The sequence below is a fragment of the Chlorocebus sabaeus genome, chromosome 23 (genome assembly GCF_047675955.1).
Source record: "Chlorocebus sabaeus isolate Y175 chromosome 23, mChlSab1.0.hap1, whole genome shotgun sequence".
In the NCBI taxonomy this organism is placed as follows: domain Eukaryota; kingdom Metazoa; phylum Chordata; class Mammalia; order Primates; family Cercopithecidae; genus Chlorocebus; species Chlorocebus sabaeus.
In genome coordinates, this window is record NC_132926.1 from 30,850,923 (window position 1) to 30,922,728 (window position 71,806).

General features: G+C 44.5%; 2 protein-coding genes and 1 non-coding gene across 3 annotated transcripts; 2 read left to right on the top strand and 1 right to left on the bottom strand.

Moving 5' to 3' along the window:
- Positions 1–1,879: 1,879 nt before the first annotated feature.
- On the top strand, positions 1,880–27,939 carry SLC36A3 (solute carrier family 36 member 3). Its single transcript, XM_008015044.3, has 10 exons — positions 1,880–2,007; positions 6,625–6,715; positions 8,868–8,956; positions 11,669–11,764; positions 16,394–16,478; positions 17,416–17,634; positions 20,167–20,265; positions 20,668–20,834; positions 23,781–23,950; positions 27,663–27,939. Exons 1-10 carry the CDS (start codon positions 1,880–1,882, stop codon positions 27,929–27,931), a joined length of 1,413 nt encoding a protein of 470 aa, XP_008013235.3. The 3' UTR covers positions 27,932–27,939.
- An 8,794-nt stretch (positions 27,940–36,733) lies between these two features.
- On the bottom strand, positions 36,734–53,068 carry GM2A (ganglioside GM2 activator). Its single transcript, XM_038005792.2, has 4 exons — positions 52,891–53,068; positions 45,981–46,133; positions 39,118–39,300; positions 36,734–38,736 (listed from the first exon to the last, which is right to left on the bottom strand). Exons 1-4 carry the CDS (start codon positions 52,969–52,971, stop codon positions 38,581–38,583), a joined length of 573 nt encoding a protein of 190 aa, XP_037861720.1. The 5' UTR covers positions 52,972–53,068; the 3' UTR covers positions 36,734–38,580.
- A 1,310-nt stretch (positions 53,069–54,378) lies between these two features.
- Positions 54,379–54,475, top strand: LOC119618345 (small nucleolar RNA SNORA76). The gene has a single exon (XR_005234669.2). It is a non-coding gene; the product is annotated as a small nucleolar RNA SNORA76 (small nucleolar RNA).
- The last annotated feature ends 17,331 nt before the right edge of the window (positions 54,476–71,806 follow it).

Consider the following 71,806-nt stretch of genomic DNA (forward strand, 5'->3'; position numbering starts at 1 on the left):
ATTGATACCCCCTTGCACCCCTTCAATCTGCTCACAAAAAAAAAAAAAAAAAGTCCAGAGACATCCTGTCAAAACATTTAAGTCATGTCACTTCTCTGCTCAGAACCCTCCATGATTTCTCATCTCTCTTAAAGTAAAATTCAAAGTTGTTACAATAGCCTACAAATCCTACCCACCCACTCCATCCTACTTTCATTACCTCTCTAGCCACATCTCTGGTGTGACTGTGTAATTTATCATCCAAACCAGGTTATCTCTTTTTATTTTATTCCTTTTTTTTTTTTTTTTTTTGAGATGGAATTTTATTTTTGTCACCCAGGCTGGAGTGCAATGGTGCGATCTCTGCTCACTGCAACCTCCACCTCCCGGATTCAAGCGATTCTCCTGCCTCAGCCTCCCAAGTAGCTGGGACTATAGGTATATGCCACCAAGCTCGGCTAATTTTTGTACTTTTACTAGAGATAGGATTTCACCATGTTGGCCAGGTTGGTCTCTAACTCCCAACCTCGGGTGGTCTGCCCACCTCGGCCTCCCAAAGTGCTGGGATTACAGGTGTAAGCCACTGCACCTGGCCTATTTTATTTTACTTTTAGGGTCATTTCCCAGGCTGGCCTCAATCGATTTTCCCATTTCAGCCTCTTGAGTAGTTGGGTCTACAAGTGTGCACCACCTCGCTCAGCTGCAGGATACTTTTAATAAGGAAGGGAGGCACCATTAGTAATTATGCCAGGGCAATAGGCACAAACCAGGAGAATCCCTTCTCCGCTGTGCACTCCTAGACAGCCATAAGACCTCATTGCCATTCCTAAAACACCCCAGGCACTCTCCTACCTCAGGACCTTTCACTTCTTGCCCCTCTGCTCAGAGTTTCTTACCCAAGACCTACATGAGTTGTGCTCCCTCACCTTGTTCAGCCCTTTGCCCAAATGTCACTTTCTAGGTGAGGCCCTCTCTGATCACCCAATCTAAAATTGCGACCCTCCCGCTAGCTGACACTCTCCATTACCCTTGCCTGGACTTTCTCTATACCACTTTCTGCTAACAGATACTTGATATATTTGTTTTGTTTATTGTCTGTCTCCCCCAGCCCCTCCAGATCATAAATTCCATGAGAAGAGAGATTGTAGTAAGTTTTCTACCCTAATATATTCCTAGTATGGAGAACAGTTTATAGCATATATTAGGTGCTCAATAAATATTTTCTGAACAAATGATTTTTTCAAACATGACTGCACTCCCTTCCAAATCACTGGCAGGCCATGCATGCCTCCTGTATAGAAATTCTGAGCAGGTGGCATTTGAACTGGGCCTTACAAGCCACTCTTCACCCCACCCAGGGAACATGGTAGCTGGATTATGCTCTGTTGGGCCTCACCTGCATCCCAGGATTCTGCAGCAGCTCATTGGCTGGGCAGCCTCCATTGTGAGGTAGCTCTGGTTTCTTCCTTGCCAAAGACAGACAAGCACTGAGCCTGGCCCCACGTCCAGGCACCAGGACCTCCAATCCAATGGTGCCTTCTTCCTCCCAGTCACACTGTTCACTTTGCCCTACAGCAGCAAGGGCTAAACTAGGAGAGGACAAAAGCCCAGGCAAGTCCTGGTTGGGCAAGCAATTGCGAGGGGAACTGAGGACCACCCTGACTGAGATGGGTCTTTCATAAGTCCCCCAAGAGCCAGGTGAGGCATCATCAACATCACCTCTCCTGCCACCACCGCCTCCCTGATTCATGCACGTCAGGCTTCAGCCAGCAGCACGCATCCTTGGGGTTAGGAGCCAGCATCTCAGGTCGGCAGCCATGGTTTCTCTGGAGACAGACCCATCAGAGGCTCATTCAGAGCCTTAACCCTGAGCCTCCGCCACCTACCCACCGTGTTGAAGATGTCATTACTTGGAAGGGACTACAACAGTGAGCTGAACTCCTTGGACAATAGATCTCAGTCCTCCTCAGAGAGCAGCAGTAGCATTACTTCAGAGAATGTCCATCCTGCTGGGGAAGCTGGACTATCGTAAGTGGCTGCACCGCTCTTCCAGGCCTGAGGCCAAACACTGCTGTTTTTGCAGCTCTGGACTTTGTCTTCCTTCGTCTGTCTCCTTAACAGGCTTATTCCATTAACAGGAGATGCATGGATAAAAGATGAATCAGAATCTAAGGAGGTCAATCACTGTGGCTCTGGCTACTAGCCCTGTTTCCCAGTTTTTACGAAGAACCCAGCTAGAGCAGCCACATTCAACATGAGCAGCTAGTCTCCAGGAATAGTTTCCTATCTCAGGCTGCCTGCCCTTTCCTTCCTCTCTCTCTTCCACAGTCTCTGGCTGCCTTCTTCTCCTCACACATCTGCCATTATTCTCTCTCCCTCTTCTCCCCAACCCCCCATGCCATCCATCCAGAAAACAAAAGGTGCTAACTCCAGGTCTCCACCTTTACTGCCCCAAACTCAAACACACGGAACTCTTCTCTCTGTTTTTTAAAATTTAATTTAATTTAATTTAATTTTAAGCTTCAGGATACATGTACAGGATGTGCAGGTTTGTTACATAGGTAAATGTGTGCCGTGGTGGTGTGCTGCACCTATTAATCCATCACCTAGGTATTAAGCCCCACATGCATTAGCTATTTATCCTGATGTTCTCCCTCCCCCCGGCCCCCATCCCCAACCAGCCCCAGTGTGTGTCTTGTTCTCCTCCCTGTGTCCATGTGTTCTCATTGTTCAGCTCCCACTTACAAGTGAGAACATGCAGTGTTTGGTTTTCTGTTCCTTTGTTAGTTTGCGGAGTATACTGGCTTCCAGCTCCATCCATGTCCTTGCAAAGGACATGATCTCGACAGAACTCTTCTTCTAGGAGTTACTGTCAATCAGACTGCTATCTGGTAACCATCAGATCGGTAATAACTGTGGACACAAAGAGATTATCAATGACAATCCCCAGTGTTGATAAGGATATCAGGAAATGCCCTCTCTCATCTTTTTGGGAAGAATTAAATTGGTATCTTTCTAGATGGCAATGTTGCATGTCAAATCCTAAAATGTCATTTGTATAAAACACACAAATATTTATTTGGCAAAGGCTGTCTGAAAGTACACAACTTGTGCACACACACAGAAAACTGACAGCAGTGGTTGCCTCTGGGGAAGAGAATTTGGAGGCTGAGAGAAAAGAGATTTATATTCATTTCATAAGGATTTGGATTATTGTGTTTCACCTTTCGAATTTTGTACTGTATCACAAAATCTAGTTTTTTAAAGTATAATGAAATATAAATAAATATACCCTTTGATTAATAATACCCCTTCTAGGAATTTTTTCTAATGAAATAATAGCATAAGTGACTGGGCACGGTGGCTCACGCCTGTAATCTCAACACTTTGGGAGGCTGAGGTGGGCAGATCACGAGGTCAGGAAATCGAGACCATCCTGGCTAACACGGTGAAACTCCATCTCTACTAAAAATACAAAAAAATTAGCCGGGCGTGGTGGTGGGCGCCTGTAGTCCCAGCTACTCGGGAGACTGAGGCAAGAGAATGGTGTGAACCCGGGAGGCGGAGCTTGCAGTGAGCCGGAGATCGCACCACTGCACTCCAGCCTGGGCCACAGAGTGAGACTCTGTCTCAAAAAAAAAAAAAAAAAGAAAGAAATAATAGCACAAGTGTGCATAATTTTTATCAAAGTACTTGTTATAATGTAACCATCCAATGGGTTCACCTCCCCCGCTGCCTAGACAGAGATGATTTATCAAGACAGGAATTGCAGTGGAGAAAGAGTAATTCACACAGAGCCTGCTGTGCAGGAGACAGGAGTTTTATTATCACTCAAATCGGTCTCCCAGAGCATTCGGGGATTAGAGTTTTTAAAGATAATTTGGTGGGTAGGAGCTTGGAAAGTGGGGAGTGCTGATTGATCAGGTTGGAGATAGGGGCTCGAAGTGAGTTTTTCTTGTTGTTTTCTGTTCTTGGGTGGGATGGCAGAACTGGTTGAGCCAGATTACTGGTCTGAGTGGTTTCAGATGATCCATCAGAGTACAGGGTCTGCAAAATAACTCAAGCACCGATGTTAGGTTTTACAATAGTGATGTTATCCCCAGCAGCAATTTGGGGAGGTTCAGACTCTTGGAGCCAGAGGCTGCATGACCCCTAAACTGTACTTTCCAGTCTTATAGCTAATTTGTTAGTCCTGCAGAGGCAGAATGGCCCCCAGGCAAGACGGGGGTCTTTTTGGGAAAGCGTTGTTATCAAGAGTCAAATCATGAAGTGAATTCCTTCCCAAAGTTAGTTCAGCCTATGTCCAGGAATAAACAAGGACTTCTTAAAGGTTAGAAGCAAGACGGAGTTGGTTAAGTCTGATTTCTTTCGCTGTCATAATTTCCTCAGCTATAATTTTGCAAAGGCAGTTTCAATAATATTGAAAACTTGGAAACATTAAGAGAAAGGTTAACACATGGAACAAACATACCGTAGAATATGATACAGTCATTACAAGTGATAGAGGAAATCTACTGGACATGAAAATGTGTAGCACATTTATTCATACAGAAAATTAGTTGAGGATCCAGCATGTCTAGTGGTTCTCCTCATGTAAAATTCTGTGCATTTAGTGCAAATAAAGATGCCCAGAGGAATGCTAATTATAGTGTGTGGTTATTTTCAATTGGTGGGATTTTGGAATTTCCTTTTATAATAGCAATTGTGTAGTTTTCAAGAAAAAATATAAACCCAATTTTTTAAGTCCCAGGGGAGCTCGCAACATCTATTTATGCTTCAAGGTCCAGATGAGTAATGCTGTCAGCTAAGGTGCAGTGGTTCCTCCAAAACTTTGTCTCACCTTTCCCACAAGATCGGATTCAAGTAGGGGCAAGACATTGGTGCTAGCATGCGAAAGAAGTAAGAGACAAAGGGAAAAAGAGCAGAGGGTGGGAAATTGGACCACATCTTTTGGAGAAATTACTACTAAAGAACTGACAAATTACAGTTATCAAGAAATAAAAATTATCTCTCAGAAGTAAAGGGACAATGGGTGCCCCCCCTCCCCATCCTTAGGTGAGTAGACTGCCCTAACAGAACTTAGGTCAATAGACTTCACTCAATAGATTGAAGTCACAGAAGTCCCCAACAGTCCACTTCAAGGTGTAGCCTTGAAGTGCAAACACCTGGTATAGCTTCTTGCAAGCCCCTTGCCATGACTCCCTAATGGATAAGGCAAAGAGACGTGAGCACTATCTGTGCTGGACTCACTTGGGCATTGGTTTTGGCTGTCCTGGCCACCTGCAGACAATTTAAGTGTGGCACAAAGGCATCTCTGTCTTAGCCTGAGACTTTGTCTGTATCTCCCAATGGCATCTTCAAGGTACCCTTTTGTTCTGGATGGAGGGGGCACTTCTACTTGCTTAAGCCAGCCCATGCTTGCCTTTTCCCTATCATCCCAGTTCTTCTTCTTCTTGAAGGAGGCCCTTTCTAACAAGTGAGCACCACGAAGGCCAAACCAAAGGTGGCAGGTGATGATGAGGATGATGATGAGGATGATGATGATGAGACAATGATATGACGATGATGCTCATATCTGTGAAGCACTTCATGATTCCAGGATTCATCATGTTGTCACCTCTTTTGAGTCTTACAGCTTCCCTGGGACATAGGCAAGACCAGAATTGTTCTTCCTTTTTTGGCAGTGAAACAGGATCTAAGTAGCTAAGGGCTTCCCAAAGTAGTAACCAAACACAGTAGGTTAGTGGCAGAGCTAGACCTCAGAATTAAGTGCTCCTACTGCTTGTGCATGTACTTTTTATTTAAGTTCCTTTTTGATTCTGTTCTCATGATCCTGCTCCCACTTTTCCTACCCAATCCACATCAGGATTGGAGCTGCCTGGGCAGGTGCTGCCAGCACAGGTGTGAAGAATATTTAGAACCCTAGGCCCTAGCACCCTGCTGGGACCATCATAAGTACTCTATATGCACAGTAACAATTGTTATTAAATTATTAAATTGTACCCAGTGCATAATGTGAATATATTATATAGCGATTCATGGATGTATATATACACACACACATATGTATAGAGAGAGAGAGAGAGACAGACAGAGAGAGAGAGAGCGTACAAGCAGTTCATATTCACAATGAATATTGGTTGAACAAATGGATGAAAGAATAAACTAAAACCAGTAAATATTCCATATATGGTAGATTTTTGTTTCTAGTGAGTTAATAAATAACCTGATGCCTCACTGTAGATTGAAGCAACTATTACTAATTTGTTCCATTGTCTATCCAACTGATAGACACGTATTAGGTTGCGATAGATGTTATTTGAGAGAATAACTCATGAAAGAAATCACTGGATGGATTAATGAACCAACCAGTACTAGAGCGTTATCCAGAGTGGTAGCAATTTTTATTTCCTTTAGAGCCTAGTGTGTGTTAGATATTCGTTGAGTCACTTGAACTAGCACCATCCCCAGATCAGATGTTCCAGGACAGACCCCTAGAATTGAAAGTTGTCTCCAAGTCCACCTCTTCAGGTTTTGTCCTTCTCCCTATCAGGCGCTCTGGAGATGCCAGAAGGAGGCTGAGCTTCTGGCCATGCTTCCCTTCCACTAACAGTACCCTCTGTCTCCCTACTCTCCCCACCACAGGATGATGCAAACTTTGATCCACTTGTTGAAATGCAACATTGGCACAGGGCTCCTGGGGCTTCCCCTGGCCATAAAGAATGCCGGCTTATTGGTAAGAGGCATCTGTGGGATGGGAACTAGGTTTGCTCATTTGCAGAAGGGGGGTGATAGGTCCTGAAGGCCTTCAAACTGTTATCAATGGGCAATTTGGGGGTATCCTCTGCAATAGAAAATGTGCCTGTTGACATCAATCCCCTGGAGCCAACCTGGGTCCAACCTGAGCATCCCTGGAGGGGGCACACCATTACTCTTAAAGACTCACCATGCTCATCTGACTCTACTTTGCCACAATTCTCCCAACAGTCCTCCCCACTCCCTAGGATCACATGCAGCTCATTTCATCATTTGCATTAACAGCCCAATCCCTGCAGGCATTTGAGTGTGTGACTCTTGTTCCAAACTAAATGATGGCACATGAGAAAGTATCTTGGACACAAGGATAGACGCCTCCAACAATCCCACCAATCCACTCTCCCCATGCCAGCCTACCTCTGTCTCTTTTCCCGTGCTGTTCCTGCCCCCTTGTTTCTGTCTTTTTAAATTGCCTGCTCTCTAAAACTACTCTTTCCTACAATCATTAATGCCATCCTCACTTTGTGTTTTTCTACCATTTATATCTACCTTACCTGGGATTCTTAAAGCACGTATGAAGATAAGACATTTATTTATTTGTTTGTTTGTTTGTTTAGACAGAGTCTTGCTCTATCACCCAGGCTAGAGTGCAATGGCGAGATCTTGGCTCACTGCAACCCCCGCCTCCCAGGTTCAAGTGATTTTTCTGCCTCAGCCTCCCAAGTAGCTGGGATTACAGGTGTGGGCCGCCACGCCCAGCTAATTTTTGTATTATTTGTAGAGACAGGTTTTCATCATGTTGGCCAGGCAGGTCTCAAACTCCTGACCTCAGGTGACCCACCCATCTCGGCCTCGCAAGGTGCTGGGATGACAGGTGTGAGCCACCTCGCCCAGCCGACATGTTTATTTTTAATAGGCCCACCTTCCTCATTTAATTTAAAGCTCTGTGGGCAAAAACTGTCTAATTTCCCTTTGCACCTCCCCACAGTAGCCTCTGTAGGGACTGGCACACAGCAAGTTTCCATTAACATCTATTGAATGGAATTGATACCAAATATATAATTTCCATTTCGTTGCAGTGAATCTTTTCTTATCTCCAGGCCTGGTAAGTGGCTCCCATGTCTAAAGAAGGCAAGACCCTTGCTTCCTCTGTCATGACTTCTGATCTTCAGTGGTTCCAACCCAGAGATGGGACTGTCCACTTTGGAATCCTCTGGGTTCTAGAGCTTCTGCAAAAACACATGGTCTTCAGCCACACTATCTTTGCCAGGGTGGCATTTGCTTTTTAAGACAATGCTTTCATTCTTTGATGTTTGCTTCCTCAGAGTCATTAGATGATTTCTTTACCTTTCATCTCCCACCAGAACTTCTGGCCATGATTTGTCTGAGAAATATTTATTGAGTACCTACCTACCCTGTGCATTTGTAGCCCCTGGGAATATAGAAGCAAACAAGATATGAGAGTCTCTGCTGCATGAAGCCTGCATTCCAGTGGAGTCGAGTGGTGCTCTTGATCCCTCATGTGTGTCTTTGTGATAGGTCACATCTATAGAGACACAAGTGTTCAGAACAAAGGATGTGAGAGGGTCCCTCTTTATGCCCTTCTGATCACATCTGGAAGATATGATTAGTAATCAGCTCCACTTTTTAAAAGGAATTTGACAGATTAGACACACTACAGATAACAAATAATTGTCTGCCCCAAAATGTCAACAGGGCATCTGTTAATAAACTCTGCACTAGAGGAAGAGAACTGAGTCATAAGACACCTTGGTCCTCAATTATCTTGGAGGAAGGGAGGGCCAGGGTGTATCATATGAAATAAATTTACCACGAGGGACTCTAAACTGGTAAAACTCAAGGAAAATGAGAAAGTGCATGGGCTATGTGGGAAAGTAATGAGCTCTCTGTCACTGGAAGTATGCTAGCAGAAGCTGGGCAGCCACTCTACAGGGATGCTAAGAAGAGCATTCAAACTCTAGCATCTGGGAGCATGAGGACATTCAGGCTGGGTCTGCCACCCCAAAGACAGTTTTATTATGCAAGAGGCCCCAGCACCCAGACAGTGAGAGGGCCAGGGAATGGGAGTGATCATTTCTGGCTCACTTCCCCCTCTCTCCTCTCCCCTCCAGGTTGGTCCTGTCAGCCTTCTGGCCATCGGGGTCCTCACCGTGCACTGCATGGTCATCCTGTTGAACTGTGCTCAACACCTCAGTCAGAGGTCAGAGGCCTGCTTCTCTCCCATCCTGGCACTGGGGCCCCCTCTGCGGGTGTGTTACACTTCTTCTGACCACTGACCCAATTAATTCAGCCACTGCTCCAGGTCACCTTGCTACCACTCTGGATTCTATGAAGGCAAGGAGAGCGTGACAAAGAGTCCCAATTAGAGACTCTAGGCACAGATCCAATGCTGCTGCTAACAAGCTGGATGACTATCAAATTCCTATATCCCTCTGAGCCCAAATCTCCTTGCCTGAAAGCATTGAAAGTGATAAAAGATGCAAAAGCACTATATAAATTGCTCTATTTATTTGAGACATAGACTTTCTTCTCTTCCTTTTAGCCTCGCCACCCCCAACCTTCTCCCACTCCAATACTCACACCTTGTCAGGGTAATTTGTTTCATGCAATCTCCTTTCAGAACAAGTTAGTAACAGTAAAAAGCATACTTACTAAAAAGAAGCATTCACGATGATTTCAGTCATTATCAGAGCATACATATAATAATCAATGTTTACGTATTTGAAACTGTAATGCAAAAACAATTTCAGACAGAAAAGAGAAATGCAGTAAAAACAAAGAATGCAGAGATCCACAGTGCTCAGCTACTCCCAAGGCATGCAAAACTAAATAGGTCCTCGTAAATGTGAAGAAAGGCCTCAAAAGTCAAAGTAGGGACAGTAAATAAAACTCTCCATAAAGCCTAATTATCATAGCCCACAGAGGTGTACCTGGAGTACATATCAGTCACACCTAACTCTCAGGGCACCTTCCTGCTCACAAAATGCTTTTAAGAGCATTTACTCATTCCGCAGTTAAATGTACTGTGCAATCACACTGTGGTTACCATGCCAAGAGCCTTGCAAGGCTTGTTGACTCCTCACAGTAAGCCTCTATGGTAGGCACTATTTTTATTCCCATTTTACAGATGAGCAAACTGAGGTTTAAATGCCTCGCCCAGGGTCATATCACTGGGAAGTGGCAGAGCCGGTATTCAAAGACCTACTGTGACTCCACTGTTAATCATTTTGCAAATCTTCTCTTCCCTCAAGCCTTCTGGGATCATTATATCACCAGATAAGCTTCTGACATCAGGCCATTTCTGAAAGCCTTTCTCTGATTTTTTTTTTTTTTTTTCTGATGACTCGTCTTTTATTTTTTCTAATATAGAGGTTGCAGAGTGATGCCCTAAGAGTTGGCTATGGCCTTCAGTTATGTTTTGGGGGATCTCCACAGTTTTATTCTTTAGTCAACCTTTAAACCCTGGAGATTTCGGCCAGGCACGGTGGCTCACACCTGTAATCCCAGCACTTTGGGAGGCCGAGGCAGGCAGACCACCTGAGGGCGGGAGTTTGAGACCAGCCTGACCAACATGGAGAAACCCCATCTCTACTAAAAATACAAAATTAGCCAGGCGTGGTGGCACATGCCTGTAATCCCAGCTACTTGGAAGGCTGAAGCAGTAGAATCACTTGAACCCGGGAGGCGGAGGTTTTGGTGAGCTGAGATCGCGCCATTGCACTCCAGCCTGGACAACAAGAGTGAAACTCCATTCCAAAAAAAAAAAAACCTGGAGATTTCACATTCACAAAACAAAAAAAAGACTCTGCCTTCTTAATCAGTTAGACAACCGACTACTTCTGAGCCTTCATTTTTTAGATGTGCTTCTAGAGGCAAGTCCTGAGCAATCCCTTTTACAATGGGACATGTATTCCGGTTTGCCACAGTCTCCACTGCTCCCTACTGTCTCATACTCAGCCCTGTCACCCACCAAATCACCAATACCTGTCTGATCCCATAGCTTTTGAATTTACAACCCTCAGATTTATATCCTTGCCAGTTCTATGCAAGGCGACCTCATTTGTATTGAAAATGCCTATCACAGTGAGCAGTAATAAAAATGCCATGTTCCAGCACATCTCCATATCCATCTCTCACTGTCTCCTCCCCCAAAATCCAGACTGCATGTGAAGAAAAATGAGGCCCAGAGATCTCAAGAGACTGGCTCTACATGTCTGGCTACCTGAGGGTCATGTTGGGATTTAAACTCTGGCTTCTGAAGAAGGCTGGAGCCCTTCCTCTCTTCCACCTGTTCCCCTCAGTCCTGCAGTTTATGTCGTGCTTCCAGGATCCGGGCAACCTGCTGCTGTTTCCAATTGCTCCAGCCAAAGCTGTTTCTGCAGCAGGGCCTTCTCCACCCCTAGAAGGGTTGAGGAAGAGGAAGAGGGACATGGGAAGAGGAATAGGCTGGAACTTAGGCATCACATCCTACAGGGGTGCTGGGCAGGATCCCGAGTATCACCTTTGTGAGGGGTCTGGCCCAGGCCAGGATCTCAAATGCTCTGACACCCTCAGCAATGGGAAGGAGGGAATCACTGGCCTGGACACACCCACACCACCTCTTCCCTCCCTTCTCCTCTCCCCTCCATATCCCCTTTCCTGCTTTGCAGACCCACGTCAATGCACAGCTACCATTTATTCAAGAAGACTAAATCCAATGACAGTCAGTTAAACATTTGTATTTAAAGGGATAACTGCAGAAAAAAAAGAAAAAAAAGGCGAACTCCTGAAAGTTGTTAAAGTACATCACTGAAAAAATCGATAGAACGCTTCATGCTCACACACAAATACAGAAAAATCACTCACTTTGGGAGAAAACTGTACCTTTAACAAAAATGTTTTAAATTATGCATTGTTTGTTCTTTCCCCCTAGACTGCAAAAGACTTTTGTGAACTATGGAGAGGCCACAATGTACAGCCTTGAAACCTGCCCACACGCCTGGCTGAGGACCCATGCAGTGTGGGGAAGGTAGGAGTCACAGATGTCCTAGTAGTAATAACAATCATCATCATCACCACTTTTCTTTATTTCTACTTATACAGGTTCTAAATGAATATGCTGTTATTGTAAACAATCAAACAGTATAGAGAATCCCCCATCTCACTCTGTGCCCATAAGGTAATTGTGGAAATCTAGTTAGTAAATATTCCTTTAGACTTTTTTCTCTACATGGACATCATTATATGTGTGTGAATGGAAGTACATAATTTACTTTCTATTTTCTTATACATTACGTAGGATAATTTTTGAAAATTTGATTTTTCATCTAACAATATGTCCCTATTTTTTCACGTTGGAACATATAAATGGACCTTATCTTTCGGTAGGGGGTTTGGGGACAGAGTTTCGCTCTTGTTGCCCAGGCTAGAGTGCAGTGGTGCGATCTCAGCTCACGGCCATCTCCCTCTCCTGGGTTCAAGCAATTCTCCTTCCTCAGCCTCCTGCGTAGCTGGGATTACAGGCGCCTGCCACCACATCCAGCTAATTTTTGTATTTTTAGTAGCGACAGGATTTTCACCATTTTGGCCACACTGGTCTCAAACTCCTGACCTCAGATGATCTGCCTGTCTCAGCCTCCCAAAGTGCTGGGATTACAGGTGTGAACCACTGCACCCAGCCAACCTCATTATTTTTTAAGGCTCACAATGTTCCCTAGTGTGGACGTATATCTGTTTCATTTGCTTATTCCCCTAAGGTGAACATTCAGGTTGTTCCCTGCCTTGATAAAAGTTAACGGTGTACAAAATGGTTTTCTATGTCTTAGCTACTCTGTTCATCTCAACAGCTTTGCGAGGTAGGCAGCGTGGGTTTTTATTGTCTTGGAAATATGAGAGTTATAAAGATAAAATAACAGGCCGGGCGTAGAGGCTCAAGCCTATAATCCCAGCACTTTGGGAGGCCGAGACGGGCGGATCACGAGGTCAGGAGATCGAGACCATCCTGGCTAACACGGTGAAACTCCATCTCTACTAAAAAATACAAAAAACTAGCCAGGCGAGGTGGCAGGCGCCTGTAGTCCCAGCTACTCGGGAGGCTGAGGCAGGAGAATGGCATAAACCCGGAAGGCGGAGCTTGCAGTGAGCTGAATCCGGCCACTGTACTCCAGCCTGGGCGACAGAGCAAGACTCTGTCTCAAAAAAAAAAAAAATAGATAAAATAACATATCCAAAGACATGGACATTGATATGGGTGGAGCAGAGATTTGACCAAGAACCTAACATTGGAACCTTCCCCAGCAAAGTCCCTCAGGAGGTAGTGAATCACACTGTGGCTGCTAAGATTCCTTTGCAGCTCCTCTCTTGAGATTCTCAGTAGGTCATTGATCTCCTGATCAGGAGCCACTCTAATGATTAGATGATGTCATGATTAGGTGAGGTCATGAGAAAGAGTTGGAAACATTTAAAAAATATTTAAAGTAATAATTTGTCATCTTTGATTTACTAAGAGATACGTGAGGAGCTTGATTAAAAACTGCCCATTCTTTGGCCGGGTGCGGTGGCTCACGCCTCTAATCCCAGCACTTTCGGAGGCTGAGGCGGATGGATCACCTGAGGTCAGGAATTTGAGACCAGGCTGACCAACATGGCGTAACCCCATCTCTACTAAAAATAGGAAAATTAGCCAGGCATGGTGGTGGGTGCCTGTAATCCTAGCTACTCAGGAGGCTGAGGGAGCAGAATCGCTTGAACTCAGGAGGCAGAGTTTGCAGTGAGCTGAGACCACACCATTGCACTCCAGCCTAGGTAACAGAGCGAGACTATGTCTCAAAACAAACAAACAAACAAACAAAAAACTGCCCATTCCATGGAGGTAATGGTCATAAATGGATGCTCAAGCTGTTACAGGAATGGTCACTGGGAAACTTTATAAAGGGAGAATGCACTGATGCCACCTGACCCCATGTACTCATCTTAGCATCTCATATTTATATACATGACAGCTAGATATGGTGTGTCTCATAATAGCACATAGTAGGGAGTACAGAGTAGTACCACCTCTGAGATATTTCAAAAATAAATTTGAAACCTCCATTTAATCAAATTCATTAGATCTAATATCCATTTATAGGAAGCACAGGGGATAGAAGAACAAGATAAATAACACCATGAGGAAGTCATCAACCAAATAGAAAAAATAGGATATACTACAGGACAAATGATCTGGTATCTTCAGCAGCAAACAAAAAATTAAAAGTTGCGAGGAAAAAATAAACAGGGCAACGGGAATATAGCAATTTAAAAAACTTAAGAGACTTAACAAAATACAATGTGTAGACTTGTTTGGAAACTAACTGTAAAATAGATATTTTTGAGACAACTGGAGAAATCTGAATATGGACTGATTATTAGATGATATAAAGAAATTATTGGCTGGGCACAATGGCTCACGCCTGTTATCCCAACACTTTGAGAGGTCAAGGTGGGAGGATCTCTTGAGACTAGGAGTCAAGACAGCCCAGGAGGTTGAGGCTGCAGTGAGCCATGATTGCACCACTACACTCTAGCCTGGGAAACAGAGTGAGATTCTGTCTCAAGAAAAAAAAAAGAAAGAAATTATTGTTAATTTTGTAAGAGATGATGATGGTATAATGATTATACTTTTTAAAGTTATTGTCTATTAGAGCTGCATACTGAATTATTTACAGGTGAAATAATTTGGGATCTCTGATTTGCTCCAAATACACCGACAAATTAAGTATGTGTGTGATGGGGCTGAAGAGATAGGGAACAAGTGGCAAAAAGTTCATTGTTGAAGCTGGGATGAGCACATGCGAATTCATTAAATTATTCTCGTTAAATTGTCATTATATTCATTAAATTATTCATTGTTTTTGTATATGTTTGAAAATCTTCATAAGATAGACAGAAAAAGATATTATTCTGAAGTCACATGTGACACTGCCAAGATTCTGACACAATAGGCTGATATGAGAGCCAGGAGTCCGTATTTTTAACATATGCCTCAACCAACAAATTGGTTGATACTACAAACCAATTTTGAAAAACCCTTATCTAAACATTATAATCTAAGTAAAGGAAAATATTTTTGTTCTTTTGAAAAAATGCATCTCCAAATTTGGGATAATTTAAGAACCCAAAAGAGTAATGACAATAACCGAGTACAAGATATTAAATTTAGAAATAATTAATGTGAATCTGTTGTGATGCCAAAAAAAGAGGAGAAAAGAATATATCGCTCTGAAAAAACAGCTAATAAATTTAGAAGAAATGATAAATAGAATTAGAAAACCATCACCTTGCAACTACCAATGACATAATTGATTCAAGCAAGGAACATCAGTGAATGGTAAAACCATTGATTTGAGGAAGAGGATAATCACTCCATCTCAAAGTTTTACCCCACAGATTACAAAGGGAAAATGTACATTTCCAATGGAAGATCTGGCAGTCCCCAACAAAGCAGAACAACAGGATACCATGTGCCTCCCAATATGATGAAATAGAGATACAAAACTATCACCTCTGTAGTATTCTTGCTAAAAGTGCTCACCTGAATTTAATCATGAGGAAGCAACCGTACAAGCCCACAATGTGGGGCATTCTATAAGACAATTGACCTATACTCTCCAAACAAAGCCAATGTGATGAAAACACAAAAAGGTGAATGTCTATGGGACTGTTCTACATGAAAAAAAAAGACTAGAGACATAGCCAAATGTAATATACAAACCTTCATTAGATCCCAAATTAAAAAATAAAGTAGCTACAAAAGATACTTTAGAGAGAATTGGGGTAATACTAAGTCATTTTTATATAAGAGACTTGAGCATCTGCAGATTTTGAATTTGTTGGGGCTGCTGGATACCAATGAATGACTGTATTTAAAATAGAAACTGCATATATGAAGATATTGAAGTTGATTTTCTGGCTATTACAGTCTTAAGAGAGATACGTTGAAGTATTTAGGGTTTAAGTGTTAGGATACCTGCAATTGACATTTTTCTTTTTCCTTTCTTTTTTAATTTTTTTTTTTTTTTTTGAGATGGAGTTCAGCTGTGTCGCACAGGCTGGAGTGCAGTGGCAAGATCTCAGCTCACTGCAACCCCCACCTTCAGGGTTCAAGCGATTCTCCCGCCCAAGCCTCATGAGTAGCTGAGATTTACAGGTGCCTGCCACCACACCCAGCTAATTTTTGTATTTTTGGTAGAGACGGGGTTTCACCATGTTGGTCAGGTTGGTCTCGAACTCCTGACCTCAATGATCCACCTGCCTTGGCCTCCCAAAGTGACCTGCAATTGACTTTCAAATGATTCTGAATAAAATTGCTTGTGTGTGTGTGTGTGTGTGCGTGTGGTGTGTGTGTGTGTGTGTGTATAGATGAATGAATACATATATACATACATATATGTAATAAAATTTGGGGCCAAAAATTAACAACTGCTATAATTTAGTTAAAGGGCACATGAATGTTAATTATACTATTCTTTCAACTTTTTGGCTTAAAAATTTTTCAAACTAAAAAAAAGTAGGGAAAATTTTAAAAATAATAAAAATAATTGTTTCAAATAATAAACTATTAAGAAATAATTGTAGTGTTTGTTTCCTCCCTCTATCGGCCTCTTCCTTTCCTTCCCAGGTACACTGTCAGCTTCTTATTAATCATCACCCAGTTGGGCTTCTGCAGTGTTTATTTTATGTTTATGGCAGACAATTTACAACAGGTAAAGAGGCCTCTTCTAGGGGGAGTGGGAGAAAAGCAGACCTCCTGCTGCTGAGGCTACATTAGCAAATGTATTGTGTTAGGGTCATGGGAGGAGAGAGCTTATTTTTACTCCTAGATCAGACCACACTTGGGAGCTCTCTCAGTCCTGGGAACCACGTTTTGAAAGGATAGAGGAGCCAAAGTAACTTCTGAAGAGTGTAACCAGGGTAGAAAGAGAGGCCTGCAATCATGTCCAGTCAGAAATCAATGATAATTGTTAGCCTGAAAAACACTGGTGACATTTACTTTGAGTATCTCAAGGTTGTCATGTAGAAGATGTCTAAATATACAAGGCCAACAAGCTGCCACCTTCCCCTCATTGCATTCCTATCAGACATTACAAATCAACCACAGCCTTCTTTCTTGGCTTTGCGGATTAGAGGGAGCATCCTTGGTTTTGTGCACCCAAACAACCAGAAAGAACTGTGACAAGTATTGTAGATGGAATATTCAAGTAGATAGATGATGACCAGCTTTTTAGATTTAGATATTTAGAGCTTCCCAGCTTTTAGGGCTATCTAAATTTGAAGATGATATTCTTGTGTAATGAATTCCCTTTCTCTGGATGTATGAAAGAAACCCATTTTGTAGATAAGAAAAGGTTTGGGTAGATAACAACCTCAAAGCCTTGAGATTTTATGATTCTAAGAGTTTCTGGTTGTCACAATCATAGGCATGACAGCTAGGGTTGCCCAGTTTGGCAAATAATAATATATGACACCCAGTTACAATGGAATTTCAGATAAGTAGTGATTTTTTTTACTATGAGCATGTCTTATGCAATATTTGGGACATATTTATACTAAGTTATGTTAATTACCTGAAATCGACTTATAATTGGTGTCCTATGTTTTATGTAGCAATCACACTGCCTGTCATTGTGTGCTTTATGTCAGATGGTAGAAGAAGCCCACGTGACCTCTAACATCTGCCAGCCCAGGGAGATTCTGGCGCTGACCCCCATCTTGGACATTCGTTTCTACATGCTGACTATCCTGCCCTTCCTGATCCTGTTGGTGTTTATCCAGAACCTCAAGGTGCTGTCCGTCTTCTCGACATTGGCCAACATCACCACCGTGGGGAGCATGGCTCTGATCTTTGAGTATATCATGCAGGTCTGTGCCACAGGGAAGAAGGGATCGGGGTCCAGGCTCTCTGAAACACCTGGGGAGGAGGGTTTGTTATCATGAAGCTGAGGAAGGTGATCCTCTGCTCTGAGCAGCCCCTGCCAACATGACATCTAGGAACACTTCTGTCCCACAAGTTGTAAAAGCTAATTATTACCATCATCATTGTCATCAACATCCTCCTCATCATCATCGTTGTCGCATTGGATAACAATGAGTCATTCAACAAATAATTACTGAACACATTCTGCAATCCAGGCATGTGCAAGGGGCCAGGGACTCAGTGGTAAGTAAAAATACATAGGGTGCCTGCTGTCATGGAGGCTGCATTTACTTGGAGAGATAAACATCAATCAAATAACCAAAAAAAATTGTAAAAGTGGTAGGTGGACAAAGGAAATACAGATGATAAAGGAATTTGATTTACTTGGTGCCAAATTATTTACATACATTAACTTATTGAACCTTCACAATACTACTTTGGAAGTAAAGCTGGCGCTCTGTATCCATGATTTCCACATCCATGGATCTGAACAATCACAAATGGAAACTATTGGGAGAAAAAAACCTAAAAATATACAACAATAAAACATCATGCAAATTAAGAAACAATTAGGTCTAACAACTATTGGCCAGGCACAGTGGCTCACACCTGTAATCCCAGTATTTTAGGAGGCTGAGGTGGGAGGATTGCTTGAGTCCAGGAGTTCAAGACCAACTGGACAACATGGCAAAATCCCTTCTCTACAAAAAATTAAAAAATTAGTTGGGCATGATGGCTTGCACCTGTAGTCCTAGTTACTTGGGAAGCTGAGGTGGATGGATCACCTGAGCTCATGAGTTCAAGGCTACAGTAAGCTATGATCACACCACTGCATTCCAGCCTGGGTGACAGAGCAAGACCGTCTCAAAAAAAAAAAAAAAAAACATAGGTTATATGCAAATACTACACCATACACCATTTTATATCAGGGACTTGAGCATCTGCAGATTTTGGTATCCACGGGAGGTCCTGGAACTAATGCCCCATAGAGACCAAGGAGCAACTATACTATCTTTATCCATAGTTTACAGACAAGGAAGTTGATAAAGTAATTTTTTCATGACTTTCAGACTGCCTGCCATGTCCATGCTCCATTATCACAGACCATAAAATCCCGCTATTATACTTTCATTTTCTTGAGTGAAAGTCTCTGGTGTTGTATTCATTTCCTATTGCTGTTGTGACAAATTACCACAAATCTAGTGGCTTGAAACAACACAAATTTATTTTCCAGTGCTTGAGTCTCGCTGGACTGAAATGAAGGTGCAGCAGAGTGGTATTCCTTTCTGGAGGATCCAGGGAAGAATCTGTTCTCTTGTCTTCTCCAGTTTTGTAGGGGCTGCCTGTGTGCCTTGGTTTGGGTCCCCTTCCATCTTCAAAGCTAGCAGCCTCAAGCCAAGTCTTTCTCATACTGCCTTCCCTCTGGTCTTCCCCTTCTGACTCCCGCTTCCACTTTTAAGAATGCTTGTCCCACCTAAATAATCCAGGATCATCTCCTTGTTTTAGGGTCAGCTGACTTGAAACCTTAATCCAATCTAAAAACTTAATTCTCCCTTGCCGTGTAACAAAACATACTCACAGGTTTTGGGGATTAGGATGTGTACATCTTTGGGGAACCATTATTCTACTCACCATAGAAATCTATTAACATAATCATTCCCTCTAGATTCATGAGAGCTGCTATACTAACTAGTGGGCTGCACAGCCCTGAAAGAAGTGTGAGAGAGACACATTAGAGGACTGGGAAACAGGAGATCTGAATTCTTATCTGGGCTGTGCCACTGACTTGCAGAGTGGCCTTGGGCAATTCCCCTCTCCTCCATGTTCAGCTTTCTCCACATGTAGAGATGAGCAGGCTACCAGTAGCCAAAGGGTGGGACAACCCAAGTGTCCAAGTAAATGACGAAAGGATGAACACAATTTGGTGTCTATACATACAGTGGAATATTATTCAGCCTTACAAAGTGAGGAGACACTGACACATACCACAATATGGATGAACCTTGAGGACACTAAAGCTAAGTGAAATAAGCCAGGCACAGAAACGATAACTATTATAGGATTCCAGTTACATGAGGTACCTAGAATAGTCCAATTCATAGAGCCAGAGAGTAGAGTAGGGGTTGCCAGGAGGCTGGGTAGTGGGGCATTATTATTTGATAGATAAAGAGTTTCAGTTTGGGGTGATGAAAAGGTTCTGGAGATGGATGGGGTGACAGATACCCAACAATGTGAATATTCTTCATGTTACTGAACTGTACACTTAAAATAGTTAAAATGGTAAATGTTATGTGTATTTTAGCACAATATAAATAAATAAATAATCATATTTAAAAGATTAGAAGGCTGACTGAGGTCTAGGTATCTTCTGATTTTCTCTGTTGAGGTCAGGTGTGACCCAGCTTTCCACCAGGCAAAGATTCAGGATGACTCCGGCACCGTAACGACACCAATGCGCTTCTCCCACTTTCTTTCAGGGGATTCCATATCCCAGCAACCTACCCTTGATGGCAAACTGGAAGACCTTCTTGCTGTTCTTTGGTACAGCCATCTTCACGTTTGAAGGCGTCGGTATGGTAAGATTGATGGGGTTCACACGAGTGGTCCCTAGTGCTCTTTACAGTGGCCCACTGTAGTTCCAGATGTCTAAATAAATAGTAGTTATGGAAAGTACAGACTCTGATCTTCTCCTGGTGAAGGGAAAGTCTGTACCCACATACAGCGTCCCTACTGCTCTAACACACCATGCTAAGCCTTGAAGACTGAGAATTTACTAATCAACCAAGACTAAGTAGGACATTCCTGCCAATAGAAAGTGTGAGAGAAAACGAAAGGAGTGTGGCCATGTGGAGAAGCCCCCTTCTGATTCTGGGCCCACCTGGGGAAGGACATCTGTGCTTGTATGGAAACCGTCTCCTTCACAATGGGCCACATCTCTTTCTACTTTTTCTTTCCCAACTTTTTTTTTTTTCCTCCAGGTTCTGCCTCTCAAAAACCAGATGAAGCATCCACAGCAGTTTTCTTTTGTTCTGTACTTGGGTATGTCCATTGTCATCATCCTCTATATCTTCCTGGGGACACTGGGCTACATGAAGTTTGGGTCAGACACCCAGGCTAGCATCACCCTCAACTTGCCCAATTGCTGGTATGTACTGCCCACCTCAGGTGAGATAGGGAGAGACACGGGATCTGTTCTGGTTGTCATAGCAGAGAGCACAGCGAATCATGCCCTGAGCCATGAAGCTGGTAACGCATGGCTGGAAGTGACATATGTCTCTCCTGCTCACACTGCATCAGTCAACGCAAGCCACATGGCCGCACCTCACTCCAAAGGGGCAGGGAAGTGCAACTCTGCCATGTGCCTGGCAGTATTTGGTGGACAGCACATATAACTGCTGTGCCACCTGATGCAGTGACAGTGGGGATTAATTGGATGAATACACAGATAATGCTTAGAAAAGTGCTTAGCACATGGTAAGCATTCATGAGTGTTAGCTATTATCATTGTTATGCATCCCCACAGCCTTCATTTTTCCAAGGTGAGTAGGATGATGGTGCATTTATTTCCCACAAACCTGGAGCTGTAGAACGAGAAAAATGTAACCATCCTCACCCACCTTGCTGTGTTATGGTGATGACTAGATGAGACACTAAATGTGGAATTTCTTTGAAGTTGTGCCTTATTTTACGCAAGCCATCATCCTAATATGCTGTTCTTGTTCTAGGCAATTTGGGCTGCCACTAGCTACCTTGGACAGGGCACTTTCCTTCCTGGGACCTCAGCTAGAAAATTTGGGCATTGAACTCCATCAGGACTTCACACCTGCTGGTGTGAACCTCACTAGTCATCAGGTTCTCCAGGAAAGCCTTAAACAAATATACCTTCCCAATAAGAAAAAGACCAGCAACCCAATGAGAAATGGGCAAAGGGCAGAACAGGTATATCACAGGCAAATAAAAAAAAAAAATGACCAGATGGCCAGATAAAGAGATGCTCAGAAAGATAATAGAAGGCAGGTACAGTGGCTCACACCTGTAACCCCAGCACTTTGGGAGGCTGAGGCGGGTGGATCATCTGAGGTCAGGAGTTCGAGACCAGCCTGGCCAACATGGTGAAACCCTATCTCTACTAAAAATATCAAAATTAGCTGGGCATGGTGGTTTTAGCCTGTAATCCCAGCTACTCAGGAGGCTGAGGCAAGAGAATTGCTTGAGCCTGTGAGGCGGAGGTTACAGTGAGCTGAGATCGTGCCATTGCACTCCAGCCTGGGTGACAAAAGCAAGAATCCATCTTAAAAAAAAAAAAAAAAAAAAAAAGGAAAGAAGAAAGAAAGAAAGAAAGAAAGAAAGAAAGAAAGAAAGAAAGAAAGAGAAAAGAAAGAAAGAAAAAGAAAGAGAGAAAGAAAGAAAAAATAGAAATGCAAGTTAAAAAAATAAATACAAGGGCAAAGATGCATGCATCAACACAGTTCAGACAAGGATGTGGGAAAGCAGGTCTTTTAATACACTAGGACAGCAAATGGGCAATATGTCAACAGCTATCAAAATTTTAAATCACGTAGGCTTTTACCCAGCATTTTAAATTCTAAGCTTGTATATTATATATGCCTTAATATATGTACAAGGATAGTCTGTGCAGCATAGTTAACTTGGGAAAAGTCTAAGCACAATCTAAATATTCATTAATTGGTGACTGATTTTTAAAATTATTGCATATCCATGCAATTGGCATACCAACCAGTTATTAAATAGAAGAGCCAGATCTATGTGTACTGGCAGGGAACAATCTTCAAGACATACTAGATGAGACGGCCAGGAGTGGTGGCTCACACCTATAATCCTGGCACTTTGGGAGGCTGAGGAGGGTGGATCACCTGAGGTTGGGAGTTCGCAATCAGCCAGACCAACATAGAAAAACCCCATCTCTACTAAAAATATAAAATTAGCTGGGCATGGTGGTACGCACCTGTAGTCCCAGCTTCTCAGGAGGCTGAGGCAGGAGGATTGCTTGAATCCAGGAGGCGGAGATTGTGGTGAGCTGAGATCACACCATTGCATCAATTCTCGGCCTTTTGGCTAAGATCAAGTGAGATCGTTCCATTGCACTCCAGCCTGGGCAATAACAGTGAAACTCCATTTCAAAAAAAAAAAAAAAAGAAAGAAAAAGAAAAGAAATATTGGGTGAATAAAAGAAGAGTCTACATGTATATATGTATATGTGTGTGCATATCTGTGTGCGTGGATGTGCATGTATGTTCCTACATTCTGTATGAGCATGTACAAACACCAATCATTTCTAGAAGGGCCACAAGAAAACTCTGAGTGGTTGCCTATGGAAAGGGAAACTAGAAGCTAGGAATCAAGGGTGGGAGGAATGCTTTTCACTGTATGACTCTTGTACCATGAGTTTTACTCTATGCATATATTGTCTTGTTTGTTTGTTTGTTTGTCTGTTTGAAACAAACTCTGTTGCCCAGGCTGGAGTGAGTGCAGTGTTGCAATTTCAGCTCACTGCAACCTCTGCCTCCTGGGTTCAAGCAATTCTCCTGTCTCAGTCTCCTGAGTAGCTGGGACTACAGGTGCACGCCACCACACCCAGCTAATTTTTGTGTTTTTAGTAGAGATGAGATTTCATCATATTGATCAGCCTGATCTTGAACTCCTGACCTCAGGTGATCCACCTGCCTCAGCCTCTCAAAGTGCTGGGATTACAGGAGTGAGCCCCCACGCCCACCTATTGTCTTTTAAAAAATTAAAAAAGAAGAGGCATAGATTCCTGAGCTGCAAGCCTACTGACTCACAATCTTCAGCAATATGCATTTTTAATAAGCTTCCTGGATGGCCCTGATGTCCAATCTGGCCTGAGTCATCCAACATTAGTCAGTTCTATAACTCAGTGACAAGTACAGATTGAGTAACCCTTATCCAAAATGCTTGGGACCAGAAGTGTTTTGGATATTGAAGCATTTCAGATTTTGGATTTTTGGATTAGCGATACTCAACCCATACCACCTTCTGAGCAGTAAGTGAGTCCTCAATGGCCCTTCCGGGGAGCCGTGTCACATTTCACATCCTATTCATGTGTCTGCAGGTTGTACCAGTCGGTCAAGCTGATGTACTCTATCGGCATCTTCTTCACCTATGCCCTCCAGTTCCACGTCCCAGCTGAGATCATCATCCCATTTGCCGTTTCCCAAGTGTCAGAGAACTGGGCACTGTTTGTAGACCTGTCTGTCCGCTCAGGCTTGGTCTGTCTAACCTGTGAGTAGCATAAAAGGGCACTCTTTACCCAAAGCTATGACAGAGAGCCACACAGGTGCCCACCCCACCATCATTGGATCTGCCACTTGCCTTCTTTGTGACCTAGGGCAAGATATTTCACCTCCCTGGACCTCAGTTTTTCCACTTGAAAAAATAAATGGGCTTAACACAATTACCACACAGTAAATGTTACAGTCATGTCTACTGCCTACACATAGAAAATAGATGCTGGCTGGTTTGCAGAAGAAGTATCATTCATTCAATCCTATATGTCACAACTGACATTATCTAATACTGATGATAATGTAACAATATATTACCATTGGGGGAACTGTGGCCCAGATAAATTAAGTAACATGCCCAAGTCATTCACACTAAGTGACAAAGCTGGGATTTGAACACAGATTGTGCAGCACCAATGCATCTGTTTTTCATGGTGCCATATTTCTTCTTATCATAAATTATGAACAAGTCCCATATCATAAAGTGAGGTTTAACTGAAGGGAAAAATCCCAATGGGACTAATTTTTCAGAGTCTTGGAGATTATTTATTTATTTGTTTATTTATTTGAGACAGAGTCTCGCTCTGTTGCCCAGGCTGGAGTGCAGTGGTGCTATCTCGGCTCACTGCAACCTCTGCCTCCCGGGTTCAAGCAATTCTCCTGCCTCAGCCTCTTGAGTAGCTGAGATTACAGGCACCTGCCAACATGCATGGCTAATTTTTGTATTTTTAGTAGAGATGGGGTTTCATCATGTTTGCCAGGTTGGTCTCGAAATCCTAACCTCAAGTGATCTGCCTACCTCAGCCTCCCAAAGTGCTAGGATTACGGATGTGAACCACCGCACCCGGCCAGAGATCATTTTTGGGGTGTACTCTTCTCTCCTCCCTCCCTTCCTTTCTTCATGTTCCTTTCCATTCATTCATTCACTCATTCATGAGCACTGTTGTAGTGTTTGGGAACCTCATGAAAAGGGCTGGGGAACTCTTTCTTTGGAACATGTCTAGACAGAGGATCACAAACGATGACCCATGAGGAATGAGCAAAACAACAAGGGATGTTTTGCCTGGAGAAGCAGAGGCTCAGGAAATTTCCATATTTCTCCTTAAACACCTGTGGGATTATTGTAAAAGTGAAGGAAGAAATTTAGTCTTCGAGGCTCCAGGAGCCAGAATTTAAAGTCGTTGAAGGAATCAAGTCTCAGTACGGGGTCAGGAGAAACTATGCAACGCTTGGAGCTGTCTAGAAGAACATACTATCAGATAACAAGCTTTAAATGACTGGCGTTTTATAAGCAGAAACAGCAAAAACCTACTTGGTTTGAGGTGTTAGAGTTCACAGTCTGTGCCAAGACATCAAGAGGCTGTAAATAATATTGCTTGCAATCATTCCTACTGGGAAGGGTGTACGTTGACAAGAAAGTCTGAGGAGCCTCTGAGTATTGGGGAATGCATGACTAGAGACAACTGACCTTATAATGACATGCCCTGCTTTTGATATATGCTGAATGTCCCATTCTTCCTCCATTATTCATCCATCAATTCTATTATCCTTTATTCATTCAACAATCATTTGCTGAGCACCTACTACATGCCTGGCATTGTGCTAGACACAAGGGATGCAATGATGAATAAAGAAGATGTAGCTTCTGCCTTCACAGGACCTACAGTTGAGTGGCAAATATATGCAAGGAAATAATTACAGCACATTGCAATGATTGTTAAGATGGGACATCATGATGCTCTATATGATGGTTAAGATCGTAAGTAGAAGACACTCTCTACACGTAAGAGGGTCTTATAACTAAGCCTGGTTGGGTCAGGGAGTCCTCTCCAGTGGAGTGACACTTCAGTGAAGACCTAAATGATAAGTAGGAAATAGATGGAGGAGTGAAGAATGTACCACGGGAAGGGAACAGACTGTGCACAGACCTGAGGCAAGTATTGCCTATGGTCCCTTTGGAGAAGTGGAGAGTGCTGAGAGATGAGGTCAGAGCTTTGTCAGGGCCAAGTCCTAAGGGTCATTGTCCTGAGGAGTTTGGGCCATGGGGAGCCATGGGAAGGCACTGAGCAGAGGATTGACATGACCAGAACGGAGTGTAAGACCTTCCTCCAGTTCACCTTGCATTATAGCTTTTCTTGCATATATCTTCTCTACCCCCTGGTAGTGAACTTTCCTGGAAAACTGATGCTGAGTTTTCTCTGTAAGCAGCTTATTAAACATCGGATGAAGGAAAGCTAAGGACAGGGACTTTCCATCGGAAGGGTAATGCACTCCTAGCCATGAGAGTCTGTGAGTCTCTCTCATGTTCAGATTGGATGTGTCAGAGCAATTTCAGAAAGAGGTGATTTTTTTAAAGATCCAGCAAGTTTGTATGGATGCTTTCCAGAACAGGCTTTCTCTATTTTGTTCACAGGAAAATCACGTGATTGGAATATTTAACGTAATGGATATCCCAAGTACACTGATTTGATCTTTACTAATTATATAAATATATTGAATTATCACACATACCCCAAAACTATGTACATATATTATACATCAATGTAATAATTGTTTTAAAATAATAAATTTGCATAAAATTAAATCATATAAATTATATATTTACTCAATCAAACATTATTGAAATTGGACTCCCTTGGAAAATCTGTGATACTATATGTTCACCATGTGTATAAGAGATGGAAATTTAGGAGTGTGAAGAGAAGAGAAGGATGGGGATTGGATAGCTTAATGCTCTCTTCGTGTTTTATGGCCTGCTTCATTACTAAGATCCTATTAAGAACAGAAAAATAAGTGGTTGAGGTTGGGCGCGGTGGCTCACTCCTGTAAGCCCAGCACTTTGGGAGGCCGAGGTGGGCGGATCACGAGGTCAGGAGAGGGAGACCATCCTGGCTAACACGGTGAAACCCTGTCTCTACTAAAAATACAAAAAAATTAACTGGGCGCCATGGAGGGCACCAGTAGTCCCAGCTACTCGGGAGGCTGAGGCAGGAGAATGACTTGAGCCCGGGAGGCGGAGCTTGCAGTGAGCCAAGATCGCGCCACTGCACTCCAGCCTGGGCTTCAGAGTGAGACTCGGTCTCAAAAAAAAAAAAAAAAAAAGAGAGAGAGAGAGACAGAAAAAGAAAAATAAGTGGTTGATATTCGGACAGCAGCAGAAGCATCTCTCATTTTTTTTATCCATCCTTGCTTCTAGACAAAAGCTGTATTACATAGATACTACAAACGTTGGTTCTGAGCCTGGGCAAGAGTCAAGCACTTATTGAGCACCTACTGTGTACCAAGTTATTTCTTATACATGACAGACAGCAGAGTGAAAAGGACCTTAGATCGGGCATCCCAGTGGATTCTCATCTCAGCTCTGTGTGACCTGGAACAAGTCCTGTTCCTTCTAGAGCTCTAGATTTCCCCATCTCTACAGTGAGGAGGTTGTAACAGATGAGTGGTAGAGGAGCCCTTCCAGTAAAGATTATAGGTTAAAAAAAAAAAAATCCAATAGATAAAATATAAAAGGAGAGCATCTGTATTAGTAGTTAAGACAGGGGTGGGAGTTGCCTGACCTTCCAAAACCTGCAGTAGGCTCCCTCTCACCTCTCCAAAGCCGTTGCTTAGGTATCTGTGAAATTCTAGGACTCCAAAGCAATGGCTTGTTTCTGAGCTGCCTTTTTGCAGGCACATTCAGTGATTCTAAATTTCTCCTTTCGTTGCAGGTGTCTCAGCCATCCTCATCCCCCGCCTCGACCTGGTCATCTCCTTGGTGGGCTCCGTGAGCAGCAGCGCCCTGGCCCTCATCATCCCAGCCCTCCTGGAGATCGTCATCTTTTACTCTGAGGACATGAGCTGTGTCACCCTTGCCAAGGACATCATGATTAGCATCCTGGGCCTTTTAGGGTGTATATTTGGGATATACCAAGCCCTCTATGAGTTGACCCAACCCATCAACCATTCCATGGCCAACTCCACAGGTGTCTATGCATAATTATCTGTTTTTAGTCTAATAGCTCTCCCTTCTTCCCATCCCCAGTTTGACTTCCATGTGGATGTTATATACCTTCATCAAATCCCAACATCTCTATATTAATTAGTGGCTTCTTTATCTTTCCAAGAGAAATGCAGATGAGAAAAGTTAGCACTGATGTCTCTCAGGTTACACCTTTTTTGTTTTATATTTTTTGGATGGCCTTTTGTACCTCTGAACCAAAATTAGATTCAACTATTCATATTATCAGCCTCATTTTATGGAAAAGGGATGCCACTTACCCCAAGAGCCCTTGAAACAGAGACCAAGCATAAATACAAAAGTAATGTTTTCTCCACACTGCAGTAGCTGCTCTTAAAGCATCAGATTTAGAAAAGTGTGGCCGGGCGCGGTGGCTCACGCCTGTAATCCCAACACTTTGGGAGGCTGACGTGGGCGGATCACAAGGTCAGGAGACTGAGACCATCCTGGCCAACATGGTGAAACCCCGTCTCTATTAAAAATACAAAAATTGGTTGGGCATGGTGGCAGGCGCCTGTAATCCCAGCTACTCAGGAGGCTGAGGCAGGAGAATCATTTGAACCAGGAAGTCGGAGGTTTCCATGAGCCGAGATCGCACCACTGCACTACAGTCTGGTGACAGAGCAAGACTCTGTCGCAAAAAAAAAAAAAAAAAAAAGAAAGAAAAGAAAAGTGCATGTTGGGCAAGGGGAATTTTCTATTTAGATATTCTAAGTAGAAGAGTCACAGAGAGAACACAAACAGAACTCAGCAGTAATTTTGTCTAACCACTGTCTCCACCACTGATTTCCTACTGGCCCCCAAGTTCCTCCCCATCTCTCAGTCTATGAAGTGAAGGGCTGGACTAATGGATTATTAAGGACTCTGTCAACTCTGATATTCTGAAAGTGAATAAAAGAAATTAACTTATCCACCAACCACAAAAACTGGCCATGCTAGTAGTGTTGGTGAGCAGGTGGAGTAACTGAAATTCCACACACTGCTATGTGGATAGAAAGTACTACAATCAGTTTGATAAACATCTTGTAGTCTCTTTAAAACGTAAACACATACCTACCACATGATCCAACTATTCCACTCCAGAAGAAAGAAATATATATCCATAAAAAGACTGGTACAAAAATATTCATGGTAACTTTACTTATAAAAGCAAAGAAGTTGGAAATACTCTAAATGTCTATAAACAGGAGAATGGATAAACAAATTGTGATGTATCCATACAATGGAATATTCCTCAGCAAGGAACAGAAACAAACTGTTGAAATACACAATAAAATGTATGAATCTTAAAATAAGTATGCTGAATGACAAAATCCAGACCAAAAAAAAAAGAATACGAACTGGATGATTCTATTCATATAAAAGCCTGGAAAATGAAAACTAATCTGTAGTAACAGAGAGCGGCTCAGTGGTCGGTGGGAGATGAGATGGGTGAGAGGGAGGTATTACAAAGGGGCATGAGGAAATTTTTGGAAGGGATGGATAACATGTTCACTGTCTCGATTGTGAAGATGATTTTACAGGAGGGTACATGTGTCAAAACTTATCAGTTGGATACTTCAAATATGTGGCGTTTATTATATGTCAATTATACCTCAATAAAGCTGTTAAAAATAGAATACGAAATGTGATTCCATTTTTTTAAAATCAGTTACATGCATACAGTCAAATAATTTTTAATACTCAGCACATTGTCATAGGAATTTTCACCAAGTGGGTTGAATTATGAGTAAAATTTTACACTTTTTCTTTTATGTATTTACATATTTTTAAAAAATAGAGACAGGGTCTCACTATGCTGCCCAGGCTGATCTCAAGCCCCTGGGCTCAAGCGATCCACCTGCCTCAGCCTCCCAAAGTGCTGGGATGACAGGTGTGAGCCACCATGCCCAGTCAAATTTTTATATTTTTCTTTTGCTTGCCTGTGTTGTTGCATTTTTTTAAAAAAAAATAATGTATTGATTTCAGAACTAAAGAAAATTTATTTGAAGGGGGAAAGTATTCATGATGATTTGTTTCACTCTAGTAGAAATGCCACCTTCTAAAAGCTTTTTATTGTAAACTCTAACACCAATGAAAGTATAACTCTACAGCATAATGAATATTTGTAGAGTATCAATTTTCAATTTCACCTTCTATTAGATGATTGATATTATGGCCTGCATAACAGGCATTTCAGCTGGAGTTAGCAGCATTCCCCCTTTGTAACATATCGTCCATTCACCAATGGTCAGATGCCAAACAACAGCCTCTCAGAGGAGATGTGAGGTAGCTGTGTTATCATGAAGGAGAGGTAGCGAAGAATATCCTACCACTAGATAGAAAGCTATCAGCCAATATAAAGTCTGTGCTCTTTTGGGATCGAGACCATGAACTTGGAGAAGGAAAGGCTTTGAGGAACATACGGAAACCTTTTTTTTTTTTTTTTTTTTTTGAGACGGAGTCTCGCTCTGTCACCCAGGCTGGAGTGCAGTGGTCGGATCTCGGCTCACTGCAAGCTCCGCCTCCCGGGTTTACGCCATTCTCCTGCCTCAGCCTCCCGAGTAGCTGGGACTACAGGTGCCCGCCACCTCGCCCGGCTAGTTTTTTTGTATTTTTTAGTAGAGACAGGGTTTCACCGTGTTAGCCAGGATGGTCTCGATCTCCTGACCTCGTGATCCGCCCGTCTCGGCCTCCCAAAGTGCTGGGATTACAGGCTTGAGCCACCGTGCCCAGCCAGGAAACCTTACTATAGAATATGGAGCAATTAAATGGAGGTAAGGCAGTGGTTTATGACTTTTGGGGACTCGTGCAGCCCATCAACATTCCAATAAAAGCTGTGGCTCCTCCTTCTATAAAATTCACATATATGCATAAGTTTTGCATGCAGTTTCCGAAACAATCACAAACCTCATGAAGTATGTAGACCCTGGGTTGCAAAAGAACCTCTGGGAAAAAAAAACGAATGCAAGGATTTCTGCTTCTCATACATGATACGATCTACAGATGATAGATAGCCAAGCCTGGAACAAAGGTCTGGATGCAGAATAGAGCAATATACAAAAATCAGATAAGGGAGGTAAGCTATCAGATAAGAGGTCACCATGCAACTGGTATAGAAAACACTTTCTGATGGCAGTCAGCACTGATAGGACCCAAATTGGTCATTCTAGTTCTGCAACATAGGCGGAATTCTCTGCTGCCACATGCTTCTTTGGCAAAAACTGGGCACCTAAGAGTTGGAACAGAGAGATCTAGAAGGATACAAAGAATGTGGGAAGGTCCCCCAGGACCTTCAGAATCAATTCCCACTGCACTTCTCTACTGGACAAAGGTGATTTATCTCAACATGACTGAGCTGGATAATGGTTGGGGCATAAAGGGAATGATACGTAAAATCCATCAGTTTAAGAAGAAGCTGAATTCAGATCTTCAACAAGGCCATTGGAGGCCAGGTACAGCGCCTCATGCCTGTAATCTCAGCACTTTGGGAGGCTGAGGTGGGTGGATCACCTGAGGTCAGGAGTTTGAGACCAGCCTAGCCAACATGGTGAAACACCGTCTCTACTAAAAACACAAAAATTAGCCAGGCGTGGTGGGGGGCACCTATAATCCCAGCTACTCGGGAAGCTTAGGCAGGAGAATCGCTTGAACCTGGGAGGCAAAGGGTGCAGTGAGCCAAGATCATGCCATTGCACTCCAACCTAGTCAACAAGAGTGAGACTCTGTCTGAAAAAAAATGAAAAAGAAGGCCACTGGAAAAAAAATGGGAGAGTTGAGATTGCTAAGGAACACAAACTGAGATTGCTAAGCACATAAGCCCTGCATGTGCTGGGCTGGGGAAGTCACTCATGTGAAGGTGAAGCATTAAGAGTTAAGAGTTGGCTACCAGGTGATATAAGTCAGTGCATAAGTGCAGTGGTTTATAAGCCACAGTGCCCCGGGAATGGAACTGACAGGCAGCTCCCTAAGGATCTACAAGTCTTGTTATCCGCCTTGCCCACGCTGTGCCTGACTCAAACCCACAAAGGAGCTCCTTCAGCAATTCCCAGATCTGAGTTCAAACAGGAAGAAAAAGGAGCTGGGGAGCAGAACATCTCCCTGGCATGCCAACCCCAATTGGAAGTGAAATTTATTTGGCAAGATAGACTCTCTCAAAGGAACATTCTCAGGTGGACTCAAACTTAGGAAGTTGGCTTCCTGGTCAGGGAGACATAGGTGAACCAAAAGGCTTCTCCCCACCTTTCCAGTTTCTTCTTGCCCCAGTTACACCCTTTCCTTCCAGCCACACCAGCCAGCCTTTGTCCAGTTCCCAAATGCACCATGCTTCCCATTGCTGCTGGGCCTCCATCTATGCTCTTCTCCCCTCTCTTCACCTGCTTAATTCCTCCTCATTTTCCAGATCTCAGCTATCACTTCCTCAGGAAAACCCTTTCTGACCTCAGCCACTAACCCAGATTCTGCGTAAATGTTCACCCCCTTCTCCTGTACTGCAGTTACATGACAGCAGGTTTGTGATGGTTAATACTGAGTTTCAACTTGATTGGATACAAAGTATTGATCCTGGGTGTGTCTGTGAGGGGGTTGCCAAAGGAGATTAACGTTTGAGTCAGTGGGCTGGGAAAGGCAGACCCGCTCTCAATCTGGGTGGGCACCATCTAATCAGCTGCCAGTGTGGCCAGAATGTAAAGCAGGCAGAAAAATGTGAAAAGAGAGACTGGCCTAGCCTCCCAGCCTACGTCTTTCTCCCGTGCTAGATGCTTCCTGCCCTCAAACATCAAACTCCAAGCTCTTCAGTTTTAGAACTCGGGCAGGCTGTCCTTGCTCTTCAGCCTGCAGATGGCCTATCGTAGGACCTTGTGATCAAGTGAGTTAATAAACTCCCCTTTATATATATTTTTGTTAGTTCCATTAGTTCTGTCCCTCTACAGAACCCTGACTAATGCAAGGTTCATATCTTTTTTTTCTCAAAATGAAAACTTCAGCAATATATCTTTAAAACTTTTTATTTTGAAAAACGTTCGACTTTCAAAGGGTGGCAAAAATAATAGTTTCCATGTATCCTTCACCCAGTTCTTACTCATGTTAACATCTTACATAACCACAGTACAATGATCAAAACCAAATAACTGACATTGATGAAATCCTATTTCTGGTTATTTTTCTAATCCGGCATCCAAATCGGGAATCTCACAATGCATTTAGTTATCATATTTCTTTATTCTCTTCCAGTTCATGACTGTTCCTCAGTCTTTCCTTATTGTTCACGGCCTTGGCACTTTCAAAACGTACTGGCCAATTATTTTGTAGAGTGTCTCTCAGTTTGGGCTTGTCTGATCTTTTCTCATGATTGCACTGAGTCTGCACATTTCCGACAATTCCGCAGAAGTGACATTGTGCCCTTCTCAGTGCATCATACTGGAAGGTACGTGGTATCAATATGCCTTATTAGTGGTGATGTTAACTTAATCACTTGGTTAAGGTGGTTTCTGTCAGGTTTCTTCACTATAGTGACTGTTTTTCCCTTTGTAATTAGTACCTTGTGAAGAGATCTTAAAATCATGCAAAATCCTGTTTCCCATCATACTTCTATTCACTAATTCGGCATTCACAGGTGTTTGTCTGCAACAACTATTCCTAGGGTGTTTGCCTAATGGTGTTTTTTTGTTTGTTTTTGAGATGGAGTCTCACTCTGTCGCCCAGGCTAGAGGTCAGCGGCATGGTCTCGGCTCACTGCAACCTCCACCTCCTAAGTTCAAGTGATTCTCCTTCCTCTGGAGTAGCTGGGATTACAGGCGCGCACCACCACACCTGGCTAATTTTGTATATTTTTAGTAGAGACAGGGGTTTCGTCATGTTGGCCAGGCTGGTCTTGAACTCCTGACCCCAGATGATCCACCTGGCTTAGCCTCCCAAAGTGCTGGGATTACAGGTGTGAGCCACCGCACCCAGCCATTTCTTCTATTTCTATCGTTCCTTCTACATTTGTGATTCCATTGTGTATGGGATTCTATAGTGTATTTTTAGTCAGTGGACTATAACCCATTATTGTCACTATTTTATTGCTCAAAGTGGCCAAATCTTGGGCAATTTGCTTCCTGTGTCCTTTCAATATGTCCCCCATGTTGTCGTTACCTATCATATATTTATTTTCCCAATTCTAACATACACGTAAAGGACTTTCTGAATTGCTAATTTTTGCTTCTGTGAAAAATTTGCTAACTAGACTCTGGTATTTGTGTACTGTTCCTTTTCTCTTTCAAGTATCCCATCAAAATGCTATCACTTCTTATTTTTCTTGCCCACCTCCTTCAATGTGGTTGTATTATGCATTTGAAATACAGTTAAGTTCATCTGTTACTGTTTGTATTTCATTTTGAACTCTCCTCATATCCTGGTTGACTTTAATTACTTTGGGAGGCATGAGAAACACTACTATGGCTCTAAGAGTCACAGTTAAACAAAATATACTCAGATACACTTGGCAGTGTTCCATCCCTGCCTCCTTTATACCATTATGATTTCTTTCTTTCTACTCTACACCCACCTACCATCCATAGAGCTCATTACTTTCTGGCCAATCTTTCCTTATTTACTTGCATAAACAAGCAGATACATGTTCTTACATCTCCTTCTTTCTTACATAAAAAGTACCACATTCTACTTTTTGTACTTTGCTTTTTGCATTTAATATATCTTGAAAATAACTCTATACCGATTCATAAAGATCTTCATTTTTTTTTTTACAGCTCAGTAATAGTCCATGTGGGTATGCCACGGTGCCATGGTTTACTCAGCCTTTCTCGCGTATATGAACATGACTTTGCTTCCAATATTTGCAGTCACAGTGCTGCAATGAGTAATCTTGTGCATCCGTATGTTTGTACTGTTGGAGGTGCATCTTCAAGGGAAATTCCCACAGTGGAAATGATTGTGTCAAAGGGTAAATGCTTCTGCAATTTGTTAAGTACTGACAAATTCCCCTCCAGAAAAGTCGTACTAGTTTGCATTCCTACCAACAGTGATGACAGTGTGTTTCCCTATAGCCTTGCCTAACAGAATGTGTTGTTCTTTCTTTCACCAGTCTGAGAGATGATAAATGGTATCTCAATATTATCTCAATTTACATTTCTCTAACGAGTTAGTTCGAATATTTCATTTTAAAGAGCCATTTTATATCTTTACATGAGTGTGTATGTTCATGTCTTTTCCCAGTTTTTCTATCAAGTTTTTGGTCCTTTGTCCCTTAATTTTTAATTCCTTATATAGTAAGAATACTATTTGTCTGTGATATAGGCTGGATAAATTTTTCTCCCAGTCATTTGATTTTATTGTGTTTTTACCAAGCATTTTTTTTTCTCTTTATGTAGTCAAATGTGTCAATATTTTGTTGCCACTGGATATTTCCACCACGTTTCCTTCTGTATTCATATGGCTTCATTTTCTTTCATTTGGATCCTGGAGCCACTTGGAGTTCATTCTTGCATATGGTGTGAAGTACAGGTCTAACCTCAGCTTTCTCCAAGTGGCTTTCCAGTTGGCTCAGCACCATTTATTAAAAAGTCTGCTTTGACCTGCGCTTGAAGATGCCACCTTTAACTCCTCATCCCCCACCCCTAAGAAACCTCAAGGAACGTATGACTCAAGAGCAGAGCAGACAGAAAAAGATTAACTGAGCTACTGAGATTCGGTGAAGAATGTGAACTAAAAAGCAACTGTTGAGAATAAGGCTGGAAGATCCAACAGAGGGAAACAGCTGTGAAGGTCATTGCCAGGCGAGGTGTCAGGGCCCCAGCATTGAGAAGTGGTCAACTCGTGGGTGGGTAAAAATAATTCACCAACAACAGTATAGGTTTGAAAGAGGAAAGGTATTAGAAAGCAAGAATGCTGCAGAAGACGGCGGTGGGGCACCCTGGTGAGAGGACTGAGCATACCACGGTGGATTTTTCCTTAGGGATATTTATGGACCTTAAAGCGGGACCTTGGGGTTGCACAGTCAGTTTCAGCATGGCATTCCGGAGATGTACAGAAATTTTAGTTACTTTTTTTTTTTTTTTTGAGACAGAGTCTCCGTCACCCAGGCTGGAATGCAGTGGCGCGATCTCGGCTCACTGTAAGCTCCACCTCCCGGGTTCACGCCATTCTCCTGCCTCAGCCTCCAGAGTAGCTGGGACTACAGGCACCCGCCACCATGCCCAGCTAATTTTTTTTTTTTTTGTATTTTTAGTAGAGACGGGGTTTCACCGTGTTAGCCAGGATGGTCTCGATCTCCTGACCTCATGATCCACCCGCCTCGGCCTCCCAAAGTGTTGGGATTACAGGCATGAGCCACGGCACCCGGCCAGAAATTTTAGCTACTTGTAAGGTTTTTTTCGGGGAAAAGAAATCTGGAACCAGATGCCTGCTTTAGATAATAGGAAAGTCTAATTACTTCTTATTTTCCCCAGGTAAGGAGTTTTGCCTCTGCATGGCCTGTTTGATAGTCACCAGGTGGTCTTTGCTCCCTTTTAAATTCCTCAGATAAAAAGATTTTGTCTCTGGGGCCTGTTCAATGGTCACCAGGTGATTTTCACTCTCCGCAGTCATGATGTGATGGAAAGCAAAATAGCAAACAAGGGAACTGGATGGCGATGAAGCAGAGACAACAAGCAAGCTCCTGCGACATAAGCAGAAGGGTCCGTCCCTGGAATCGCCTCGGCTCACCTGTACCGTTCCAACAAACCCTTCCAACCAAAAGAGCCCCACCCCAAAAACACTTTTGAAATGTGATCAGTGAAATCTGGAACCAAAGCAGGGAGAAACTGTCAGCAAGTTAAAAAGATTTATTGCTATTCCAGGCTTCAGATGAGCCCAGAACTCAGGGCTGGTGTGTGGTTCAGAAGTTGTTATGGTGTAACAGGGTGGTAGAAAAATCCAGGCAGTTTGATGTCGAGGCCACCCTCTCTTCCTTGGACCCCTGCTCCAAAAGCAGCTGCTGGTGAAGCTAACTCTTTCCCATCTGCCTCATTCACCCGACGGGACTCCAAGACTGAGGCAGGCAGCCACAGCTCATGGGTGAGAGGCTGTCCATATCTCTCCTAGCACTGGAAGAGCCTTCTCCTTGGGACCAGACTCTATGGCTTTGGCCCTGTGGAGGGAGAAATGCTGCCACACGAGTTGTCTTAAGAAGACAAAGCATGCGCGGTCTGAGATCAGAGGTTGCGAAGTGGCCACCCATGAGCCAGTCCGTTTGGGATACATCACACTGCACAGCTTTGTAAAAAAATCATTAGCTGCCAATCTTTTAAAATGGTAAGATTTCATATACAAATCTGAATTTTTGGCTTCTCTAGGAGTAAACAATTGAAACTTTTTTTTTGAGACAAGAGTCTCACTCTGTCACCAGGCTGGAATATTGCCAGTATCTGGCAATACTGGGCCCACACCATTCTTACGTGGCACTGACTGGTCATAGCTAGGTAGCAGTTGTCTTCACAGACTCGCTATGCACTCTCCAACTTACTCCAGTCCTTGTCACCCTTAATTATATTTCCAACTGGAGACCAGGCCTCAGCGGCCTTGTATCAATGGGCACATGTGCTGTGACTTTCTGTATAAGAAATATTTACATTGTAATAGTATCTTTAATTAAAAAGGAAAAATCAGCTGGGCGTAGTGGCTCACAACTGTAATTCACCACTTTCCAAGGCCAAGTGAGCAGATCACGAGGTCAAGAGATCGAGACCATCCTGACCAACATGGTGAAACTCCACCTCTACTAAAAATACAAAAATTAGCCAGGCGTGATGGTGGGCGCCTGTAGTCCAAGCTACTTGGGAGGCTGAGGCAGGAGAATCGCTTGAACCCAGGAGGCGGAGGTTGCAGTGAGCCGAGATTATGCCACTGCACTCCAGCCTGGTGACAAAGTGAGATTCCGTCTCAAAAAAAAAAAGCGAAAAGTCGAAATCAAGCCTGGAAGCAACTTGTTTCTCACGGTTCTTGTCACTCATTTAAGTCTCTTGCTAAGCCCTGTGGGTACCTGAGTTTGTAAACAACGGAGCACCCCTAATATCTCCCCCAAGGGATTCCTTCCCCCAACACCCTACTTCTCCAGGATACACTGCACCCTAGTATTAATTGGGCAAATCTAGAAAGGAAATTAAAATTAGTCACAGAAGTTAAGGGAGGAATAGACTAAGAGCAAATACTTTCACCCCTTCATTGTAACAGGGGGTTGGAGGAGAACAAAAATGTTAATACTGTCACTTTGCTTTTAACTTAGTGACCAAAAAAAAAAAGAGTGAGAGAGAGAAAGTCATAAAGATTCTTCAGGTCCTAAAACACTCTGGTTCCCATTCCTTAACTGCTTTGGAAATGAACGAGGCTCTTTAGAGAGAAAGAGCGAATATTAACCGGGATGACTAACGTGGTCAGCCCAGCAGATGCCCTGGGCTATCAAGAACTGCCCAACTCATCCTCCCTTAGGTCAGGGCTGCTTGTCCCAGCCTAAAATATAAGTGGCACAAAATGATTTTCAGTGAGCGTAGCGGACTCATTGTAGAAAGAGGATTAAACGGGGGCAGAGAAGGGGAGTTTGGCCTTGGCAAACACAAAACAGAGGAAAAGGGACCTTCCTCACACTGCTCCATTCTGCTGTGGCAGATGCCACGTTATACGCCCTTCAGAGAGGCAGCGATCTTGATGCAGCCCAGACGCTTCCCACTGGTGCTCAGGACGCTCTCTATGCGGTAGTTCCCGGTGGTGAGCCAACTGGGCAGCTCCAGGTGAGGCACAACGAATTCGCTCTTGGGCAGTGAGTAGGTTCCCTGTGGGAAAGCCAGTGGACAGCGGGTCAGTGGGAGCCTACTGATGGGGTCTTTCTCCTAGAGTCACTTCTAGGATTGTAGCCATGAACTACCACCCCTCTTCCCATTCTCGAAACCACCACACAAGATTAGAGACTGCCATAGCACTGTACAGCATGGATTATTATGGGAAAAGGGCCCTGAAGATCACATCTAAGTTCAAGTCTCCCATTTCATAGATGGATAACTGAGGCTCCCGAAAGATAAGTGATTCCTGATAGGTCACACTGGCTTACAAATCCAGAGACATCCAGGTCTGCAGGAGGAGAATGCAAAGACCCTTCTCTCCAACCCCATCTCTTTAGCCACAGGGGTAACGCTCTCTCCTCCCTAAGTACTTACTTCTTTGAAGGGACAGTGGCAAGGAAGCCCATAGGTACGCAGGGGCTCTGGGCAGGGCTCCCCAGTAGGAATTAACATGTCAAGTACATCACAGAAGTTTTCAAAGGTACAGCTGCCAATGTAGTCTGTGCATGGGATCTTGATCCAGAGGCCAGCCACTTCCTTCTCCAGAACTAACTCCACCTGGTAAAAAAAAAAAAAAAAAAAAGGTTTGAAAAAGGTTATAAGTATAAATTCCAGGGCAAACATACCAGCTCTTCTGTCTCTTCAAAAAAGCAGCAATATAGTTTAATCAAAGAATTTTTAACTGGATGAGATCTTAGAGATAGTCTGTTCCAGGAATGGCAACACTATGGCCCATGTGTGAGTATAGTGTATTATTGTGCCCATGGCAGACATTAATAATCAAATGTGAATTTTCCCCCTACACTGAACTATACATAGACTTAGGATTCTTTTTTTTTTTTTGTATCATGGCTCACTGCACTCACTGCAGCCTCAACCTCCTGGGCTCAGCTGATCCTCCTGCCTCAGCCTCCCATGTAGTTGGGAAACACAGGCAGGCATATGCCACCATACCCAGCTCACTCTGTATTTTTTGTAGAGATGGGGTCTCACTTTGTTGCCCAGGCTGGTCTGGAACTCCTGGCCTCAAGCAATCCTTCCACCTCGCCTCCCAAAGTGCTGGGATTACAGGCGTGAGCCATCATGACCAGTCCATAGTCTTAGAATTATTTAGGTGGTCACTACCCATTGATTGACTCTAACACTTGCATTGAAATGCACTTGTCATCTAACTGCTAATTGGTTAACTATGGCATTGTTTCCTGGGTTTTCCTTCTGAGCCCAGTCTTGGCCCCAGAATCCTTTTCTGCATAGGACTTCAGGTAGTTACTACCAACTGATGAGCTGGTTACCAAAATGAACCCAACTGGCTGCTCCTGGGTCACATTTTCTCTCTACAGCCACAGAAGACAGAATTAAGAACAACAGGAATGTATAGAAAGATCACCTTGGGACTGGTATAAAATCATAGCTAGGTTACAACAGATGGAGCTACCGCAAGGAGTAGGGGGCTCCCTGACTCAGCTGGGAACGCTACACAAGACTCTTGTGCCTGGAGTCAAGCTGGGTGAGAAGCTCTAGAGCACACTTCACACCTCCATGCTGTCGTGACTTTGCTCCCGTTTTGGAGGTTGAAGCTGACCAGGAGGAAGTGGCCAGAATTTCATGGTGGATGTCCCATTTGTGCCGGGCACGTGCTGAACAGTCACCATGTATTAGTTGCCTCTAGTGCCAAATGAGTTGTCCTTTAGAACCATGTCCATCACCCACCAAAGGTATCAAGGTAAAATTCTAAGGAAAGAGTACTAGGAAATTAGCTTTCTCAAATATCTGATTCCTTATCGGCGTTATGGCAGGAAATCACATTTTTAGGATCCCTTTCAGCTCTGACATTCTAACATTCTAGGAATCCCAGCCTCTAGGCTCACTTTATTTGGGGCTCTGTTTCTAAGAGATAAATCCTGGATGGGCACTTATATCCTCAGAGGCTGCTGGGCTCAGGCTGGTTCCCAGGCCACAGACTCAAGTCTTCCAGATGCCCCAGATGTCGAGATACTAGCTGCCTTCCTGCCTTCCTCCAGGCCCAGAAAGAACAAAGAAGTCAGCACATCCTGTGTTCTGAGTGGACAAATTCAAATTGCTCCTCTCATTGGCCTCATCTGCTGCTAAGACATACCCATTATCTCCACCACTGGCCACACAGCACCCTCTCAGCCCTCCTCTCTCTCATCAAACCTGCTTCTACCCCGCTGCCTAGGAAAAGTCAGAGGGCCTAGGTTGGAATGCTAGTTCTGCCACTTCCTAGTTTTAGTGTCCCCTTGGGTGAGTTGCTTAATCTCTCTCAGTGGCCATCCCCTTACCTTTTTTTTTTTTTTTTGAGACAGAGTTTCACTCTGTCACCCAGGCTGGAGTATAGTGGCGCGATTTTGGCTCACTCCAAACTCTGCTTCCTGGGTTCAAGTGATTCTCCTGTCTTAGCCTCCTGAGTAGCTGAGATTACAGGCATGAGCTACCACGCCTAGCTAATGTTTTTGTATTTTTAGTAGAGATGGGGTTTCAACATATTGGTCAGGCTGGTCGCAAACTCCTGACTTCAAATGATCCACCTGCCTCGGCCTCCCAAGGTGCTGGGATTATAGGCGTGAACCTCAGCCTCACCTCATCTTCAAAAATGGGATATTTTAGAGTGCCCACCTCTCTCACAGGTCCCATTGAGAGGGAAATACCAGCACTTTGCACAGTGCCTGAAATCAAAAGCTTTCTCCTCCGTGACTTCTGCCCTGCCTTTTTCCTTAGCCAATACTCTCTCCGTGTGTCGCCAATACCTTAATGAGAATGTTTGAACCAGTTATGCCCTGAGCAAGAGCACGCAGCAGAGGAGGCCAGTAGGGGGACAAGTCCTGACAGTGCTCCTCCCACCAGGCTGGAACCTGTAGGGCTGCATCTACCAGAAGGGGTAGTGCCTCCCTCACCTCTACTTCTACCCCCAGCACAGGACCAGCACGACACAAGAAGTGTACTGAACTGAAGTCAACAGAGGGTTCTAAGGCAGCAGCCACGCCTACCATTCGGAAATTACAAATGATAGCTCATTTCTGATTCTCAATCTATTTGCTGCTATGACTCAGAAAAGGAAGCAAGGCGGAGTCACGAGCCCAGGCATGTATATGACTTTGGGTGCTGGGGGAGCCAAGTTATCAGGCCTGAAAGGCTGGAATAAGACAAATACAGTGACAATTTACAATTCTCAAGGATGGGAAAACCAGGGTCCCACAGGCTGGAACTTGAGGGAGGGCTGGGCAGTGGCTATGCCGGATCCCATGGAGCAAGTCAAAAGAGAAAACGGAGCTCCTGAGCAGGCTCCAGTCTTACCCATGGCCATGGAATCTGGGATATCTAACTTTTAAAAACTGCAGCTGGGGTCAAATCCACCCAGGTCGCAGATTTGACTTTTGATTAAAGAAATTTCACTACAGCAAGATCAGAGGAAGAGAGGATGGCAGCTGCTTTCTTGGGTTTGGGCAGTCACTCTCCTCTGGGCCTCAGTGTAACAAAGGGTCGAAGACCCACGGACCCCAAGAGTGCTCCAGGCTCATCCAGAGCTTAGTTCTGGGCAGCTCTCATAAGCGGGTCTGCTGGGCAAGGGGAGAGTTCTGGAACTGAATCTGCAGCACTCCTCTCCCCTCCTCTGCAAATACACCAAGCACTGCCAGTAAAAGCTCAGGAACCAAACCCCAAGATAAACACACCAGCTTTGTCCATGCTAACAACTAGCTTTGTGACCTGGAGCAAGTTGCAACCTTTCCTGAGACCCTTTGTCCCTCATCATCTCTTCTCCCCAGCAAGTGGTCAGAAGAGCTTTCATCTAATAGTTGATATGCACATATCTGAAAAAAGAACTGAACCAAATATATAGAGAGAGAGAGAAAAGAAATATTGGGGGCCAGGCGTGGTGGCTCACTCCTGTAATCCCAGCACTTTGGGAGGCCAAGGCGGGCGGATCACCTGAGGTCAGGAGTTCGAGACCAGCCTGGCCAATGTGACGAAACCCCATCTCTACTAAAAATACAAAAATTAGCCAGGCGAGGTAGTGTGCGCCTATAATCCCAGTTACTCTGGAGGCTGACGCAGGAGAATGCCTTGAACCCAGGAGGTGGAGGTTGCAATGAGCCAAGATTCCGCCACTACACTCCAGTCTAGGCAACAGAGTGAAACTCCATCTCAAATAAAATAAAATAAAATAAATAAATAAATAAATAAATTGGGGAAAGAGAAGGAGCAGAGGGGATCTGAGGCCAATTTTTACTAAGCACAAGTGACAGTAAAGACAGAGGAGATTATATAGGCCCAAATTTATGACAGGTAATGAAGCAATGGAAAAGAAGAGTAGGGAGTAAAACCCATCTTAATGGTTTGTGAAGAAGCCAGGAAAAGCAGGCTGAGGGCAGAAGAGGGGGTTTGCCAGCTGCTTGTTTCCAAGTCAGTTGCATAGCCCTGTCCCTGGAAACGCCATTAGTGGTTGCATGGTGATGGCAGCAGAGGGAGCATGGCAGATGGCCTACCAGGAGAGCCCACACTCCAGATTCAGTAGAGGGAGCACACAAATAAATGTGTGTGACCCTGGCAGAGAAACAGTCCAGTGTCCATACATAGGGAATGATTCCATCCTTTGGCCCAGATCCAAGGGTACAGGGCTTGACCCCCTATCGCTTGAGGAACAGTAATGGAAATACAATGACTCTGCTAGGAAAAGACTTGGTAGGAGGTGCAGGGGAGCTGAAAGCTGCCACATATCCAGGACTTGTGTCTGGGTCAAGAGGCTGCAGGATAAGACAGATACTAATCGAAATGTTCACAAGATCTAACATGTACTGAGCACGTCCTGGGTGCCAGGCCCTGTGCAAAGCACTCTCTACATTATTTTCTAACTCAAGTATTGCTCAAGGAAAGCCCATAAGGTAGGAGCTGTGATTAAGACAGGTCTAAGGGTAATGATAGAAACACAGATTCCAAATCAGGAATCTTCTAAATAATTAAGACAAAACTGGTACCAGAATAGATCTGGATCAGGAACAGACTGAAGGCCATAGAGGAACAGCATATAAAGGTAGCAATTTTAGCTAGAGAGGAAAGGACCATAATAAATGGTGTTGCAATGGATATATGAAAAGTCTTCATTGTTTTCTAAGAAAATATAAAAGCATAAACCCCTAAAATAGTCAATGGATGGAAACAAACAGGTTATTCCCAAAGTAAACACAAAAGGCAAATAAACTTATGAATAGACATCTGCACTCACTAGGAATGATGCAAGTTGGTTCAAACATTGGGAGGCACTTTGGCAATATGTATCAAAAGACCTAAAAAGTGTGTATCTAGATAATCAGAAAATTATAAAAAGATGTACTATAAGAATAATTTCTACAAAGGTGGTTATTATAGCAAAACAAAAAACAAACAAACAAAAAATACTCTGGCCAGGTACAGTGGCTCAAGCCTATAATCCTAGCACTTTGGGAGGCCGAGGCACGCAGATTGCCTGAGATCAGGAGTTCAAGACCAGCCTAGCCAACATGGTGAAACCCCATCTCTACTAAAAATACAAAAATTAGTGGGATGCAATGGCAGATGCCTGTAGTCCTAGCACTTTGGGAGGCTGAGGCAGGAGAATCGCTTGAACCTGGGAAGCAGAGATTACAGGGAGCTGAGATCGCACTACTTCACTCCAGCCTAGGCAACAGAGTAAGACCCTGTCTCAAAACAAACAAACAAACAAACAAAACTTACCCTGGAAACAAACTAAATGTTCAACAATAGACTTATTATACAAATTATGAAAGATCCACATCAGAATATTTCTGCCATTAAAAATGATTGGGTGGACTGAGCGAGGTGGCTCACGCCTATAATCCCAACATTTTGAGAGTCTGAGGCAGGAGGATTGCTTGAGCCCAGGAGTTTGAGACCAGCCTGGGCAACACAGGGAGGCTCTGTCTCCATAAAAAATTTAAAAATTAGGTAAGCATGGTGACATGCGCCTGTGGTCCCAGCTACTCAGGAGGCTGAGGTGGGAGGATCCCTTAAGCCCAAGGCTGCAGTAAGCCATGATCACACTACTGCACTCCAGCCTGAGCAACAGAGTGAGACATTGTTCTAAAATTACAATAAATTAAAATAATTAAATAATGATTGGGTAAAAAAAAATTGACTAAGTAGAGTCACCTAATCCTTGGAAACATATATGGAACATATAGTATGATGCAAAAAAAAAAAAAAAAAAAAAGCAAGTATACTAGCACATCTCATATAATCCCATGAGTATAAGTGTATATATATTTACAAACACATAAAAATTCTGACTGGATATTTAAAGAGCAAACACTGACTATCTCTAGGATTTAAATTACTGGAGGACATTTACAATGAGCACTGACTATTATACATATCCATTAAAAATAAATATGTATGTTATATATGTAATTGTATGGGGGAAAGTTGCAAAGAATATCCTGTAAGATGTAAAAAGTGCTTACCCCTTATCACTAGGTAGTGAGATTTCAAGCGATATTTATTTATTTATTTAGAGACAGAATTTCACTCTGTCACCCAAGTTGAAGTGCAGTGGTGCGATCTTGGCTTACTGCAACCTCTGCCTCTTGGGTTCAAGCAATTCTCCTACCTCAACTTCCTGAGTAGTTGGGATTACAGGCACATGCCACCACGCCCAGCTAATTTTTATAGTTTTAGTAGAGATGGGGTTTCACCATGTTGGCCAGGCTGATCTCAAACTCCTGACCTCAAAAGATCCGCCCACCTCAGCCTCCCAAAGTGTTGGGATTACGGCGTGAGCCACCACACCTGGCCTATTTTATTTCATTTTTTGATGACTTCTGTTTTCTAAAGTGACTATATATTACTGGCTAATTGGTATATCGATTTTATAATTAACTACAAAACCGAATTGGCCAACCAGAGTTGTCAGACAATAACGAGCCATTGGCCATCAGGCCCAGAGAAGGCCAGGACGCTCCTGCCAGGCACAAGGTATCCATCACTCCTGCCCTCACCAGGAAGTTGCTGGCGCTGACATCAGAGATTCCTTTCAATCCCATGATCCTGAGATTCCATGAATCTGTGAAAGATTCTGAATGTCTGAATCTACATGTCCTGTGGGAATCTACATGTCCTCTGGGAATCCAGGATTCTGAATTTCTTCACAGTTCCCCAAGCATACATGCCCCAGTGCCCCTGCTGGCCAGACCTGGCACCTCCCCTTCCCTACCCACCCCTAGGCTCACCTTCAGAGGAGAACTCAGAGGAACACTGGTGCTGCCCACGACACTGACGGTCACGTTCCCAGGAATGAGGATGGGGTCAGGCTCCAGAGTCAGGCTTCTGATCACCGCAGGGTCCTTTCCTTCATCACAGTTATCCCAGGAGAAGCTACCAAGCTGGGATGGCCGGGGACAATCAGGCAGCAAGGAAGGAGGAGAAGAAAAAGGTTGATAAAAGAAACTATCACAGATCACAGGAAAAACGAGCTCCTGGCAGCGTGACCTTGGGTGAGGCACCCCCGTCCCTGAGCCTCCTCTATGAGGTTCCATACCTATGAACCTGGGATAACACTTGTCCTACTCATTTCATAGGCAGGACTAAACTAAAAGACTTAAAAGACATAATCTCCCAAAAGTATACTGTAAATTATAAGGCAGGATATGACAGACCTGCAACTTCAAAACTGGAGACTGACCTAATTGTCCTTTGGTGGGCACCTTCTCTGACTTCCCTCCTCCCTGCTGCCCGCTCCTCTCCAGCCAGCCTTGGGATCCCAGCAGAGGGCAAGCTCCTGGAGGATTCAGCTCTGCAGCCCACACCCAGGACCTTGTTCATGTCACACCCCACGCCCAACCCAGAGCCAGGAACAATGGGAAACACAAAACACAATGGGAAATCTAACGGCATCTGAAATCCCACTCTCAAGGGGCAAGTGATTAACTCAGGAAGGAATAGGACACTCATGAAAAGATCCCCAGTGGATCACTTGTTGATGAATAATCCCCAGTGAATGGACTTCCCCAGTCCTAACCAGTGTCTTCTTCCCATCCCACTTCTCAGGTCATGCGCCCACTAGGGTCACCCGCCACCCCTCTGCTGAGCTGCTCCTCCTGTTCCTCCTCCACATCCCCCAGGTCTCCTGATTCCACCACCACTACATCTGCATGTGACTGCATGTGACTACCACTCTGCACTCCAACAGGACCCTGTCTGATTTTTTTTTTTTTTTTGGGGGGGACGGAGTCTCGCTCTGTCACCCAGGCTGGAATGCAGTGGTGCGATCTCAGCTCACTGCAAGCTCCACCTCCCGGGTTCATGCCATTCTCCTGCCTCAGCCTCCTAGTAGCTGGGACTACAGGTGCCCACCACCATGCCTGACTAATTTTTTGTATTTTGTTTAGTAGAGACTGGGTTTCACCATGTTAGCCAGGCCTGTCTCGAACTCCTGACCTTATGATCCACCCGCCTCGACCTCCCAAAGTGCTGGGATTACAGGCGTGAGCCACCACTCCCAGCCTGTCTGATGATCTTGAATACCTCCCACACCATGAAGACTCTCTGCCCACCCACTCGCACCTCTCCCAGCCCCCTGGAGGCCACCTGTGAGAGACTGTTGGCATTCCCTCCATCCACACCGTCTCAGAGAGAAAACCTGCCAGTCCCACACCCCCAAGTTGATGCCCACCTTCAATACTCCCATCACTGACTGGATCAAGATGGATCACTTAACCCCAGCTAGGCTGACAGATTCTCTCTGCCCAATTTTGGAATTAAGGCATAAAAGGCTGGGGATACAGGGTTTTTGTGCTGTCACTGGATCCTAAGTTTTGGGTTGAGGCCAGACTATCTAGATCTGTGATCCATGACCAAGCAGAAGTTAATGAAGGGATAAGAGCTAAGGGCTCTGTTTGTCTGTGGAAAAGGGAACAGATGAAGTCGCACTTCCCTATCTATAAAAGCAGTATGGAATCGCAGTGAAGGGCACGGCTTTGGAGAGACATGGGTGAATGACAGCTTTAGCCAAACAGCCCTGGGTAGAAATCATATCTCTGCCACACTTACCATGTGATTTTATAGGCCAGTTTCAACTTTGGAGTCTAAATTTCCGCATCTTTTAACTGGCGGCATTGCTACCTTCCTCTCCAGGATGTTGCAAGGGCTAGAGCATGTATGTAAAGCTCATAACCCGATGCCAGGCGCAACGCACGCGAGCCGGCTCACTAAATGGGAGCCATGAGCATCCTAGCCTCCGCTTCCTGCCGGCAGCTCCGTGAGATGTCTTGTAGCTCTGTAATAAACTTCCCCTTTAGCTGAGCTTTTAGGAATGGGTTCCTACCCCTTGGAATGAAAGGTCATGTCATGACTAAGAAAGGCAGGACAGGATAGTTGCCAATAAATGTTTCCTTCAACAATCATTTCACAAATATTTATGGAGCAACGATGATAGGCCCTGGGCTAAGTACTGTGGCAAGAGTGGTAAACAATCACACCTGGTTCCTGTCCTGCCTCGAGGAGCTTACCGTCTAATGTAAATAAATATCACCCACTGCGATTTGTGAGTGCCACAAAGGAAAAGAGCAGAAGGTAATGCTGACAGCAACAAAGGACTCACTTACGTAGGGTGGTGGGGAAGTGATACTTAAGCTGGATGCTTGGGGGATGAGGAGTCAGACATGTAAGTGCAGGCCAGGCTGAGGGAACTCAGGCAAAGGCCCCGAGGCACAAAGAAGCTTGACTGCTCTAGGCACTGGGAGAAGGCCATGGGCTAAATGCAGTGGATGAGGGACCCAGATGAGGTTGGAGGGGTGGCAGGGTCATTTAATGCAGGACCCCACAAGCCATAATCGGGAAGTTGCTTTTGCTATAGGTGCAGTGGAACCCCACTGAAGGCCAGTGCTACACTGTGATTTGTGGTGGTGAACAGACTGAAAGTGGTCAAGGGAAAGAATGCCTGGAATTAAGAGTCAGGCTGGAGGGCAACATGGGAGCAGGACTAGTTTTGTGGGTGGGGCTGCTTTCACAGATTCTAAGGCAGCCTGATCCACACAGAGGATTGATTCCGGGCTGGGGGGGGCGGGGTGGGTAGGGTATCCGGAGTCCAGAGTACCTATTGGAGAAGAATAATCCCTTCCCCTCTCCTAAGCTCTCCTTTCCCCAGGTGCTGGGGGAGACGTAACAAGATGGCTTCCTAAGGGTAGTGCCCAGCTAGCTGTCTCTGTAGTGACAAATTCTGCTGCTGAGTCCAGGCTCATAGGGAAAGGGAGGTGTCATGGATTAGCAGTGCCCACCAAGGCCAGGCTGGTCACCAGATATCTGTCATCCCAGCCTAGGCCAACAAGTGGGAAGGGGTGGCACAAGATGGAGGGGAAAGGCACAGCTCTGGAGGCAGAGATATGGGTACTACAGGTGTGAGTTAAAACCCAGCTCAGCCAGTCTTACTAGCTGAGACCATGGCTAAGTTAACCCCTTAGAGGTTCAAAATTTCCTCATTTATTACGTGGACATAATGATATCTTCTCACAGGACTATTGTGAGGGCAAGATGTTTGTATACAGAAAGCACAGGGCACAACTCCTCAAGACTGTCAGGCTCATGAATAAACAAGGAAAGAGTAAGAAGCTGTCATAGGCTAGAGAAGAGTGGGGACTACAATGATATGTGTCATGACAATGGCAATGCAGTACCCTGGATTGGATCCTGGCTCAGAAAGAGGGCATTAATGGGAAAACTGGTGAAATCCAAACAAAGTCTAGAATTCAGTTAACAGTAATGTACTAACGTTGGTTTCTTAGTTTTGGAGATATGTACATGTAAGATGCTAACAGGGGAAACTGACTCAGGATTATATAGAAATTCTATATTATCTCTGTAACTTTTCTTTCTTTCTTTCTTTTTTTCTTGAGACAGGGTCTCACTCTGTTACCCAGGCTAGAGAGCAGCAGCCACAATCTCAGCTCACTGCAACCTCTGCCTCCTAGGTTCAAGTGATTCTCCTGCATCAGCCTCCCAAGTAGCTGGGACTACAGGTGTACGCCACCATGCCTGGCTAATTTTTGTATTTTTAGTAGAGACAGGGTTTCACCATGTTGGCCAGGTTGAGGGTGGTCTCGATCTCCTGGCCTCAAGTGATTTGCCTGCCTCGGTCTCCCACAGTGCTGGATTATAGAGGTGAACCACCACGCACCGCTGCAACTTTTCCATAAACCTAAAATTATTCCAAATCTTTTTTTTTTAGGAAAAAAGCATATAGCTCAATACATAGCACATAGTATGTGTACAACAAATGACAGCCACTATATAGCACTATAGTCTATTAAGCATCTACTATATGACTAGCATGGGGCTAGATATCCTCCCCTGTTATCTAACACTCATCACAGCCTGTAGTCACAAGATCAGTTATGCTAGAAGAGGAACTGAAATTCAGGTTTCCTGATGTTCACTCACTGTCACCCCCCACTCCCCCAGTCTTTATCTGGCCCAGGGACTCAAGGTCAGGCCTCTGAATCACATGAGCCCTGAGATGTAGGTGCTGTGTGATTTTGAGTGACCTTTATAATGTCTCAGAGCCTCTTCAAAACTGCCAATCTAAGACCTAGTCTGAGATGGCATCCATACCCACAGCATAAATGAGAACAAGTTTGTAGGGTAAGCTAGCAGCCTCTAGCCAGACTCCACCTCATAGCGGCCAGCCCTGGAGCCAAGAGAAACATTCTCAGCCAATATTCAGGAACAAGGTATAAATTCTCCAGGCAAATGAAGTCAAAAGTTCCACATTCCTTCATTCAACAAGCAAAACAGACTTTCTGCCTCGGGGGCACAGTGAGGCCAAGCCCACAGATTTATATGGCTTTATTTGTTTCTGATTTTAGAACTTTTCCATCAATGAATGCATTTCCCTTCACTGACGAGATTCAGGTTGGCACCATCACACCCATCGTACAGATGAGGAGACCAAGACTCAGGGAATCCAGGGATTGAGACAGGGGAGGGATCAGAAGCCAAGCCTCCCTGCTTTCAGTACCACACACTTTCCCCTACACAGCACTGTTCCTCACTCTCAAACACTTCCAAGATGGTAGGAGGGAGGGGATCAGGGGTGGACCTATCCCTTTGCTACCAGAAACGTTTGATGTCTTGCCCACAGCTAGCAGCCAAGAGGCAATGGAATCGGGTTTTTGTTTTGGGGGTTTTTTTGTGAGATAGGGTCTCACTCTGTCACCCAGGCTGGAATGCAGTGGTGCAATCTCAGCTGCAGCCACGACCTCCCAGGCTCAGGCGATCCTCTTACCTTAGTCTCCCTAGTAGCTGGGTCTACTGGTGCACACCACCACACCTAGCTAATTTTTGTATTTTTTGCAGAGATGGGGCTTTGCCATGTTGCCCAGGCTGGTCTTGAACTCCTGAGCTCAAGCAATCTGCCCACCTCAGCCTCCCAAAGTGCTGGGATTACAGGTGTGCACCACTGCACCTGGTCTTGGGGGTTTTTTTAATTGACAAACCACAGTTGTATACATTTACGGGGTGCAATGTGAAATGTATTCTCTTGGTTGTTTTGAAATGCACACAGTCTCTGACTTACTATGGTTTGACATACCATTTTTCCACTTTACAATCGTGCCTAAGTGATAAATATTCAGTGGAAACTGTACTTTAAGTATCCATACTGTTTTTCACTTTCAGTACAGTCTTCAATAAATCACATGAGACATTCAACACTTTATTATGAAACGGGCTTTGTGTTAGATGATGTTGCCCAACTGTAGGCTAATGTAAATGTTCTGAGCATGTTTAAGGTAGGCTAGGCTAAGCTATGATGCTCAGGTTAGTTGTATTAAATGCATTTTCAACTTAATGGTATTTTCAACTTACGATGGGTTTATCAGAACGTAACCCCATGGAAAGTTAAGGAGCTTCTGTATGTAATACATTACTAACTATAGTCACCCTGGTGTGCAATAAATCTCAAAGCCTACTGCTTAGCAGAACTCAGTGGCCCACACCTGTAGTCCCAGCTACTCAGGAGGCTGAGGTGGGAGGACTGTTTGAGCCCAGGAGTTCAAGGCTGCAGTGAGCTATAATCGCCCCACGGCACTCCAGCCTGGGTGACAGAGTGAGACCCCATCTCTACTCTCAACTTCTGTAAGTTCAACTTGGTTAGAATCCGCATATAAGTGAGATAATAAAACAAAACTAGCATATGAACCATTATCCCACTTCTGGGCATATACCCAAAGGAACTGAAATTTCTGGGTATGTATCCAAACAAACTGAAATTTCGAAGGGCTATCTGCACTCCCATATTCGCTGCAGCATTACTCACAATAGCTAAGATATGGAAATAACCTAAGTGTCCATCAACAGACACTTGATGGATAAAGAAATTATCCATCAAATTGAATGCATAAAGAAAATGTGGCATATATGCACAACAGAATACTATTCAGCCTTTAAAAGGGGGAACATCTTGTCATTTGCAACAACATAGACTGAATCTATGAAGCTAGTTGCAATAAGCCAGGAACTAGGCTTTTTCAGGTCAAGGGATTACAGAACTTCCCTTTCCCAGGGATCTGCAGCACGGTGTGAATGAGAAGTGAAGGAGGAAGCTTGGAGGGTAGGGGGACTGTTGTCTCAGTGGCTCACAACCAAGGGCAGCGGAGTCACAGGCCTGGTTATTTGTCACCAGATGGGCAAATCTGGATCCTCTGGCCTGGAGAAGCTCCCAAGTCCTCCTACGTCTCAGGAAGAGCTCAGGGCATTCGAGCAGGGGAAGAGATGAGGCAACAGGCCTTATCATGGGGACATAAGGAGTGGGAGTCAGGAGTAAGGTGCAGGGTAACAGGACTGAATCTCTGGGGGCAATGCCTTAGTTTTAAGGCTCTCTGCATTTTCACTCCGACGCTTGGAGAGAGGGCAGCAGAGTGCAGACGTGAGATGAATCTCTCCAAAAAGGGCCTGGAGCAGAACAAGTCTTTACAGGCCACCCTCATTGTACAGACCAGAATCCCATAATTAGTTACTTTGGAAGGCGCTAGTGTAGAGAGCCAACTCTAGATAACGCAGTGGCCACCCCCATATCTCAGCCAGACTCGCATACCCGTAGCTGGGCCAGGAGACTGCAAACAGCCTCTTAAAGGAGGGTGCACTCACCTTTTTCAGGTGGGCTTGCGCAGGGGCCGCGAAAAGCAAGCCCAGGGCGATCAGGACGGGAGCCTGCATCAGGGACTGCATTGAGAAGCGTGGGTCTGGGCGGAGTTAACTGCAAGGTCTGTGGCGGCAGAGGCTCCTTTAAATGCCTTCCTGTATTGGTTACGCAAAGCTGTGAATTGCTATGCAAAGCTGAGTCCAGTCACTGGCAGGTTCGCCCCGCCCCGCCCCGGCCAGAGATTTCCCGGCCGAGAGTTGGACCGATTCCTCCCGGCTCCGCCCCCTCGCTCTTTTCATTGGCGTCTATCTCTCTAGCGTAGGTGTTAAGGCCTTCCCTCTGCGGGGCGTAGGCGGAGTTGGAGGAGAAAGGGGCGGAGCTGAGTGCGAAGGAATGAATGCGTCTGAAACTGAAGGGAGCTTAGCACAAGGTTAGGACGGGATCCCGAGGGCGGGGCGAAGCTGCGCGCACGGGAGGGGCGGGGCCGTGGCTCGAGAAGGGGCCGAGCGGAGTCTGGGGCGGGACGGAGCCGAGCATCTGGGAAGAGCGGCGCCGGGCGGGGATGGAGCGGACCTGCGGTTTGTGAACTCGTGCCGGGACCATCACCTCCTTCCCAAAGGAAGGACTTTTGGGAAACCGCGGATTCAGTGTTTCATCCCCAAATCTTTCTTGACAAAAATGTTAGGCTCTCTGCCGTGCTACGCTTCCCCATATCCGTGTCTTTTTTTTTTTTTTTTCTTGCTTTGACACGGAGTCTCGCTCTGTTGCCCGAGCTAGAGTGCAGTAGCGCGATCTCGGCTCACTGCAACCTCCGCCTCCCGGGTTCAAACGATTCTTCCGCCTCAGCCTCCCGAGTAGCTGGGACTACAGGCACGCGCCACCACGCCCAGCTAATTTTTGTATTTTTAGTAGACACGGGGTTTCACCATGTTGTCCAGGATGGTCTTGATCTCTTGACTTCATGAATCCGTGTTTTTTAAATAATTATAGCCGTTTTACAAACTAACATTTAGTAACTGCTTGAAAGCATGCTAAGGACTCACGAGGGAATGCTTTTTTTCTTCTTCTTCCCCAATTTTAGCACTAAGGAAACTGATACACAGTGAGGTTAGCTCACCAAGGTCACACAGCTAGGAAGGGATAGAGCAAGACTTCTTTTTAGACACCCCAACAGCCAAGATTTTGTCAGGTTAATACACGAGTTGGAGATTTGCTTTTAGAAAAAACAGGGTTACTGGTACCGCCAACTTACCACAAGATTGTAAACTTCACAAGGGGTGGGATGGATCATGACTGAGGCACTCATACCCAGTGCCTGATGCATAATAGACAATTTGCTGAGTACATGAATGCATGTGTAGAATTTAAAACTCACCTGATCATCTTTTTTAAAGTAAACTTTTTATTTTGGAATTAATTTTAGGTTTACAGAAAAGTTGCAAAAATAGTACAAAGTTCTCTTCGTTTCTTCTATTGTTGAGTATGACTCCTGTGGCCTGGCTGGGGGTTCAGGCTGCAGACCCAGAGCTTCTGCTTGTGCATAACTGGGACCCCCAGGCGTGGGGGTCCTTTCAACTGCCAGAGACAAGGAGGTGGCAAAAGAATAAAAAATTAATTTTTTTAAAAAAAATCTGAGAGCATGACATTGGTACACTATTATTAACTAAGCTCCACACTTTACCTAATGATCCTCCCATTCTGATCAACTCTTCCCTTTCATCTAGCGCGAGGTAGGAGAATAGAGTCTGGAGGCAGGGAACCTAAGACCATTTCATGCTGACTCCCTAGAACTAAATTGAAAGGAAAACCCTAACTTTCCACAGCTAAGTAACAAAAGGACCAGAGGCTACTCTCTTTGCAAACCCCCACCTTTTCTGTGCAGCAGATGGGAAATTGAAAGCACATTTCAATTGCTATGCTACATTTCAATTTCTATGTTAAAATTGCATAGAAGTGCAACTTTGTAACTTCACTTCAGCCTGATTGGTTGCTTTCCACAACCAATCAGATGTTTGCACAGGAGTGTGACCTTTGTAACTTCACTTCGTCTTCTGATTAACCAATCAAACTGATTGTGGGCCACCATGTCATTTACATGAGGTGAACACCAAGTGGCCAATGGGAAACCTCTAGGGCGTATTTGGACCCAAGAAGATTCTGTATCTGGGCCCTTGAGCTGCTGCTTGGCCCGCCCGGACACTGTGGAGTATACTTTCATTTTTAATAAACCCTTGCTTTTGTTCTTTCATTGCTCCATTTTTTCCTTGCCTTTCTGAGTGTTTTCTCCAATTCTTTGTTCAAAAACCTCAAGAACCTAGACAACTTTCAGTCAAAACCCTCTACAGGTAACATATTTTGGCACGCCAGCCAGGAGGGAAGGTAGGCCCAAAGCTTGGAATTGATTTTTCTCCTTTTCCCTTTTAATGCAGGGGAATCTTTCTCTCCCTCTCTCTTTTCCTTTCCAACTCGGAACCCTCAGTGGACAGCGCCTAAGCACAGAGGAAATTGCAAGTTTCTGGCCAGGGCCACTGTCTGGTGAAACTGAAAGGCTTCCATGTCGAAGCACTTGACCACCACTGCCTGTTTAGGGTGAGGAGTCTTTTTCCTTGTTTTCATTTGTCTGAGTCCTGTTCCTTTTCTTTCTTTCTTTTTCTGAGTTCTTTTCCTTTTTTGCTTTTTCAGTCTTTCGCTGGTTGTTTCCTAGTAACTCCTTGGTAATTGAGGGGAACTGGCCAGGGCCACTCTCCAGTGTTCTCTGAAGGCCGAGTGAACAGGGTGAAAGACTCTTTTCTATCCTTTCTGATTATAGTCCCTGATCCCTACCTGTGTCTCGGTTGGCAGCAGCAGCTCATTCAGGGCAAACTCACACATGTTTCAGGTGACTTAAACCTTCTTATGCTAAATTCTTCCCTCCCCTTCCCCTACTCGACTGGCTAAGGACAGAAAACCCACCCAGCTATGCAAAAAGGTTATATGAGTCAGAGGGGCCACGCATGTCATAGGTGGTCTGTGTGGTGCATGGGGAGTGGGGGTAATTCATGAAAGGGAATCTATTGTTGCCTAAATTGAAAGAGTTAAAGGGTTGGTTTAAGTGGCATGGGAAAACCTTAAGGAAAGTTCATAGTAGGAATGCCCCAGGTAAAATTTGGGTCACCTGGTGAGCCTTCCACTTTTCAAAGTCCTCTTCTCTTTTCCAGACCACTATGGGCAATTCTCCACCTATTCCACCTGATTGCCCACTTGGCTACATCCTCCACCATTGGAATCAATTTGACCCTGACAATCTAAAGAGAAAACATATAATTTTTTTCTGCAGTACTGTCTGGCTCCATTATGAGCTGCCCAGCCTGGAAAAAATGGGTAGTCAATGGTAGCCTTAATTATGACATCATCCTGCAATTAGACCTATTTTGCAAGAGGCAGGGCAAATGACCAGAAATCTTGTATGTACAGACTTTCATGACCCTATACCAAAACCTAAGAATCTGTGAAACTCCCAGAACCCACCCCACAAAGGAAAGTTCTAAGGGAGAACTACATATTATAGATGACCCCCTCTTACAAGGGCCACCTGTCTCTCAGAGTGAACAGTGACCACTCCCATACAGCCCCTTGCAAGTGCTCCTGAGGCTAAAGCCCAGGAGCAAACACCAGAGACCCTACTAAGTCCCCCTCACATTCGGAGGGGAACCCTGTATTCAACTCTCCTTCCAGCCCTGCTACACCTTAGGGAAGTAGCAGGAGTTGAGGGGCCAGTCCTAGTGCAGGCCCCCTTCTCTACAACTAATATACAACAATGTAAGGAAAGGCTAGGAAGCTGTTCTGAGAATCCTAGGAAATTTGCAGATGGGTTCCAAACTTTGAGCTTAGCTTTTCATCTCTCGTGGGGAGATGGTCAATTCATTCTAGCAACCTGTTGACACTCCCTCAGAAAATGAACACATCTTTGAGGCTGCCAGCAGGGAAGTGGATGAATTATCCGCCTGAAACCCTCAGGGCAATTACCAAGGCCCAGACACAGTTCCCACTACTGATCCTAATTGAGACTATAACGCCCCCATGGGAATGAACCACTGGGCTAAATTTCTTGAGGCTGTCCTTGGAGGAATGAGAAAGGGATTAACTAAAGGAGTAAATTATGATAAAGGAAGGGAGGTTACACAAGGCAAGGAGGAAAATCCAGCCATGTTTTATGGTAGGCTGGAGGAAGCCTTTAAATATATACTAATCTGGACCCTTCCTCTCCCAAAGGCAAAATATTAATGGCACAGCATTTCATTAGCCAGTCTGCCCCAGACATTAGACATGAACTCCAAAAGTTACAGATGGGGCCACAAACTAATCAAAATCAACTTCTTGATACTGCCTTTATGGTGTATAACAATCATGACCTGGAGGAAGGAAAAAGAGAACAGAGTAAAGAAAGATGCAAGCCAAAATTATGGCAGCCATCATTGGTGATGCCCTGAATGCCCAAAGAGTGTCTAAGGGAAACCCGGAGGACCGTAAAGATAATGCCAGCAAAGGCAAGTCTTCCTTCAAATGCAAGAAAAGCAGGCATTGGGCAAAGGAACATACTAAGTACCCCCACTCCCCGCCCAAGGCCCCTGCTGTCAGTGCAAAGGCACCAGTCATGAACCCCAGCACTGGAGAATTGACTGCCCTTGCTCCCACTGAGGGGCTGGGTTAGGCAAAACTCTAGCAGTGTGAATGAAGACTGAAGGGGCCCGGGATCTTCCTCACTGCCCCTGTCCAGGAACATTATAATTACCTCTGGGGAGCCCCGAGTAACTCTGGATGTCATGGGCATCCAAATTCAGTTTCATTTTGATGCAGGGGCAAATTACTCTGTCCTTACTGCTTATGCAGGGAAACTTTCCTCCTGGTCCATAAGTGTTAACAGGAATGGAAGGGAAGCCACAAACCAGATTTTTTACTCCTCCTTTGATTTGTCAATTTAAGAAACAAATCTTCCAACAGGAATGCCTAGTAGTATCAAGCTACCCAACCCCCTGCTGGGAAGAGAGATTATGGTTAAAATAAGGGCACTACTACAATTTAAACATCATCCAGTGAAATTGCTAATAGCCAAAAATACAGACAATGCCCAAGACCACATTAATAAACAGGTTAACCTGCTGGCATTGTATACTAGAAAACCGGGGAAGGCTAAAACAGCAGTGCCATTCAAAATACAGCTTGAAGACCCCAGCTATTTTCCCAATCAAAAATAATACCCAATTAAGCAGGAAGTGAGAAATGACCTAGCAACCATAGTTGAGGTATTACTTACCCATGGGCTCTTAAAACCCTGTAATTCTCCCTGCAATACCCCCATCTTACCTGTTCTAAAGCCTTCAGGGGAATACTGGTTAGTAAGAACAGTTAATAAAGAAACAAGGGGAACAAAATGAAGGATCCTGGTGGTATATGGGGTCAAAAATATATCTCCCTCAGACGGCCCAGCAGAAAGTTATAAAAGCCCTGCATGACTCTTTCCATATTGGGAGGGATGCAACTCTGATTATGGTAAACAAGCTCTTTACTGGGTCTAACTTCAGTGGCTAGGCAGGTCTGCGAAGCCTGCTCACTCTGTGCACTTAACAACCCAGGAAACAAAATGCCCCCTCTAATAGAACCAATCCAGAGGAGAGGAACGTTTCCAGGGGGAGATTGGCAATTAGACTTCACCTATATGCCAGCTTGCAGAGGATACAAGTTTCTGTTAGTACTAGTAGATACCTTTACTGGTTGGGTTGAAGTTTATCCTACCAGAACACAGAAGGCTAATGAGATTATAAAGGTTGTCTTAAAAGAAATAATCCCCTAGTTTGGGTTACCTCAGAGCCTCCAAAGTGATAATGTCCTGTCCTTTATCTCCAAATAACTTGAGCGGTTGCTAAGGTTCTTGGAATCAAATACCATTTATATTCAGCATGGAGGCCTCAATCCTCCAGGAAAGTAGAAATGGGTAACCAAACTGTAAAACAGGTGTTAGCTAAGCTATGTCAGGAAACATCAGAAACTCGGGTCAGCTTACTGTCCATCACCCTCTTAAGGATCCATAATACCTCTAGAGCAAAAATTAATATAAGCAAATATAATGAAATGTTATACAGAAGGCCATTCTTAACTAATAATTACTGATCCAGAAATAGCCAGTTTAAAATACCTAGTCAACCTAGGACAATTTCAGCAGGCTTTAGAAAAGTGTGGAATTCAAAGGCTCCCCATACTGGGAACTAACCAGCAACCCCAAATCAGGCCAGGAGATAAGGTACTTGTTAAAACACAGAAGGAGGGATCAACTGTTCAACAATTACAACCCAAATGGAAGGGACCATGTTCAGTAATACTGGCTATGCCTTCTGCCATCAAAGTACAAAGATTAGATACAAGGATTAGATTGGGTACATCTAATCCTTGTACAAAGTACAAGGATCAAACCAGCAATACCAGAAGCTCCGGACCAGGAACCTGAAGTTTCCATCAGCCACTACACCTGTGAACTTGTCGAAGCCCTGAAGTACCTGTTTAGAAGACAGCCAAAAGATGAATAAATGCCTAGCAATTTTCCTTGGTGTCTTTGTTGCATAATTACTGTAGGCTGGATAATAGTAGTCATTTATTTTATTTTTGCAGTTTAATTGCCTTCTTCCAAATGGATGGAATCATTTCCTTTGTAGTAATTAAGCTGAATGTTTTAATTCATTTTTATAACAAACATTCCTGACAGCATAGGTATCCACACCCAAAGTTCCCATTAAGTCTTTTAACTGAATTCATTTTCTCTTGCATAGAGACTATCAAGCCTCAGATGATCATGTAACAAGGTTTCCAGCCAGTTCCAAGTTAAGACACCACCCCTGGCCATCAAGAAGCCACCCTGTCTCCACCAGACAGAGTAGGGAGAGAGTTCTGTGATCTCCAACAGATAGGGACTACGCCCAAGTCAGCATGAAGCAGTTACAGAAGAAAGTCCATTAGTCCTTCTGCCTTCCATAAAGATTTATGGGGATCATGTCTCTCAGGGATGAGATGAGGCAGCAGAACAGGGTCTGGAGGCAGGGAACCTAAGGTTGTTTCACACTGACTTCCTAGAACTAAATTGAAATGAAAACCAGAACTTTCCATAGTTAAGTAACAAAAGGACCAGAGGCTACTCCCTTTGCAAACCCTCACCTTGTCTGTACAGCAGATGGGAAATTGAAAGTACCTCTGATTGGTTGCCTTTTTTTTTTTTTTTTCTTTTTTTTTCCTGAAATGGAGTCTTGCTCTGTTACCTAGGCTGGAGTGCAATGGCACGATCTCAGCTCACTGTAGCCTCTGCCTCCCGGTTTTAAGCAATTCTCCTGCCTCAGCCTCCCGAGTAGCTGGAATCACAGGTGCCTGCCACCACACCTGGCTAATTTTAAAAATATTTTCAGTAGAGAAATGGCCAGGCTGGTCTCGAACTCCTGGCCTCTGGTGATCCGCCTGTCTCCAGCCTCCCAAAGTGCTTGAGTCACTGTACCCTGCTGACTGGTTGCTTTATGCAACCAATCAGATGTTTGCACAGGAGGGCAACCTTTGACGTTTCAGCCTCCTATTGGTTGCTTCAGCAACCAATCAGACTGATTGTGGGCCAACACTTCATTTACATGAAGGGAGCACCAAGTAGCCAATGGGAGACCTCTAGAGGGTGTCTGGACCCCAGAAGATTCTGTATTGGGGGCCCTTGAGCTGCTGCTCAGGCTGCTCCCATACTGTGGAGTGTACTTTCATTTTCAATAAATCCCACTTTCATTCTTTTTTTTTTTTTTTTTGAGATGGAGTCTCTCTCTGTTGCCCAGGCTGGAGTGCAGTGGCGCCATCTCCGCTCACTGCAACCTCCACTTCCTGGGTTCAAGTGATTCTCTTGCCTCAGCTTCCTGAGTCGCTGGGATTACAGGCACTCACCACCACGCCCCACTAATTTTTTGTAAAGAGACGGGATTTCACCAAGTTGGCCAGGCTGGTCTTGAGTCTTGAACTCATGACCTCAGGTGATCCACCCGCCTCAGCCTCCCAAAGTGCTGGGATTACAGACTTGAGCCACTGCACCCAGCTGCATTCTTTCATTGCTTCTTTCTTTCCTCGCTTTGCTGTGCGTTTTGTTCATTTCTTTGTTCAAAATGCCAAGAATCTGGACAAGTTGCAGTCAAGACCCTCTACCGGTAACACAACCTCTTCATGAGATCCGTGAGGAAGAGGACTTGCCCAGTGGTACATAGAAGAAATGAAACTAGACATCACTTCTCCTAAGGCTGAACCTACAGATTATATGAGAGATGGTCATGTGGCTCTGCTCCAGGTGGATATGGGTGACAGACGCTGCTGTGGCTCTGCTCCTTGGTGGATGTGGGTGAGAGATGCCCATGTAGCTCTGCTCCTTGGTATATGTGTAGATGAGAGATTCCCACGTGGCTCTGGTCCTTGGTGGGCGTGTAGGTGATGGATGCCCCTGTAGCTCCGCTCCTCGGTACATGCGGGTGAGAGACACCCCTGTGGTTCTGCTTCTTGGTGGAGGTTTGGGTGGTTGCTCAGGGTAACCACAATGCCAGCATGGTATGCCCTGCACAGTCACTGGGAAATAGGAAGGGGCTGCACAGACCCTTCCAGCATCATTCCTTGTCTGTCTTTCTAGCAGCCAAATCCCCTCAACCCAGTTACCCGCTTCCTTTCAACTACTAAATACAGACACACTCCACTATCATACAAGAGGTCAACACCCTCAGGCAGTGGAAGGTTAACTCTCCCAGCCACCTCGGTGGCATATTCCTTTCAGACGAGAGTACCTGGCATCTCCACATAAAGGAATGTGGATGACATTTTGGAAGGTCACAGACACAGTGACTGGAAACCAAGCCATAAACAAGATGGAAGAAGGGAAGGGACATGTTCCCAGTCAGGTAGACCCCAGGTTGCACCCTGGCCCTGCCACCTCCTGCTGAGAGAACTTGGGCAGGGTCTTAACCTCTCCGACCTCAGTTTTCTCATTTGTAAAATGAAGATGCAAGATGATAATAATGAAACTACCTCTCAGTGATAAACTATTCACTCACTGACTCATTGATTCAACTACTGAACAAGATAAAGGCCCTGCCCCTACCCCCACAGGCACACCCCATTCCCCTACGATTAGAATCTTAGTAAAGGGCAATCAGCAAAGAAAGAAAGAAACAAGATGATAGCATCAAGTAATAATACTAGATAACAAAAAAAATCAGATTAAAGTAACACAAATTGGGGTGGGTTGCCTTTTGGGGTCTGATAAGAACTCTCCGAGAAGGTGAGCTTTGACTGTCCCTGGGAGAAATGAGAAACACTTGGGGAAAGAGCCAATGGAAAAATTAAACATGGTCAAGACCATCAGGCCATGCTTCCCAGCCTGAGCCTCACATTGCAGTCCTCTGGGAGCTTTTAAAAATTCCAACCCCCATTCTAACTGGTGTGAGATGGTATCTCATTGTGGTTTTGATTTGCATTTCTCTGATGGCCAGTGATGATGAGCATTTTTTCATGTGTCTGTTGGCTGTATGAATGTCTTCTTTTGAGAAATGTCTGTTCATATCCTTTGCCCACTTTTTGATGGGGTTGTTTGTTTTTTTCTTGTAAATTTGTTTGAGTTCTTTGTAGGTTCTGGATATTAGCCCTTTGTCAGATGAGTAGATTGCAAAAATTTTCTCCCATTCTGTAGGTTGCCTGTTCACTCTGATGGTAGTTTCTTTTGCTGTGCAGAAGCTCTTTAGTTTAATGAGATCCCATTTGTCAATTTTGGCTTTTGCTGCCGTTGCTTTTGGTGTGAACACTTTTACACTGTTGGTGGGATTGTAAACTAGTTCAACCATTATGGAAAACAGTATGGCGATTCCTCAAGGATCTAGAACTAGATGTACCATATGACCCAGCCATCCCATTACTAGGTATATACCCAAAGGATTATAAATTATGCTGCTATAAAGACACATGCACACGTATGTTTATTGCAGCACTATTCACAATAGCAAAGACTTGGAATCAACCCAAATGTCCATCAGTGACAGATTGGATTAAGAAAATGTGGCACATATACACCATGGAATACTATGCAGCCATAAAAAAGGATGAGTTTGTGTCCTTTGTAGGGACATGGATGCAGCTGGAAACCATCATTCTCAGCAAACTATCACAAGAACAGAAAACCAAACACCGCATGTTCTCACTCATAGGCGGGAACTGAACAATGAGATCACTTGGACTCGGGAAGGGGAACATCACACACCGGGGCCTATCATGGGGAGGGGGGAGGGGGGAGGGATTGCATTGGGAGTTATACCTGATGTAAATGACGAGTTGATGGGTGCAGCACACCAACATGGCACAAGTATACATATGTAGCAAACCTGCACGTTGTGCACATGTACCCTACAACTTGAAGTTTAATAATAATAAATAAATTTTAAAAAAAAAAAATCAAAAAAAAAAAAAAATTCCAACCCCCAGGCCACACTCTAGACATCTAAATCTCTCGAGATGGCACCTAACCATTGATACTTAAAAAAAAAACAAAAAACAGGTGACTACAATGTGCAGCCAAGGTTGACATACAGTGATGTAAAGTATCTGACATACATATAATAAGTGCACACATACATAGAAGCGGCAATTATTAAAAGCAAGGCCTCTGTCCCTGAAGAACTCACCTAAGAGTGATTGATTAGAAAACTGGAAATTAGGCTGGGTGCAGTGGCTCATGCCTGTGATCCCAGCACTTTAGGAGACAGAGGTGGGTGCTCGTGTACTTGAGCCCAGGAGTTTGAGACCAGCCTGGGCAACATGGTGAGACCCTGTCTCTACAAAAAATACAAAACATTATCTGTGCACATCTGTAGCTCAAGTTACTCAGGAGGCTGAGATGAGAGGATTGCCATAGCCCAGGAGGTGGAGGTTGCAGTGAGCTGCAATCACACCACTGCACTTCACCCTGGGCAACAGAGCGAGACCCTGTCTCAAAAAAAAAAAAAAAACGTAAAATAAAAACTGGAAATTATTGCCAGCTTACTATTCATGGCAAGGATCTGGGCCTTGAAATAATATGGCCCAGTGTACAACCTACCAGCCATGCTTGTGTATGGTGTGTATGGGTGTTGTTGGGGACCAGCCACATATCTAAAGGCTGGGGTGTGTGTGTGTGTGTGTGTGCCCTGAGTGTTAAAAGTGCATAGGAGGCAGGAGAAAAGGGCCCCGAGGCAGTGAACCTAAAGACTTCCTAGAACTAAATCAAACTGAAACACTTTAGCTATGACAAGAAATATCCTATTTACATGGAAAATGACTTTGTAACTTTACTTCATCCTCTTCATTTACATAGGGTGTATACCAAGTAAATAACTTTATAACTTCAGTTTAGCCTCTTCATTCTAGCCATACACCACATAACCAATGGAAACCTCTAGAAGGCATTTAAACCCCAGAAAATTCTGTAACCGGGCCCTTGAGCCACTTGCTTGGGCCCCCCCTCCCACCCTGTGGAGTGTGCTTTCATTTTCAATAAATCTCTGCTTTTGTTGCTTCATTCTTTCCGTGCTTTGTTTGTGCAGTTTGTCCAATTCTTTGTTCAAAACGCCAAAAACCTAGACACCCTCAATCAGTAACACTTACACCTCAACTATGTGTGTGGCAGTCATGTGGGTCAGATGTAGAGGTCACAGATAGGTGATGCCAGCCTCAAACATGATTTGTTTGTCTGCATGGTGTTTCTTAGAAAATATCACTTAATTGCTAATGTACAATTTTAAAAGATTATTTCGGCTGGCATGGTGGTTCACGCCTGTAATCCCAGCACTTTGGGAGGCCGAGGTGGGTGAATCAGGAGGTCAGGAGTTCGAGACCAGCCTGGCTAATATGGTGAAATCCCGTCTCTACTAAAACATACAAAAATTAGTTGGACATGGTGGCAGGAACCTGTAATCCTAGCTACTCGGGAGGCTGAAGCAGGAAAATCGTTTGAATCAGGGAGGTGGAGGTTGAGATGAGCCAAGATTGTACCACTGCATTCCAGTCCGGGAGACAGAGTGAGACTCCACCTCAAAAAAAAAAAAAAAAAAAAAAGTGATTTCTCATTAAACCATAGATTTCCAGCTTTTTCTGAAAAATCAGACAATTTGGAAACACCAGCTTTTTTTTCCCCAGGGCAACGGTTCATTGAAGCTGTACTGCCACCACCCTCTAGGTGGGGCCAGGCCCTGCAGCCTCCACAGCCCCTACAGCATATGCAGCTCCCATTTTTGGTATCACTTGGTCTCTGTGAGGGTTCGACCCCAAATTTAGTCAAGACATCTTGTTTTAAATCTTGCCTATTCTTATTAAAAGATAATTTTCAAAAAGAAGATATCATAACTCTCACGCATATATAAAATGAACAAGTGTTAAAGATTGTATTTAACTCACTGAGGGAGGGAACCTGTAAGACGTTATAACGAGTTCAAGGAAAATCCAAACAACATTCCTTTATAGATCAGGAATAGTGGAATAAATGTGCAGATTGGAGGGAAAATTGGCCTCTTCCATAGTGGGAGAAGGAAATCCATTTAAACTCCAAGGGACAAAAATTTACACGTGTATAGACAAAGATAATTTTTCATTGTTAGGGGCTAACTATAACTTCAGGGCAATAAAAGGCACAGTGCCCCCATACAATCAGAAACAGGTTGTATAGGTATGTGAAAGGAAAATAAATCTTGGGGCCCCCAAATCACTAAGCTCAAGGGAAAAGTCAAACTGGGAACTGCTTAGGGTCAACCTGCTTCCCATTCTATTCAAAGTCACCCTCTGCTCACTGAGATAAACGCATATCTGACTGCCTCCTTTGGAAACTTGTGAGATAAATGCATATCTGACTGCCTCCTTTGGAAACTCAGAAGAATGCAACCATTTGTCTGTCACCTACCTGTGACCTGGAAGTTCCCTCCCCACTTCAGATTGTCCCCACCTTTCTCGATGGAACTAATGTACTTCTTTTTTTTTTTTTTTTTTTTTGAAACAGAATCTCGCTCTGTCGCCCAGGCTGGAGTTCAGTGGCTGGATCTCAGCTCACTGCAAGCTCCGCCTCCCAGGTTTACGCCATTCTCCTGCCTCAGCCTCCCTAGTAGCTGGTACTACAGGTGCCCGCCACCTTGCCCGGCTAGTTTTTTGTATTTTTTTAGTAGAGACGGGGTTTCACTGTGTTAGCCAGGATGGTCTCAATCTCCTGACCTTGTGATCCACCCGTCTCGGCCTCCCAAAGTGCTGGGATTACAGGCTTGAGTCACTGAGCCCGGCACTAATGTACTTCTTAAATACTTTGATTGATGTCTCATGTCTCCCCAAAATGTGTAAAACCAAGCTATGCCCTGACCACCTTGGGCAAATGTTGTCAGGACTTCCTGAGGCTATATCATGGGCACTCGTCCACAACCTTGGCAAAATAAACTTTCTAAATTAACTGAGACCTCAGATTTTCAGGGTTCACAGGAATGTAGAAGGGTATGTTCTAGACAATGAATAATTTTTCATTGGTCAAAATTTCTCTCTAAATGGTGAGGTTGTTTCTGACTACAGGCAGTCTTTAATCGTATTGTGCCTCAGTTTCCCCATTTGTAAGAAGATAAGTTCAAACTAGAAAATCCCATTCAACTTTGAGAGTCTCTGTACATATATGTGTATACAAATGAAAGGAACACTAGATGTTCTAAAGGCCTCCCTAACAGTAACATGCATGCAAAATACCTGAGATCTCACTAAAACGCAGATTATGATTCAGCAAGTCTGGAGTGGAGTCTGAGAATTTGCATTTCTAACTAGCTCCCCATGATACCAAAGCAGCTGGTCTGAGTCCCAGGGTTTCAATAGCTAGGGTCTAGATTAGACTGGCTTTCTCCACCACTGGGTGATAGGAGTGGGATACAGATAGAGTTAACTATTTCCCCCTAAGGAAGGTGCCTGGAGAACTTTCCCTGCCCCTTCTCCTTACTGAAACAGGACAGGAAGGACAGAGCCTCAGTTCTTCCTAGATTCTCTTCCTTATGCTCTATCACTCAACACTGTATGTTGAAATCGGTTGATTCTGTGATGTCTGAGGACCAGTCCAAATTCAGTACTCTTTTTTTTTTTGTTGGTTTGAGACAGAGTTTTGCTCTTTTGCCCAGGCTGGAGTGAAGTGGCGTGATCTCAGCTCACTGCAACCTCTGCCCTCGCCCCCCCACCCCATTCAAGCGATTCTCCTGCCTCAGCCTCCCTGGTAGCTGGGATTACAGGTGCCCACCACCACGCCCAGCTAATTTTTGTATTTTTAGTAGAGAAGGGGATAACAAGCGTTAGCCACGGTACCCCGCCCAAATTCAGTACTCTTTAATTCAGTGAAGTGTTTATCTCAGATGAGTTGCCCAAGAGAAGGTGGGTGAATCCAAGCAGGCTGACCAGAAATCTGTTCTCTAAACAGTTCTGCTCTACTATTCCTACCTCTCCTCCTACCCTCTTCCTTTTGTCCCTCCAAAGTGGCTGTCAAGGATTATTTGAGTTTAGCAGACCCTGGCTGTTTGTGCCAGCAGTTTTCCAAAGAAGGATAATCCCACCGATGTCTTGGAAGGCCCAGGCAGTACCCAAAAGAGTCTTAATTGTCTAATGCCTCCCAAGGAGGGATGGGGTTGGGTTTGGGGTGAGGGTATGAGGACCTTGTGCCTTAGGGCTTGGGACCTGGATTCCAGTACAGGGAATAGCAGTGCTCCAGCACCAAATCAGGCAGGGGGCACCATCATCATGGGTCCTTTACAGTTTAGCTGGCTAATTCAGCAAACACTTGCCAGGCAGAGCAATACCAGTGTCCCGGGCTCTGGGATGCAAACAGAATCTGCCTGAACTCAGAATACTCACTGCAATCACTCCCGACGCCTCACACACCATTGACTGCAGGGCTGGAAGAAATGTTAACAATGCCTCCAACCACCTGTAGTACATCCATGTCGCCAAGAGGGGGCGGCCGCTATCCAACTCAGGCTCGTTGTTGGATACACGCTGGCCAAATGTGGCCAGATTTTTCAAGACAAGCTGGAAATCCACTTTCATGTGAACTCTCCAAATATTTAATGGAGGGCAGATAATTCCGATATTTATGAAAACAAAAACAAACAAACAAAACACTCTGCGTGGAGCTGGGTGTGGTGGCTTACACCTGTAATCCAGCACTTTGGGAGGCCGAGGCGAGTGGATCACTTGAGGTCAGGAGTTTGAGACCAGCCTGGCCAAAATGGCGAAACCCCGTCTCTACCAAAAAGTATAAAAAATTAGCTGGGCGTGGTGGCGGGCACCTGTACTCCCAGATACTCGGGAGGCTGAAGCAGGAGAATTGCTTGAACCTGGGAGGCGGCGGTTGCAGTGCGCCGAGATCGTGCCACTGCACTCCAGCCTGGGCGACAGAGAGAGGCTCCGTCTAAAACAAAAACAAAAAACCTCTGCATGGATCTGCCGAACCTACAAAACTCCTGTGGGCAAACTCTGGTGAAATGTGACCCCAGAGTGTGGCATCTTGGCTTCATTCAAAAATGCTAGAGCTTTACGTCACTATTCTAATGCCTTCATTTTAAGTGTGGGGAGACTGAGGTCCAGAGAAGAAAAGAGATTTGCCCAGGCTTGTCAATGCAGAGCCAAGTGTGAGACCCACGCCCCCTGCCTTCTGGTCCAGATGTTCTTGCAGTCGGGGTTCTGGGGAGATGATTCTATAGCTCGGGCAAGGGCTTGCCTCAGGGCCAAGGGGGAGCCGGTCGGACCCAGGGAGAGCCCCGATGGGGCTGGGGAGGTCGCCAGAGCCCAAGGGCAGGAGGGGAAGCAGAAGTTTATTTTTAGCTGCTGGGAGTGTGCCTCTGCGCCTTATTTAGACATCAGGCGACAGGGTGAGCTGGAGGCAGCAGGGCCCGTGGGAGGAGATTGCACCCTCCCGCTCCCTGGCTCCTCTTACAACGGCTCTTCCCAGTCCGCCCCCTTATCATCCTCTCTGGGGGCTCTGGGGCTACTGTAAATAGCAGCCCTTACTGGCTCGGGCTCTGCCCTCCTGTGCTCCTGCTTACTTGCTTTCTCCTCCATTCCCGCCCCAGCAACTACCCGACCCTTCCCCCAAAGTCTGTCGGATGATTAGAATCTAGGGCAGTAGGGCATTTTCTCTTCACCCTTCTGGGGTCACAGATCTCTTTGAGAAGCTGAAGTAATTTACCACCGGGCTTTAGAGCTCCGGTGTGGAGTCTGGTAGACCTACGTTCAAATCCCAGAGTAGGACCCTAAGCAAGAGACTTGCCCTCCCCAAACCTGAGCTTCCTCATTAATACCGTGGAAGTGGTAGCCCGTCTGGTCTCCCTTCTGGGTTCTGATGATTAAATGTGATAAGTTTATGAAGCCCTTAGCATATCATAGTAATTTCTCAATAAATAATGGTGATGGCAATTCAAGATATAGACCTTTACTCCCCGCCTCAAAAAACAAAATTACTCATACATGCACAATTGTGAATGTAAACTTCATACTCAGTCCAACTAATTCACTCATTCACCCATTTGTTCAACAAATCTTTGCAGTGCTTACTGGAAGCCAGGAATTGAGCAAAGAGCGGGGTGGGGAATGTGAATGGATGTGAATTATCCAGAGTCACAGTGCAAGTCAATAGCAAACCAAGCATCAGAATGGAAGTCTCTATTTTTTTAAAAAAAACAGCTTTATTGAGGTATAATCAAAACACAAAAACACTGCACATAGTTAATATGAACAATTTGATGAGTTTGGACATATGCATACACCCATGAAACCATCACCACAATGAAGGTAATAGACATATCCATCACTTCCAAAAGTTTCCTGTGCCCCTTTGTTTTTTTGTTTGTTTTCATTTTGTTTTTTATGGTAAGAACACTTAACATGAGATCTACCATCTTAAATTCTTAAGTGTGTAATAAAGTATTATTAACCACAGGCACTCTCTTGTACAGCAGATGTCTAGCACTTATTCATCTTGCATAAGAGAAACTTTATACCTATTGAGCAACAACTCCCCAGTACCCTCCCCAATCAGCTCCTGACAACCACCACCACCATCTGATTCTCTGCTTCTGTGAGTTTGATGATTTCAGATATTTCTTATAAATGGCATCATGACTGGCTCATTTCACTTAGCATAATGTCCTCCAGGTTCACCCATGTTGTCACAAAAGGCAGGATTTCCTTCTTTTTAAGGCTGAATACTCTTTCTTTTTTTTTTTTTGTTTTAATCTTTTTCTTTTCTCTCTCTCTCTTTTTTTTTTTTTTTTGGACAGAATCTCGCTGTGTCACCCAGGCTTGAGTGCAGTGGTGTAATCTCAGCTCAATGTAGCCTCCACTTCCCAGTTTCCAGCAATTGTCCTGCCTCAGCCTCCTGGGTAGCTGGGATTACAGGCCCATGCCACCACACCCAGTTAATTTTTGTATTTTTAGTAGAGACAAGGTTTCACCATGTTGACCAGTCTGGTCTCAAACTGTTGACCTCAGGTAATCCACCTGCCTCGGCCTCCCAAAATGCTGGAATTACAGGTGTGAGCCACCACGCCTGGCTTGTGGGTGTTATATGTGTACACCATATTCTCTTTACCCATTCTTCTGTTGACAGGCATTGTTTCCATATTTTGGCTTTAGTGAATAATGCTGTAATTAACACAGGAGAGCAGACCTCTTTTCATGGGATAACTGGATCATACGGTAATTCTGTTTTTAATTTTTTCAGAAATCTCCATACTGTTTTCCACAGTGGCTGCACCATTTACATTCTCACCAACACTGCACAAGAGTGAAAGTCTCTTGAATCCCTACCTAATCTTGACTCCTTTAAAGAATAACTTTTGGTCAGACACGGTGGCTCATGCCTGTAATCCTAGCACTTTGGGAGGCTGAGGCGGGAGGATCATGAGGTCAGGAGATTAAGACCATCCTGGCCAACATAGTGAAACCCTGTTTCTACTAAAAATACAAAAATTAGCCTGGTGTGGTGGTGCCCACCTGTAGTTCCAGCTACTTGGGAGGCTGAGGCAGGAGAATCGCTTGAACCCAGGGGGCAGAGGCTGCAGTAAGCCGAGATCACACCACTGCACTCCAGCCTGGCAACAGAGCAAGACTCCATCTCAAAAAAAAAAAAAAAGAAAGAAAGAAAAGAATATCTTTTGCCTCTGAAAAGGGACTACAACTAAGATCTCTTCCAGTCTCAATCAAATCTGAGTCTATTCCCTCCAGATCCCTCCTCCAGCAGACCCTTGTATGCTTTCTCCAACACACTTGACCAATGTTAGCTTCTGCTTGAATACCTCCTGCAATGGGGCACTCACTCCCTGTCAAGCCAGACTCCTGAATCTTTGACCAGTTGGAAGGCCTTCCCTCCCTTCCTTCCCTCCTTCCTTCTTCCTTCTTTCCTTCCTTCCTTCCTTCCTTCCCTTCCCTTCCTTCCTTCCTTCCTTCTTTTCTTTTTCAGACAGAGTCTTGCTCTGTTGCGCAGACTAGAGTACAGTGGCATGATCTCAGCTCACTGCAACCTCTGCCACCCAGGTTGAAGCAATTCTCCTGCCTTAACCTCCTGAGTAGCCGGGATTACAGGCCCCTGCCACCGCACCCAGCTAATTTTTGTAGTTTTAGTAGAGACGCGGTTTCACCATCTTGGTTAGGCTGGTCCTGAACTCCTGACGTTGTGATCCACCTGCCTCGGCCTCCCAAAGTGCTGGGATTACAGGTGTAAGCCACCACACCCGGCCTGGTCTTCCTTTCTTTCGAGGAGCTGGACTCTACATTCCTGGAAAGCTACCACTCGTAGCTTTCCAAGACAGCTTGGAAGACTGTTCATCTTCTCCAAGTGCTCCTGACCCAAAAGCGACTTGAGAAAGA

Excerpts from the sequence above, each read along its gene's own strand:
- SLC36A3 (XM_008015044.3), top strand. The coding sequence starts at position 1,880 with ATGTCATTACTTGGAAGGGACTACAACAGTGAGCTGAACTCCTTGGAC. Across the intron at positions 17,635-20,166 it reads TCTTTGAGTATATCATGCAG|GGGATTCCATATCCCAGCAA; the intron begins GTCTGTGCCACA and ends ACTTTCTTTCAG. Across the intron at positions 20,266-20,667 it reads CGTTTGAAGGCGTCGGTATG|GTTCTGCCTCTCAAAAACCA; the intron begins GTAAGATTGATG and ends TTTTTCCTCCAG.
- GM2A (XM_038005792.2), bottom strand. The coding sequence starts at position 52,971 with ATGCAGTCCCTGATGCAGGCTCCCGTCCTGATCGCCCTGGGCTTGCTT. Across the intron at positions 46,134-52,890 it reads CGCAAGCCCACCTGAAAAAG|CTTGGTAGCTTCTCCTGGGA; the intron begins GTGAGTGCACCC and ends CGGCCATCCCAG. Across the intron at positions 38,737-39,117 it reads GCCACTGTCCCTTCAAAGAA|GGAACCTACTCACTGCCCAA; the intron begins GTAAGTACTTAG and ends GCTTTCCCACAG.